Source organism: Cygnus atratus, chromosome 3, assembly GCF_013377495.2.
Source record: "Cygnus atratus isolate AKBS03 ecotype Queensland, Australia chromosome 3, CAtr_DNAZoo_HiC_assembly, whole genome shotgun sequence".
NCBI classification, from domain to species: Eukaryota; Metazoa; Chordata; class Aves; order Anseriformes; family Anatidae; genus Cygnus; species Cygnus atratus.
Window position 1 is genome coordinate 99417999 of NC_066364.1, and position 72089 is coordinate 99490087.

The 72089-nt window shown below is 38.1% G+C and overlaps 1 protein-coding gene across 1 annotated transcript; it reads right to left on the reverse strand.

The window, feature by feature from the left end:
• Positions 1-7566: 7566 nt before the first annotated feature.
• On the reverse strand, positions 7567-33205 carry LYPLAL1 (lysophospholipase like 1). The gene is made up of 5 exons (XM_035563140.2): positions 33074-33205; positions 29654-29753; positions 19631-19800; positions 8681-8796; positions 7567-8070 (listed from the first exon to the last, which is right to left on the reverse strand). The coding sequence occupies exons 1-5, from the start codon at positions 33156-33158 to the stop codon at positions 7834-7836; spliced, it is 708 nt and encodes a 235-aa protein (XP_035419033.1). The 5' UTR covers positions 33159-33205; the 3' UTR covers positions 7567-7833.
• Positions 33206-72089: the final 38884 nt, after the last annotated feature.

The following is a 72089-nucleotide window of genomic DNA, read 5'->3' on the forward strand; positions in this document are numbered from 1 at the left end:
ATGCATACCAGTAGTTTTACAGTGGCTTAACCAAAGTACTGGTAGTGCTTCAAGAAGGGAGTTTATACAATACGTATGTTTCTCAGTGCTGCTCACGCCAAATGTAGTATGGGGTTCTGCTATGAAGAGGGAACCTTCTTGTAATACCAGCAGAGCAGACATGATTTGCGTGCTGGTGGTGGGGATAGCTGCTAACGCCAAATTCAAGAGCTTGCTGTAATCATGTTCAGAAATACCAAACAGGTACGTCTAGTCCTGGTAGAGTGGAAGCACAATACAATCCTCTCCTTCCTCATGAGGCTCTACAGAAATTATGAAGGCACTGTTTTAGCTGAGCATCAACATCCTACATTTTAGATGTGAAACAAAGGCCTTTACATGAAAACACAGAATTCACATACTGTTTCCTATCTGGTCAACAAAGCTGCCAAATATTTTCACATACAGAAAAACACTGGTGATGGAGTTGTGCTATAAAAACAATAGAACATCTTGAGGATTTCACTTAATAATTCCATGTGGTCTGGCATTAATCAATTGGACATCTTCAGAAAAAAACATATTTCCTTAGTGGGAAAAAAACAGTTCTTCCAAGAAAGTCACCTTCAGTGTTTCACATGTTTATATTTTTGCTTAGAGAAGCATCATTTAAAGAAAACAATTGAGAAGGAGCCAAGGATGATTTAATGGTGCTCTTACTGAAACCTCTGCAAATTGTCTTTTTTGTCAGCTTTCGATATACAAAATCTGCCTTGGCACTTGTAATCTTAATATCACATTCTTTTCTTTTCACCAGGACAGTTCTGGCTTCTGGTTATGAGTCATGCTAAATTATAAATACAAACAGAAGCATGGACTACATTGTTTCCAAATAATATGTCAACATATTATTAAAAATACAGGCAGCACCATCCTTCATTTTTGATCTGGTTCATCACTGAGAAAATTATTTAAAATTAGTTCATGGCATTCCACATCATCTTCATATACGCTGCAAGTGATGTCTCAGTATAAACACCTTTCCCTGTAATGAAAAATCTGCATGGTTTTCTAAACGTAAATCTGACGTACTGTGTCATGGGACCAATTATTCCTCCACAGGCTGCCTGGTCAATAGGACAAGGAATCTACTTCTAAACAAGCTTTGTCTTCCTTCCCAAACCAATGGGGAAGGAAAGATGACAGTCCAACAGGCACTTGTAAAACCTAACTAAAAAAATACATAAAAAAAAATGCATAACAAGAAAGGATACCTCCAATTTCCAAACCCAGAGCTCCTCATTGGGTGTTTATTTAGACTGTACACTTTTCAATACTAGAAAGCATTCATTTTTCTCAAAGGTGCAGGACCAAGGCTTAAGTCAAAGTAAGTCTATGGTTAGAACCTGATTTAATTTCTGCGTATTTGGAAAAAAAAATTATTGATGGCAGTGCTGTTCTCACCCAGAAGGTCATCAGTCAGCCATTACTATTTCTGCACTATAAACATAAGGAAGGGAAGCTTAATTTTAAGTATAAATTAAGTTTGCTGCCAGAATGATGCATCACATTAACCTGCAAATTGGTCTACCTTAAACTTCAGGAAAAAGTAAACCTAAAGGAGAGACCTTTCTCGGATATAGGCTTACCTTAACTGGGCTGAAGATTAGCAATTAAAAATTGCTAATTGAAATTAGCATGAAATTCAGCCATGAAAGGGATGGATGGTCGAGCATTCAACCATTCTTGCTGCTCTGGAAGTATTAAATCACTGCCTTTGCATTTTTGGCATAGTGCTGTAACCAAGATTCATAATTATTTTGGCTGCCCCCCACAAGACCTTGGCTACATTAAGAAATTCACCCTAAACCTTCCAAGCTAAAACAAAACAAACTCCATCTTTGAAGTCAGACTTGCTACTTAGATCCATCAGTGGGAACCATAGGCTGTAAGGCAGCAGAGGTTGTTCACATGCTAGAATACTAGTATTTGGCTGAAATGCACTCCAGAGAGGATTTTTAAATTTAAGATCAACTATGACAGCAGGTAAGCCTAGCAGTCTGATTTAGTTCTGCATAGTTCGAAGGTCATGAACCAGCAGAAGTTGTATTTTATAAATTCCTTACTCTATACATGACAGTAGCATCTCACAGAATCATAGAATATCCCAAGTTGGAAGGGACCCATAAGGATCATCGAGTCCAACTTCTGGATGGACTTGATGGCCTATTTAATTCAAACTACAATACGATGTTTGATGTCTACCGTATATGTTCTGACAAACACCTTCAACTACATCAAGAGAGCACAAGCAATCTATTAATAAATCTTCTGCAGTTTTCTTCTGCGTTTGAAACAATAAGCGCTTTGCAGAACCCTGTGTAACATATCCTCCAACGACAAAATACCGGCCCCATGAGGTAGTGGAAAAGTTGTAAGTGTACTCTGGCCTATTTTGACTGTCTTCACTACGTTTTAAGGCCTAGGTTACAAAGTCTCATTGGCTTTGTTCTCAGGCATCTAACTTCCTCATTGCTAGCAATTCACGATCCAACAATAATGTGTAACACTCAATACACATCTTTTTTTGAGAACCTAAGTTAATAAGGAACAAGCAACTTTTGCTTGCATTTTCAAAGGAACCTATGGATTTACAGAAAGAAGGCACAAATAAATAAATAAATAAATAAAAACGAGGTGCCTCCACACCAAGGCAGCATCTACAGCCCTCACATACATAACAGCATTTTCTGTAGTTCAAATCACTCACAAAAGCTATCTTAATCACCCTTAGGTAAGCTAAGGTAGTCAGTCAGCTATGCCCTGGGGAGTAAGGGGCCTTACTAGATCCAAACCACAGGCACTGCTAACACTTATTTTTTTTAATCCAGAGAGGATTTTTTTAAAAATCTGCCCGAGAGGGGGCAGGTCAGTATCCCACATGCGCAACAGTTTATTCAAACTCAAAGAGTTTATTCAGTAGTCTGAGGCAGGATACTCTGTCTCCTCCACTTCAACTGCAACAGTTAACTACTCTCTTAAAAGAGAGATGGAGAATAAGCAGAACTCATTCGCAGCTACTCACCTAAGCAAAGAAAATCTGTGATACCTTCCCTCTTCCAGTGAATACAATCTTCCACTGAATACAATCAATACTAAACAGATGCTTGATAAATGGACTATATAGGTAACACGTTAAGGCCTGGCACACAGGTGAACATGCACAGATGGGCATGGGAATTAAATCCAGGCATATCACATCTCTAGTTAAAACTAGCCATTGTAATACAGAATGGGGGTGGGGACCCACTGACTTTCCTTCTGGCTCTCATTTGTAAAGACAAATATTCTCACTCACTGCTCTGTACAGGAAAAACACTTGTCTCCCACATTCTGGGTGAGTGCTACTGATCAGCCGGTAACTAAGACATGAACAGGATGCAGTGAAGTCCCATGGCAGAGCACAGAGACACATTTGAGCATGCAATCTGATCCTGAAAATAGAACTGCCAGCTGTTTCTTCTACATAGTGATATCAGATTCCCCCAATGGAAGGGGATAAAAAAAATATTAAGAAAGTAGGAAACGGAATGAATTTGTAATAGCGTTACTTCCTTTCCCTGGAGTACCTTTAACTATCTGCATCACAAATAAAGATTGACTCAAGTCAGAAGAGTCACGGAATAGGTTTGTCTTCTAAGTTTTCTCAACCTTCTTAGCTGTCCCAGAATGTGTGCTAACTGGAAAGTAAACTCCCATTCCTTTCCTCCATCTATGTCTTAACAAATTTTATTTTGTCATAGCCCACTAGGTTCCCATTTCCATGTTTTGCCATCTGGATCTCATCTTTATAAATACAAGTTACATTCACCCACTTGGCTCACTTCATCTGTAGAGGCTCGTTAAATAGCTTTAAAGATGATTTACTAAAAAAACTAGAGCTAAAGGTTTAACAGGAGAAGAGATTAAGTAGAGAACTTCTTACTTTAATATCAAAGTTATGTTACCAATGACTTTTGGCTTCCCACATTGATCAGCTGATTACTGCCTCCTTTACATTTGCTCTCAGGCTCAGTACGCTTGTTCTAGCACATTAATTACTCAAAAGGTACTCACAGCAATAATCGAGACACAGGTTTCAAACATCTGAAATACAACTGTGTGATATCAAAAAATTAAGAAGAGTCCAAATACTGGGGCTTTGTTTCTGAAGCAGTACAGAACACCCTCACTGAGCCCAAGAGAGTTAAATTTTCATTTAAACTAGTACTCTTTAGCTCACTAAATTGCTTTTCAGCAAAACAGTACCAAGATCCAACAATATCAATCTGAATAGTTTTACTCAGTCAGTTATTTCAGTTATATTTTTAAATTAAGTGTTCATGCGAAAATGTCAAATTCTAAGTTTTTTAAAAAAAGGCCTTGAAAGAGTTCCACTATGGCCATGAATAGCATGCCAACTAATCGCTCCTGCCTTCTCCAGATCAGCACAGAGCCATCTTCTTCCTAGTTAATGTTCTTGTATCTTCAGTAGTTCAAGCGATACGGATCCATACTTGGCACTGAATTTGGCACTGAATTTTTTCCATTTATTCCTCAAAATGATGTACAGGACCGTATCACTAAAAATGTTTTTTCTCCTTCAATCTGAAAGAAAGAAATGGGAGAAAGCAGGACTTGGGGGTGTACAAGAATGAAAAACTGAACACGAGCTGTGCTTGCAGCCCACAAAGCCAGTTGTATCATAGGCTGCATCAAAAGTATGGCCAGCAGGTCAAGGGAAGCAATTCACCCGCTCTACTCCACTCTTGTGAGACCTGGCCTTGAGCACTGCAGTCAGCCCTGGAGCCCCCAGCACAAGAAAGATGTGGACCTGTTGGAGTGGGTCCAGAGGAGGGCCACAAAGATGATCAAGGGGCTGGAGCTGCCTGTGAAGAGAGGCTGAGAGAGTTGGGGTTGTTCAGCCAAGAGAAGGTTCCAGGGAGACCTTGTAGCAGCCTTCCAGTACTTAAAGAGGGCCTACAAGAAAGATGGGGATGCTCTTCATCAGGAATTATAGCAATAGGGCAAGGCATAATTGTTTTAAACTAAAGTGAGGTAGATTTAGATTAGATAAGGAAAAAAAAATCTTTACTCAGAGTGTGGTAAGACTCTGGAATAAGTTGTCCAGAGAAGCTGTGGATGCCCCATCCCTGGAAGTGTTTAAGACCAGGTTGGATGGGGCCTCGAGCAACCTGATCTAGTGGGTGGTATCCCTGCCTAACATACAACCAGTTCCAGTTAGTCAAAAGGGAACACTTCCCGATCTTCAAGCATTCTACCAAGTATCTCAAAGTCCGCCCAGCAATCAACAGGTATACCCCACAGCTGTAGTGCCATAAGCTTTGTTGAGATGCCCATTTGGGTAATGAACCACTGCCTTTTGCTCCACTATCGATCTGAAAATGGAATTTTAAAACTGTACTGAAAATAGGCCAGGCCAAAAAGGAAAGCCCAGACAGTGAAAAACCTATCCGGATCACCTCTGTAACATTCTGTCAAGCAGCTGGGCTAACATTGGGTATTAAAGTGTTCATTTGACTAGAGATTTAACAGCAGGCCCACTGTCTTCAAGGACTAATATTGCCTCTGGCTGGTTCTCAATACCAACCGGCAGTCCAGCTTCTTCTGGGCTAAGTTTTAATCTGTTTGTCCATCTTAGCAAGGCATCATCTGGGACACAAAACCACACCATCCTCAGCAAATGGGCTAGACAAATTGCACTGTCCTCACCATAGCTATCTGCACACTGAAGGAAAACATTATTGTTCTCTACCTTCCAAAACTACCTTCCAAAAATGTTGAACTCAGACTCTGAGATTTGGGATCCCCTTACAGCATAGGCCTAACAGATTTCCAGTCTTGTGTCACGATGCATCTCCTGCATCGCTGGAGTTTCACTCACAGACCAAGGAAGATGGAAGAAAACAGACAAACTAGGGACCTCACTGTTTTCTAAGAATGCCATGAATGTACACAGGCCTTTGTAATTGCTCTCAGACTACAGCAAGAGAACAAAACCAAACTCTGTATCCACTGTATTTGCAATTATTGAGAATGAAAAAAAACCCAAACAAACAAAACAACAACAAAAACTGCCAAAAGAACAGGGTTTGACTTGGTAATAATTTCTTAACTGTTCTGTGTTATTCTCCAACCTCATTAAAAGCCACCTTGACAAGAGCCTGCCACTTTCCCATCCAGCTGTGCTTGCCACCAAAGTGAATTACCACCTTGCACTAGTGGTTCAAACAGCCTCCTGATAGGAACTGCAGGAAGAGCAGAAAATAGTGCAAAACTCAAAATGATGTATTATCACTCAAATGTTAAAAACTCTACTTGTCAGACTGTAATTAGAGCTGGACCAAAGCAATGTTAGCTCAGCTGCCTCTGAACACACCTGTTTCAATTTAATTTGTAATAATTAGGATGCCTAGGGAACCAGGAAAAAACACTTTTCAGTTACTGTTTCAAATAGAGTTTTCATGTGCCATTTAAAGTCCTGTTGTTTTTCAGAACAGACTGCTGACTTGCTAATGCTAGCAAAATGAAATAAAGCAAAATATTTTTAGCAGCAGGAAGTTGTTACTTGCTACTGCCAATTACATGCCTTGTACTTGAACAGTGACATTTTCTCCCCTTTGCTTATTCTTCAAGATAGGTAAAAGCTGGCTTAGGTCTCAGTGCATGAGAATTTGAACAAACTCAGTCCCCTGGAGCTGGCCGACACTTCTGGAGTCATAGCCAGTACTGGCAAGAATCTGCTGTGACAGAGCAAACAACAGTGTCCTAGATCCACACTTCAGAAAAGGGGGAAGGAGAAGATTAAGCAAGAGACTTGGATCTGTGGACTTTGGCAAAAGGCTGGATACCTTGTCATGCTAATAAAATTACTGAATTTGGGGAGGAGAAAATTGGGCAGAGGAGGGGGAAATAAAAGCAAAGCATAAAAATTACAGAAAAATAGATATTTATACTCTGAGTTAATTTATCAAACTGACAGAGATGAATCATCCACGATTAAAATGGATACAAGGTTTCTTTATATCACAACCATTATTTACAACTCTTTTAAATGTTCATGGAGAAGTCAAGTATCCTCATCTTTTAATTTAAAATGTGATCTGGAAAGCCAAAGTGAAACTACTGGCAAAAATAAGTTTCTACAGGAACAATGCCCAAAGAATGATTTCTTCAAAAACAGTGTCTTAACAATAATCATGGCTTTTTTTTTTAAACTACATGGTAAGCCACACAGACCTCAATTAGCTCACATAAAACTCGATCTGTAAAAACCACAATGATAGCAGGTAATACCAAGAGTCAGTGGTATAGCTAGACACTTCTACTTGTGACTTTTAAAAATATAACACAAGCACATACCATTCTAAGTTAACTAATGCACATTGTATTTTGACAGGTAAAGGTCCATTATTTTAATGATAATTAATGACTGTCCTTTGGTCCACTGTCTTGCCAGTGAAGACAACCATACCACTGCACATTTTTCCACTTCAGAACACAAAAGAAGTGCAGAAATGCAGAGGGTTACTTCCTGAATATTGTTTTATTATTTAAGAATGTTTTTAATATTATCAGTCATTATGTCCCATAGACTGACATGGATGCGTCTTCAAAAACCGGGCAAAACAGAAAAAGAAACCCATATGATAAAGTGAGTTTTAATAGTCAGCACCATCATGTCAGTACTTAAGTGAACTGTATGGAATATAAGTGTTTACCTGAAAGTGTGCTTATATAGTATATATGATATTAAACCCAGAAACATCAGAAAGTATATGAAAGCTGCATCTTTTATTCATTTGTCTCTGCTTCAGTGGGCAATTTCTTTAGAATCCAGGTTTTTAGTTTTTCTATTTCAGTTCTGTTTAACTCATGATTAAGGTTTGGAAAAGTATGAAGGGATGTTGATACTCCCAGTGACTTTAACATCTTGTTGGTTTCTTCACCCCAAGAGTAGAGAACTAATTCATCCGCAGTTCCATGACACTGAAATAATTCTGGAAGGACGCTTTCATTTCTTTTCAAAGTCTAGATAGAGAAGAAACACTGTTAGACACATCACTACAATTTTTCAAAGAGTAGTTACAATTACATGGTGACAATTCACATAGCATTTCATTTACTTATCTGCCTTTTAGTGTGCATATCATACTGTCTACAAAAGCAAACAAGGAAATATAATTGGAAAAAAATGCACTTCAAATTCCCATGTGTTACCTCTTGACAAATTATAAGGTTTACATTTAGGGCTATGTCCCTCTCCAAATAAGAGAAACAGAAGAAATTCAAGACAGCAGGTGGAGCCCATGAGTGTTATAATTCACTACAAATTTTCAAAGTATATTTACATCTACAGGGACTGTAATACCTAATGACAACATGCAAAGCATTTCATTTGTTAATCTGTCTTCTACACTGACTTACTCTGAACACAGTAGTTGTTCTGTCTGTGCAAAAAGCAACATAACATCAAGGATAATCCTAAAGCCTTGTCTCCCTAATACCCTTATCTAGTTCCAGGAAATGTTTTAAGTTTAGATTATTAATCTATTGCCTCAGATGAAAAAACACTATTTTAAATTATCATGCTTTTCTTTTAGCTACGCAATATTTCTGTAAAAGCTTTTCACATACTCACCTGGTAAACAGCAGAGTCTTTATTGAGAAAACTAGACAGCGCAAAGACTCCTGCCAGATCTTGATGAAACCTATATGCTAAATGCATTGCTATTCCACCTCCCATTGAAAAGCCTCCTACAATGCAACAAAAGAAAAAGATTAGATTTTAGTATGTATTTATAACCCAGTGTCCAGTTTGATTATTTTTATCTTCGGACTTTTATCTTTTATACACAATGCAACTGAAAACCATTTTGAATAACAGGAAGATTATTATAATCTTAATCAAAACATGATTCAATTAAGAATTGAGTGGGCAGCTAAAGAACTGCTAAAGAGTCATTACTGGGAAAGAAAAAAAATCAGCCAAAACACTACTTTAGAAGGTGATTTCTGTATGGTCCCCACCAGGTACTTGAGTGCCATGGCTATGTATTCTGTGATGTTAACATAGCAAAATCTTTAAACAGAGAATTCTCCCTGTTTTTTAATGCAACCTATTTTCCCCTTAGGCTAACATCATTAATGCATGAAAGATCTTTTACTATTGTACATAACTGATAAACATTCACATCATTAGACTACCACACAGAGTTTGAAGTCTGTTTATTGTTACTCCTTAGGATAGATAATAGGGAAAACCAGCAACATACCCCACCCGAGTTCTAATGATCTCTGAATTAACGGCCTTCTGTGTTCCATAGGTCTCTTAAGCTGCACCAATTCCTCATGTGAGGATTCCTCAGGGATGTTTTTTACATGACAAACGTTTACTCATTAGGAAAGGAAAGAAATCCAGACCAGTGCATTACTTCACAAGGACACAGTACATAGGATATTATATTGACTATATCCAGATAATTACTAGCAGGAAGAATGACTGTCTTGCTAAAACATCTTCAGAATACAGATGACAATTGGCAGAACAGCTGTGACTGCAACTCTACTCAGACCAAGCTGTAACATACAAGTACTGGTGATATAATTGGTTTGTGCCAGGCTGTTAACTGGTGTTAATTAGTTGCAAAATTCTGTGCACAGACCTTTTCACACACAAGACATGAATTTAGAGATTGAAAGAGAAATACAAAAGTAGCAGACAAAATATCCAACCATTTTGGCTTGTTACCCTTCTGGAGTGATCAAAAGGAGACTTCAAAATGAGCACAGCTCATTTGAAAGGACTGTGCAAACTCCTATGGGTTGACTTAGTGCTGTCCTATGCAGAAGTTTCACACAGCTGCTAGACAAAAGCCCAGCCAAAGGAAGCAGTGTCTATGCAGCACTGAAATTGAGCCCAATGACACCAAGCAACTTGGACACTTCACTGGATCCTGGGATCACACAGCAAGTCCCTGGTGCAGGTTCAGAGGCAGAAAATGCTGCACTCTGCAATTACTAGTGTGGTAAAGGCAAGACAGTCCTGAATAGGTAATCTTCCAGCATGTTTAACTGCAGGTCCCACCGGGTCTAATACCCTTCAAGATCAGTCCATCCTGCACCATGACTGGAAGATTTAGCTTGATTTATGTAAGAATTTTTCCTACAAACATTAGACTAATCCAGACAAAGTGATTTTTCTCCCACACAACAGTATTTTTTCATTGCTGATCATTTTGTTATCAGAATTTCTATTGAATTTTTGTTTCTGCCTACTGTCACCTTGTAGTCTTCAAAATGAATATTGCCACAACTGTAACTGAATTTTCATGACTTACAGAACTTGAATCTTAGGGAGAAAGTAGAATACACAGCTGGGAAAACTGGAGTCTAGCCTTCCTTTGTAAACAGTCCTCAAATCGAATTGGAGAGCTGTATCCTCAAACCAGGTGATATACTCTGTAGCTATGCACTGGGGAGCTAGTAACACCGATATTTATCTTTGGTAAATGAAGACAGACCTGCTGTTTATTCTTTGAATCAATCTTTAGTTTAAAGTTAAAAGCAGTATGTCTAAGTGCCCAATGGCAGTTCAGAAACATAGGTAGTTAAGGAAAAGAAGGAACAAGCGTGAATAAACAAAAGCAAAGCACACTCGAAAAATCTCACATAGCCCTCATCACCTGAAATTTTGGAGAAACCCATCTTCACAAAAATATTAAATATACTACTGCAAGCCTTTCACCTGCATCATCATTTCCTACCAGATACGTTCTGTCACATGTATAAGAATTTGACAGTGAAAACAAAAAAAACTGCACAAGACTCAGTAACCACAAAAATTACACCATTGACACCGCATTTAAAGAGAAAAACACAGCTTCCGAGAAAGTATATAAAAACAAAGCAAGTTACACAGTTATTACATGAATAACCTGTCCTGAGCTGAATTTTTCTTTATCCTCTTCTGTGGAATCCAATCTTTTACTTGTTCATTTCCTTTTGATCATTCTGAATAATGCTGTACCCTTCCCACCCAGGCACTTACACTGTAAGAGATCCTTTTGCATTTGTTTACAAATATTCTCCATACATAAATAAAACCCATTTTAAGTGTTTCAGAATACAATAAAGAAAAAGAAAAAGTTTGTATTGAAAACTCATTACTAGTTTGTAAATGATTTAATCTAAAATTTTGTACCCAGTTAGTCACAATCTGGCAACTCTATCTGCAATTACTCACCAGCAGTCTTTGACAATGCAGTCACCTTCTGTTTAGAAAAATATTAGGTAATGGTGCTTTCATGTGGCTTATACTACTATGAGAAAATGTAATACATAGGACTAGTTCTTTGAATTTGGTTTTCTAGGGGAAAACCTGAATTTTATCACTTGACACCACAACAATCTCTGAGCAGATGCCATATAGTAAATACTTCAGAAACAACAATTTGTATAAGCATTTGCAGTTGGAGGTAAAATCTTTCACTTACAAGAAGCACTACAGTGTAAGTTTGACATAACACAAAAAGGCATGTTCATTCAGTTACTTCTGTGGAATTCAAATTTCAGATTAAGATAAAAACAGTACAGATACTACATGAAATAATGTATGAAGTGACAGAACATAAGCAACACAGAAAAGTACAAATATACTTATGTACACTGACAGTTTCAGTATAATAAATACTGAAACATTACAGCATTGCTAAGCATACTGTAATAAGTTCAGATCAAAAATGACACTACATTTCAAATGGGAATTGGCAAAATGCAGCAAGACCCTTCAAGACAAACTTATATGCTAAGAGAACAAAGGCTGTACACAATGTTCAGAATTTACCAACGTTTCACACAAAAACTGTGCGTATTTTCCATTTTTCCACCCCTTATCTATTTTTAAAGAGGTCTGTGATTATTGCTTAAGAGTTAAAATAAGGATTGGATTTATAATGTGCAGGAGCAGTGATCTAATAGTATTATTTCTCCTTCCATTTCAGGAAAGCAATTAGCCATTTGCATTAACTTTCCTGCATTACAAAGGAGGTTTATGCACAGGCTAAAACATAACTGCATACAAAATGGACTCAATTCAGTAAAATCATTTAATGGTTACTGCAGCCAAGGCTGCCCTTGGGCTGGTGGGGAATGTGAAGCTCATTCTTGTTGGTGATAATGAGGTCCAAGATAGAGAAGTCAATGAGGAGACGTGCTATCATTTGCAAAAGGAAGCTATCATCAACACCTTCCAGGATGCCTTAGTCACTTTATTACAAATAATGATTATGGATTTATGAAACACCAAACCATGTCACTTTTCAGGTCTTTCCAGCATAATTTTTAAAAAAGCAATCACAGCTGTTTTTCAACAGTAGAAATCATAGTGGCAGGAAGCAATCTTCATTATTAATCATATTTAGTGCATGAATTCTGCCACCTGCATAGGGTACAGATCTGCTGCTTGCAGAGACAAAACTTGAAATCTTGCATGAGTTACTTTTGCAGAGGCAGAAACTGCTTTGTTACAGCACAGAATCACAGAATTGTTGAGGTTGGAAGGGACCCCTGAAGAGGAGTAACCCCCCACTAAGCAGGATCACTTAGAGCACATTGCACAGCACAGCATCAAGAGGAAGAGGAATAGCTATGCCCCAGGCTTTTATAAGATAAGGATACAGGCTTGTGTGTAGGGGGTTCATCTTGGAGTGTTTATTTTAAGCAACATTTCTTTCTTTGTTTCTCTCTATTAGTTATCTTTCATCTTCCCTGAATTTCTCCAAATTTGTCAGTACGGCTTTGGTAACAAAGTGGAAAGAGATGGATGTCACAGAGCCTGTGCCAGCACAGTGCAAGCAGAGACAGTTACCCTTCTGTTCTATGAGGCTACACCAGCACTTAGAAATTGCCTTTGCCCATTCTGTTATCATCACAATACATTACACACTTACCTAATTTTCTTTCCATTTTCCCACCATTTTTCATTCTCAGTTTCTTTCTTTGAGATTTTAACTTAGAGTTGCTTTAATCAGTTTATCATCACGATTTTTTTCCTAAAGCTACATTTCAGTTTACTTTCTGCTCTCCCTAGGGACTTTGTGATTTACCTTCTATTAATGGTAACAGCAAAACCTTGTTCTACACATCATCTGCAAAGAAGCCTTCTGTTCTGACCTTCCTTTTTCACATGTGAATGGAAGTATTATATACATTTAACAGTGCTCATATATGAATAACAGAAGAGTACAAAAATGCCAGTGGAACATCAAATTCCCTTCTCTACAGAACTCCCAGAACACTGCTCCTGTGTAAGTGCTTCAACATTTACTTTGTCTCAAGTGAATTTCCTCAGAGCAGCAATTTTCTCCTTTTAACCTATCTGTGAAACTTTACCAAACACTAACCTTACACACTAGAAGAACTGAAACGAATGGTTTAACCCTTGCTAGAAGGGTGTTACTCTGTCTGTTACTCGGTGTCTTTACAACAACAAAGGCAACTTCCCCTGACTGCATCAGCCACTTCCTCTTGCTAGGAACATGAATAAATTTGCTATTCAACCTTCTCCCCAGAAAACAAAACAAGCTTTTAAATGTGTATTTAAGTGGCACCAGTTTTACTGCTTTCTTGTAAAAAGTATACAATAGTTTCTAATGCATCATTTCACAATAAAACTACAATCCAATTACGCATTTTTTCAACTGAAACAGGTGGTAGAGGGGAATTCAATACGTGTACCTAAGCAATGATATTTTTTTTAAGCAACAGAAAGAAATAGGAATCGTGAAAAGCCTCAAATCAATTTTTACAGATATTACTCTATCAAAGTATTGCTCTTACTGCTCTATCTACACCTCATGTGTGTTCATGATTGTTTCTAAGAATGACAGAGTCCTGCTGCAATACTTACCTGACATTTTTATGGACAGTTCACTCTTTTAATATTGAGCATGAGTTCTGAAATATCTACAAGTGCAGACCCCCATAGCCCTCATGTGGTTTTATGGTGCTCTGCTCAGATGTGAGTACCTCTTCTCTTGGCAGTCAGGCTATAACCAGCAGGATGGAGAAAGATGCATGACAATACTCCAAAACCAAATTTGCTCCCAACAAGAGAAGTCCTAACTTTGTATGCATGAGGTATGCATGAGGTACAGAAGAGGAGTACATCTGGGGGCAAGTCAAAATGAAAGAAGGGAGGAAAAAATTAGGTGTGAGCACAGGAAGGAAAAGATATTCACCACCTTTTAAGTACAAACATGGTCTAACATCAATGCCAATCACCGAAGAGTCTTCTAATAAGATCAAACAAGCCATTCTGTTAAAGAAAAGTTTCCCCATTGTTAAACTTACATTAAAAAATAAACTTAGAAAACTTCCTTTGCAACACCTCCTGTCATTTATGCCTCAGCTTTGCTCACTACTTCCTGCCATATTTTTTTTTATCTCATACCTTTGCTTCTTCCATGCAATCTGATACACTAACAAACTCATCCTGAATACTAATCCTCCCTCTTTTCAACTCCTTCCTTAAAAATAGAACATATTTTGTTTCTTTGCAGAAAGTACCACCTATGATTCAAATAACCAAATCTCTAGCAACTATTTGCTGCATTGCTTGCAGCTAAAATGTTTATATTTTGTAAAACAGAGGAACTGTAAATGAACATTAAACCACATGAACATTTTGGAAGCATACACACATCTCAGAGCAATCTGCATCAAGATAACCTATTGCTTCCTACAACAAGGTAGCAGGTCTGGGGATAGGTAGGAAGAATGCCTGACATTTCTTACGTTAAGGCATTTTTATGATGTATCTTAAATCATCTACATAAAACAATTTAAGGTATAAAATGGTTAGGATAACTACATTCAGAGGGGAGATAGTGATGGTGTCACAATGAGAAGTGTCAAGAACCACCCTATTATATTTGCAAATGACATCAAGCTGGGAAATGTACAACCAATACTGGAGACAATGAGAATCTAATATGGCACTGAAGAAACGAAAAATGCCTGAAGGATATGCAGAAGTGCAAAGTACCACTTTTGGGCAAACTGCAAGGTTATCTACACAACTACATAAACCTCCAATTGACTTCTTTTTCTTAAAAATAAGTCAACTGGAGATTCTACTGCATCACAAGTCTTACATATAAGATGTCAGAGTGCTAGGAAAAAAAGGACTGAACTAAGCAAGAAACCATTTCCAGTCATCTCAGCCTTAAAAGACCTTGGATGAAACTCTGCATCTGATCTATGGTGGTATTTCTAGGAAGGTATAGATATGCTGAAAACAGCCCAAAGGAGACAAAGAAGAATGACTAGAGCAGTAGGAAATATGGTCTACTAGGAAAGGTTTAAAACTGAAAAGCAAGGAGGGTGATTGTAACAACCTGTAACTGCATAACACGAAAAGAGGACGAAAACAGCCTATTCTTTATGCTCACGGTACAACAAGTATTCACGTTTTTAAACTGATCACAGAACAGAAACTATGTCATTCATATGTGAAATGTCATTCACACTGCATATCAAAATTGAAAATGTGCCACCTTTCGAAGCCTCCCATTTTTAGGTGCATCAATAAACAATGCAAATTTACTCTGAAGCACTGAAAATTAACGTAAAGTTTTCTGATATTATGGGGGAGACAGACTAACAGTACTGCATTGAGCCCAGGACCTCATCAGCATAATTTAGATAAGCCACAAAGCCATGTAATGGGTGGTACAGAAAGAAATCTCATTTGAATTGTAGTGACAAATGGTAATGCAAAACCATAAATTTACTCTGAGAGCAAGGTATTAAGTCCCTCTAAATGAAGACAACATTTCCCTAATAAAGACAGAAGATACAAGATGAGATGACAGCCAACGCTTTCGAGGCCAAAATCATAAAATACCAAGATTGTAGGTGAAGTAGTTTGCCCAGTGTTTTAATGATTCATTGTTAAATTTTCATCTTTCCACCATATTTACAGTATCCTCTTTCTCTGGGATGTCAAAGCCAAGTTATTTCCTCCCCATCCCATTCTCACACACACAGATGGAAACACTAATATTTACACACACAGAGGCACAGAATTTTCATGTTACTTCCACCATGGTTCAGTAGCTATGTAAGAAGTCTAGCAATAAACAAAAGTGGTTGTGTCTTGTGTTATTGTTACAGTACAAGGGGTTAGGAATCATGCATGTGATTTTTGGCATACAGTCAAATCTACAGGACTGTTGCTGAAAGTTTATTTTCACTGGCTGCTTACACAAGTGACTACAGGTGGCAAAGCCCAACATGCTTGGATCAGCATTTCTACACTATACTAAAAGTGACCTGTAAAAGAAGGAAAGTACTAAAACAAGAACAGAGAACAAAAGGACAGCCTTTCACTGAAACGTAGTTGACTGAAGTGAGCAGAATCAGTATGCTCCAAATGAGAAGCGGCTATTTCTGTATTTTTACACACTATCACAATGGAAGTGGTAAAAAAAGAAAGACAAAAAGACCCATCACCTGCAAAAAAAACAAGTCAGCTTTAAGTAGAAAATGAAATTATTATCCCACATTTCAAAATGTGTTTATTTGCTTAACTAATTTAGTAATGAATTTAGACATTTATATAGAACTAAATTCCGTTTTTAATAAGGGGTACCATCAAAGGTCCAAGTGTCATAATTTGACAAACTTCATCATATTCTTATCTCCAAAGTCAATATAAACTACTTGGAGTTATTTGCAAGTGCTTTAGCCAGGAAGACCACTAAGAGTAACATCAAAGGAAGTGACAAGGGAAGTGACTTCCATTATCAAATTCAGAGGATGATATTACTTTTGAATAATTAATACTTCAGTAACAGTTTTCCTTCCTTCCCCCTACAAGGTCAGGGGAATAAAAACCTCAATGAACCAGAAGTCCACTTCTATCCAAAGACCTCTATATTAGGGGGAAAGCAACACATCAAATTGTCAGGAAAAAAGAAGGGGTAGATGAGCCACATGCCACTACAAGCTGGTTGGTACAGTGAATTTACTTGCAGGTTTTAATAATACTTTATCTCCAGTGCATTAATTCTTTAGAAGCAGATTCACAGTACAGCTGTTAAAAACAAGGTTGCTGCGATGTTTTTATTGATATAGAAAATGAGGGGCATGGCACAACCAGACTCCATCCTCAGGTTTAGGGTTCAGCTCTACAGGCAGCTGCTTCTGGATTTCAGAGCTAATTGTGCTACCCAAACAAACAGCACAGGCTGTAATTTTTCTCAGAACACATGATCTTACTGTACCCATAGTCTTCAGCCTGGTGGAAAGTTTGAATGACTCCAGAAGGACAATCATCCCCCAGAACACCAGGTGCTGGGCTTCTCATTTTCCACTGCTCAAGTGCCTGCCCCTGCTTCCCCTCTCATCCCACTCACTCTCCTTTACACAGTGCTCCCTCTGATCTTGCCTTCTTATCCCACACCTCAGAGCTGTCAGCAGCTGCCCACCTTCCTGCTTGCCCAACACCTAGCTCGCCCTCATCTAACAATATCTTACACTCATCCTCAGCCTGTAATTTCTAGTCCACTATTCCATAAAAAACCATAACCTTCAATCTTGTTACCCTCCTCATACTTTGTTTTCTTTCCACTCATTAAAACTCCCACATATTGCAAAATAGACTGTCCTACAACCCCGTTCTCCTTAACCATTTAACAACCATCTCATTCTCTGTGGCTCCCTGCTTATGCAACTGTTCTCAGATTGTGTGACTTACCTGAAAAAGACCCCCACTGCTCTTCACAGACTTTTGTCCGTGTCCTCCAGTCCCCTTCTAAGCTATTTTGTTTGTACCTTCTGTAAGACATGTATCATTACAGGCTTTATAATTTGGTGCAGAGGGACTGAATGCATCTTCATAAACAGTGGCCTCACATTCCCTGTTATAAGGCTGCCGGGTGCCTTTACAGGAATTGATTTCCTCTAAGAAACAATGCCAGAATCTGGCAAACTATTTACATAAAGTCCCACCTAAAACAACCAAGGATGTCACATTATGCTGACTCTGATATTTAAACCAACCTTTATGCACAGAAACCTCACAGGATCTGTTCAGCTTCATTCTGCATTGGATCCCATGATGGCTAATCATTAAAACCAGCACAGAGAAAGCACAAAGTTCCCATTGAAGAGCACAATCTTGTGCAGCCATATGTGACAACATTTTCCACTAGACAATTTTTTTAAACAGATTCCTTTCTGCACTTTGGCTGCAGCTAATTCAGGGCTGCCTTGTTTTGTTAAATAAAAATAAGATTCAACTATATAGAAGCAACATCTGTAACAGAGGCAAGGAAACAGTACCTTACTCTAGAAGCCTGAAACCAATGTTCTTAAGAACAAAGAAAGTATCAATATTTTTTTTTCCTTACAGAGGAGGCATGCGAGTGTGCAGAGAGAGGGACTTCCAAAGACATGCTGAAACAACTGGTGCATATCAACTTCCTTACTCTGTTTACAACTTGCAAAAAAAACCTTTCATACTCTGCACTCTCAATACTACTGATTTTGAGGGCTACAGAGAAAGGAGAAAAGCCTAGTAGCAAATTGGATCTGTAAACAGAACATCTCCCAGCTCACCCTACAGAAAAGCACCTGTGCTTCTTCAGCTGTTTCCAAGCCATCAGGTATAATACAGGAAAGAGATCAAAGAGTGTGCTGACAGCCATCCAAAACAATACATTCAGCAGCCAGGGCAACAAGCCAGAAAGGGAAAGTAAACAGAGGCCTTCAAAGAGCAACATAGGGCTAGACCAAGAAAACATGTAGGCTGAATGGTAGTGGCTCCACCATGCAGGAGCTTGATGGCATGACTCAGTTGACCATAAATTTAAAAGTTCCCACATTAAGAGTTTTTTCCCTAACCTGAAATAGTTTGTGGTCTAGCAATGGGATACTGAGCCAAGGACTCCTGAATTCTCATTCTCTCTCTCACGCACACTACTTCTTTGGCCTCAACATCCCACTACCTATTTCATAGAACTACTGCGAAGGCCACTGGAAACCTGTGGAAATTAAGGACAGGAAGACAGACATGAAATATGACAGCTAACACACCATTTGTTATCAAGTGTTAATCTTTAGTGGTGTAACATGAGACTTGTTTCCCCATGAATTAGCTTAAACCAAAATGTTTAGAGCAGTAAGAAAAAGTCCATGATTATTTATATGCTACCTCTGCATTCTCCAAAATACAAGCTGCTTTGGGAAAGTATGCTTTTCCATCCTTGAAGAGGGCAAAAGGTAAGAGGTATACATTTTTCACTGTTTCAAGTAAAGCACTGCTCACTGTTTTAAATCACGATTACAAATTATAGTTTACAATAAAAACAGTTTCAAGTTACATTTTTGAGGGCATTGCTTGCAGTTAGCCTCATTCACCACCTGATACAAGTTTAAATAACTATTTAATATCCTTGAGGACTGGCTGCTGAAGGGGTTCAACAGAAGCAAGGCATGCTCATGTGAGTTCAGGGCGGAATAATTTCAAAGTAGATGATCTCAATCAGAAGGATTAAAATAAACACTTTTTCAAAAACAGTCTTACCTATTAGTATCCTATTCTTTGCGATGCCATTTTTAATCTCATCATTGATCAAGTCTGTAAGTCCCTGACACATAGAGTCAATGCTTTCAATGTGTTCTGGACAGTCATTAGAGATCTTATACCTGTCAAACCACACAGTGGAAAACGCTCCTTTCATGGGTGTATATGGCCTAGAGTGGTGGAAGGAAAAGAAACAAATGATTAACAAAGCGTAAGATCAAAGTGGTCCACGTAACTGATAAATAAAAACAATTCACTATCCGCCCAACAAAGGAGAGAAGGAACCTCTTTCAGCTCTAATTCAATCACTTCATATTTTCCTGCACTCAAAACACCATCATCCTTCAAGAGTGAAGACAACATTTGGCAACTATAAGATGTAAGTTTCAGTCAGTTCAATGTCAAGGTTCATTAGCTGAGCTAAACACTTTCAATCATAATCCTGTCAAGAGGTTCCTAATCCTAAACAAAGCTGGGGTTGAAATTTACCTGGGAACAGGACAGACTGAAATAACTGCTCAACAGGACAACTTTGAAGGATCTAGCTTTATGTGATCCAGTTGTCTTATTTTTGTTGAAATTCACAGGAGAGGTCTACTTTCTGTAAATACATGGAGGGTGAACCTCCATGTATTTACAGAAAAATTCTTCCTTCTGTTAATTTTTTTCTTAAAAAAATACAGCCATCCTCACCTTCATGAGGCAACTATCTCAAAAGTAACTGAAATAAATGCCATGGAGGTATTGCTTGGTGTGCAGACAAATTAAAGGCACAATACTTTTTCCTTCCATAATACTGTGTTGTCACATTGGTATTTTAGATTCTTTAACTTGCTGCCCAAACATCAGATAACCGTGAAAGCTACAATTTAAAGCAGCCTTTTCTTTGTTTTTACATAAAGAAGATTAATTGAGCTCTGAAATCCCATGAAAGGTGATCTAATTGCCTTGCAACAGTTCCACATTTTAATACCAAACACAGTGCTTTGAGTTCGATGCTTCAGCTCAAAACCAAGCCCCCTAAAATCCTTAATTGCAATGTTTAATCAGCTGGCACATTTCATTTTTACTTAAGCTCAGATGAGTTCAGATCAGATTACAGATCAGATTTGCCTAAAAACAGACAGCCTTTGATAAATTTGTCTGGATGAGAACCCACTGAAAAACTAACATTGACTTCTGCGCTCTCTTGCCTTTTTTCAGTATTAGGATTAAACAAAACCACAACTAGCCTAAAATGAGAAAGCCACTATTTCAATTATTCTTAATGAAGGAACAAATTCTGCTTTTATTAATACCAGAGAGGTTTCATATATACAAATGTCTATTTCAAACACATAAATGCTTCCACTAGCAGAAGTGTACAAGAGGCTGATGACTTTTTGTATTACTCAGTCACACAGGTCAAAAATGAGAATGCAGATTTTCTTCTGCCAGGTGCTATGAACATGAAATATGTAAGATTCATGACAAAAGCTGATGAACCAAGCATAAAGAAAGAGGCAACGAACAGCAGACAGGTACACACACACTACACTGTTTCATCTATTTGAACACAGCCTCAGTGAAAAGTACGTAAAAACTGAAACAATCCACTGTTACTCAAAATGGCACACATGTATGTGGTCAACTTTAGTACAGAGCACACTTTAAGTTGTCCCTCATTTGCTTAATTTGAAACTAAACATTTACTTAAGCACTAAAATTAACATGTACTTTTAAAATTAGCCCTTACTTCTCCACTAAAAAAAGGTAACCATTAAAGTAAAGGAAGTTCAGTGGAAATACTTCATACACCCAACAAGCTGAAGATAAATGAAAAAATTGTTTTACTTTCCTAGCACTAAGACTGTGTCTAGGACTCTTCCCAAATGAATTCATCAACACCTAAGAAACAAGATTACAAGTTTCTGATTACAAGTTTCTAATTTACCTAAGTTTATCAGTTTCTAAGAGGAGCCATTCCAGCCAAAATTACCAACAGTGAAGTCCATGGAGTTTCTGAAAGTCACTTGGATGATTTGATGTACAACAGACTAAGCACTTCAGCAAACAGCATTTAATTCATGGTTTAGGTTTCTCAAACACTTTTACATCAGTCCTGGTAAAAACACTTAGCAGCTAGAGCCAGAATGCTTTATTTTCTAGTAAAACCAGAGTAACTTACATATATGTTAGAAGAGATGTGTAAGGTTTTAGTATTAGTACAGAAGGTCAACCCATGATTTCCATATAATGAATATACATATTTTGCCTTAAATAAACAAAATATACTACAAAAATATTAAAATGTACTTCCCCATAACTGAAAGACAATTTAGAATCAGGACAAAGTCCATGATGAGATTATAACACTTGATCAGAAGTCAAAACTCAGGACTTTTACCTTTCTGTCTTTGCAAATTCTTCAAAGACTATTGTGTCTTAATCCCACAGGAAAAGACCCCCAAAGCAAACAGGCAAGACTTTCAGCTGTCTCAAAAACATCCTTGCAACCACTCTTGATTTCTCAGAAATGCATTAAAAATAACTTTTACATAAAGCTGAGAAGTAAGATTCTTTTAATGGTTCACCCAACTGGCACATCTGTTTTAGTCATTCACCTTGTTCCTTAAATAAATCCCTTTATTAGTTGGCACACTACAACTCAGACATTACCACGGTAAACAAATATGTTTGGCATGGAACCATCTGTACAGCTCCAAGAATACAGCACAAAATTTCTTCATACAATTAAACCACAAAAAAATCCCTATGTTACATTGACACGAGAGGCTGGACTAAAACATACTAATGCAAAGAAATAAGCCTGGAGTGAAGTCTCCAATTAAGCACAGCATGGTCAGTTATGTCAGTTAGAGACAGCATCAGGCCGAATGGTCATTTTAAGTTTGGATTTTTTTTTTTCAACTTTCCTAAATTCAATCAAAACTTGAAACACTAGTCCTAATGCATTTTTGTGTGCCTCACTTATTCTCTTTTTAAATGGTATTGAAAAATAAAGCTGTGCCCCTAAACCACATGCTTTGGAAACTCTGAATACAAATATATAGCCCTGCCCACACCCCAGACTTTGTTCATTTTTTTTGAAGGATGTGTTTTTCCCTTGCTTATTAGGCCCCTGGAGCACACAAAGGATTCAAGATGATATCAGAAAACAAAAATCACAAGTCCTTCTTCCAGATATATCCAACTTCCCAAATTGTTCCCAATTTTAAGAGATGTTTAAAACAACTTCCTAGAAGTGGCACTAACTCTCTAAGATAAGATGATGGAAGGGAGATACGGCTAACAGCATTTAAGAAACTGCAGGCAGGTTCCCTCAGGAAGAGAAACTTTAAAATGTTTCCTAACACTTGCTCCAGGCCATTTTTTCTTATTACTTCACAGGTCTTCTTTTTCAAGGGTGTGTAACCATTTTAAAGGGTTAGTAAGCATCTATAATGCTTGCCTTATGAGTACACTTCTTGAAGGACTGAAGATGAGAATGCAGTTTCAGGAAGATCCTACATACCTAACATCTGAATGTCTTAAAAGGAAAATATATGCTGTAAAACTGTCAACCTTTTAATCTTTTAAGCATATATTCAAATACAGAGGTGATCTTCACTGTTGGTTTCACTGCAAAGTTCGTAAGTAACACAAATCATTCATGTTTTCACAAATTAAAGATAGGTAAGCTTCTGCTAATGTAAGTTATGTACCAATTATGAAAATGTAATGAAAGCAAGCAGTAATGCCTCCATCTTCTTCTACTTACATGAAACACGGAGGCCTAACCATGTTTAGAATTGTGTCAAATAATTTGAAGTAATCTTAACAGAAGTGGACAGGAACCAAGTAATGCCACACAAGGCTCAAATTCAGATCTAAAGGCATACAAAACTCCATCTCCAAAATGTTATTAACATAGCAATTCAAATAAAACTAAATGTGTTTTGTTTGTTAACCAATAAATCACTGTCCCTGTCAAACATTAAGACCTAAAAAAATACAACAGCAAGAAAACTAGCTGCTTTAAATAAGAAACATGAGACAGCACCTTGATAAACAGTAAGTATTCTTCCCCCAACTCTTCCTCCTAATGAAAAAATATATCACTGCCTCTACATTCAGCACTACGATCACCCTGCTAATACAAACCCCAAGCCATCACCAGTGGTTTACAACTTCCTTGAAGTTCCAGACAGAACTTCCTGAGATGTCAGACGGAATTGGGAATTTATCATGAAGTTAGGCTTCAAGATTCACATAAAGGAAGACATGTTAAAATTTCTGAAATCTTTAATTTTGCTTCCTTCTCAAATCTATCTCCTTTCAGTTAGGAAGCACAGTCACATAAGACTTTGTAATGTTGTCTTTTAGAAGTCTACACATCCCTTCAAGAAAATCTACAGAGCACATTGCCAGGTTACTCAAGTTCTAGAAGCAAGTCTTGACTCTGTTAAAACTGATGGGAGTTTTTCCAATGAAAGCAAGTTTACTCCCCAGTCTGCAACAGAAAACCTGGTTCATAATTCTGCTTTTGATTCCCACTGTCTACTTGAATCAAGAAATGAATTAGAAAAAGATAGGGGGAAGGCAGAGAATCCACTTATTCAAATCAAAAGCATTATGCAAAGAGCTAATCCAAATTGTACTTTATGCTAAATCTGAGGCTCAGCACAGTTTACCAGTGAAACTTTGTGGTATGGTAATCTCAGCATACGTATCAGATTTTTTTCCCCAGGTGTAGGGGTGGTCACTCGTGGATTTGTACATATCAGAGAAACAGCAATAACATTGTGGTTGAGTACGCCATAAATTACCTTTCCCACATTACCTGTGGCTGCTTCATAAATTCACTGAAAGAAAATTGCAAGAGGCAAACCAAGGCTCTGATCTGATTCAGTTCTCCATTAAGGGGTTTGAAAGATATTTTAGTTTTCAGAACAGTATCCCTTCACAAGCTGGTGGCAAAGAACACTGAAGATGGATGAATGACATTAGCTAAGCACAAAAAGACCCTTAAAACTCTAAAAAGACTGTAAAGCAATAGTACAGAGTGACAACTTAGAATCCCACGACTGCTTGATGGAGGGCCCATATGTAAAAGACTATCTCCAGTTCTTCAGCATTGGAAAGTGGTTGAGGGAAGAAACGCAAAAGGAAGGATGTTTAAGAGTGTGATGTAGTTAAAAGGATTAATAATCCTAGATTATTGCCAGTAAGTTTTTCCTTGTCTCCCTCAAGCACTATTAAAGCATCTCTGACAAGAGCTTATTGCATTCCACATAGTATTTAGTATATATCCACGTTTTCCTCAGCTAATGGAAGAGGAGCAATAAAAGGAAAATATGAAGTTTGTCCATACTATGCTTTCATCATTATTATACAGAATATGGTAAATTTCTGCTTAGGAGGAGAAGAAAACTACCCCGTAATACAAACCAAAACCCTTTTCACTTGTCCCTCAAAATTTCACTTCTAAAAAGAAGTCTTTGTGTTAAATTTATGAATGAGGTTAGGGCTCACAAAAGTGAAGGATTAATAACATTTGCTTGAGCCAAACATACTATGATAGGCACCATGCACGCTCCCCAATGCAGCTCTGCCAATCCATCTCAAGTCTGACCTGCAGTACCCCTGCTGCTTTTCCAATCCTAGGCCTCTCACAAGGAGAGACTGCCAATGCAGCTGAATGGTGCCAAACTGTCTGGTGGTTTTGCAATATAGCCAAATGGGGACTGTGATGAGATGAAACTCATTTCCACTGTGAGCAGAGCAAAGATGCGAACCTAGGTAAAAGGATGGAGACCAATGCATATAATACTGAGAAGCTCAGAGCAGCCACATAGTTACAGACAACGGAAATTAGAATATATTGAAAAAATAGACAAACTCTGCAGAGACACATTGGCCATAGAAAGGTATGTTGAGTGAATGTCAAAAAGATCCACAAAATAGCCTGAGCAGTATTTATAGTTTACTTTCTGACTTGCAAAAGAGGAGAGCTGTCAGAATGGAATGCTAGACAACGCAAAGAATCTTTGACCTAGATTTTTTAAGGGAATTATAGAAGGTAAGGTATACTTATTAAAACAAATGTAGCCTAAATGGTTTTAACTTTACCACATTCGCTCCTGCAATGCCAATTTAAACTATCACTTTCTATCAAAAAAAGGTTAAATTGGGTGGTATTCAGTTCTGATTTAGAAACTCAATAGAAACCTAATGTTTAAGTCACAGGCATAGCAGCTGAAACAGTATTTAAAGCTGTAACCATCCTGACCCAAATAAAAAAAGGAGAAAGAAACCCTTTCCTTTAAAACTATTACTGTAGACGTGGCTTTAGGGATTGCATCAGATACTAGGTCTACAAGTTGAGATTCTGCTTTTTAATTAGGAGATATGCACTAGCATTACAATGGAGAGGAAATACCAATTCTGTTGTCTTTAGCACATTAGCACCAGTATGTTAGCACTGGTCTTGAAAGAAAGCTAAAGCTGAAAGAGCAATCTACTAAAATAAAAACTTCTCATTTTCAGTATCCCAGTTGCCTATATTACAGAGAAAGTAAAAACCCTCTCTAAGAAGAATAATCTTAAAATTCAAGTTTGTAAAGCAAGACATTTGAACAAAATCTGCATGTACCACCTTCAGGTATTTAATTTCCAAACATACCGCACTTTCAGTTGCTGCTACTCTTGCTGCATCACACTGAGTCTTCAGATCTGTGTATTACTCAAGCATGCTCTTAACCGCAAGAATTTTACTGTGATTTGCTATTAAAACAGCTGCACAGTTTCTAACTACATTGTTATTTTCAGTCAGGAAACAGGCAAATTTGAGACACTTAAGACACTCCAAAGTGATGGAGAAAGCGTGAAAATGCTGCACACATTTCATCTGTTTGGGGGACATCCAGTGCTTATTCTCTACATAGACCCTGTATATAATATAAAGTGATTGATCAAATAAAAAATAAGCCTTTATAAAAAGGTCTAGAGCATTTTACAGAGACCTACGGAGAACAGTACAAAATATTTTTTATAAAACGTAGTTCAGAACTGTTCTAGTGCTTGTACCCATATAGGGAAAGTACCCTCTACAGTGTTTGCTGAAATCAATGCTAATCAAGCAGAAAACACGTTTTAGAATTCTTCTAGATTACATGCTGGGATGGTTTTCCAAAATAATTTTCAAATGTATTGACTCTTGAATCAAAACACGCCTGAACATCTGATGCTGTAGTAATAAATGAAAAACACGTGTATCAGCACTGGGGATAAAATCTACATAAATTGAAACAAAATCAATCCACCCTCCACAAAGAACAAAAAAATATGCTTCATTGAAAAATTTGAATTCCACTGCTTTTCAGAACTCTTATGTGCTGAAGAGCATATAAGGCCAAGTCTACAGATCTACCTATCAGCAGAATTGTATCAGTAAGAATTGTGAAGAGGTATTTCTGACCTGCACTTTATCCTGTGAAAGCCTGTAACACTGCAGTTGTATCATCAAACCTGCTTTTACTGGCATAGATACTTTGAGAGTGTTCAACATGTATGTGGTAAGCTATGCTGGAAAAGACAGGAGCTTACAGACTACGAACTACATCCACATAAGCAGCATTTTGCCAGAAGAGCCTATTAGCCAAGCAATCCCACATCTTGCTTAACTTCAAGCTTCTCTTTGATTTCATCATGAGAGTAAAAACCTGCTGGCAAGCTTTGCACTCTGCTAAAATTGACAATGCAGTGGCAGGTTATGCCATCCCCCTCATCCCTGTAGCTTTTTACCAGCACCCCTCTTTATTTCCACATGTTCAAAGGCTGGATTAGAACTTTCTTCAGCATTATCTGTACACCTGTGGGTATCATTATCAAGGACACTTAATTCTCCTGTGATGCCAGAAGCATTTAGCATTCTTGTCAAAACATATATGTTTTGTGTATGTGCATGTGTGTATATATATTTATACATACACACAAAATTAGCATATATTCAAGTGGCTAATGCAGATAAAGTTATTTGAATGTTTGCTATTCAAGTTTGGATGTTCTAGGCCTTGTTTTTTTTTTCTGTGGACAGAAGAAGAGCAAATATTGCAAACATTCCAAAAAGCATAGTGTGTTTTGAACTTGAATACCAAACCAACATTGAAAGGGTTTGCAAAGGCTTCTGTTACTTCTGCTTCCACCAGTAATCCATACCTTCACAGATTTCACTTCTCATTGCTGCGAACAGTGGCAAACATCATCGTATTAAGGATTTCTGTTTTATTTCACTATGTCAGCTAATGGTGCTTATCAGCAACAGAGGGTTCTACATCAATATTCCTAAGCATACTTCATATTGCCAAACAGTGTGTGTACTTTTTCTTTGAATACAAAACTGCTCACAGCTTTGCTACGAAACACTTTTGAATCAAATCCTAAACAAATTCAATCTGCTCTAGAAATGAGTAAGAATGGCCTCAGATTAAAAAAAGAAAGAAGTTAACTATTACTCAAATCTTGCAATTACAACCATATATTTCTTCCCATCCCTTTACCAAATTAAATAAAACCTAAATAAAACCAAAGCCTTATGATAAAAACAAATTCCCCCAAATGCCATTCGACTCTGATCTTACTGGTTATTAATACATACATACTTTATATACAGGGTTATCCAAAAAACAGAAAAATACTGGACCTCAAAATTGCAGTGGGATGGAAGAGTGAAGCACTGGCCTAACAGACACGGTCTAAATTGCTTCGGCTACACATAGCATGTGAAGAAAGAATTTCATAAGGAAGAAAAGCCTCAGCATTTCTCCTGTACTTGCTGCTGATTGGGAAGAAGTGGAGCCCATCAGCATGTTTGATACAATACTGAAAACTCTAGCCATCACTTTAGCCTGTCATCGATGAGCTAATGATCACAGTATTTACAGACAGTCATATCTACTACCTGCTAACCCCAAATACACTGCTTCAAAAACTTCTCATGGGCTTGATTTTTCTGTTACAGTCAGTATATTCACACAGTCTCTCAATGGCTTTTCCTGCCTAAGTAGATCATAAAAATACATGGTCAAGGAAAGGCTTTTCACATATTAGTGAGTGCCAGACAAAATCTACTATTATACTTGTTTATACCCTCCAAGAATTTTTTTCAAACCTCTGTACCTTGAAAGTCCATGTAGAATGTCACAATTTCCTTTCTCTTTCAGCATTCAACCACACTTCAGAACAAATTCAGATTGAAACTTAAGCCCTATTATCTTTAAAGGAGACATAACCTTGGCCCAAAGACACCTTAAAAAATGGACTAAGAAAAAATAAACATCTTTGAAATATAAAGGCAAGTCTTTAGGTTACTAAATATGAAGGTAGGTACCCAAATTCTGGCCTTTTCTGGTTAACCTCCTTAGCTTCCAAATTGACAGGAGTATATATTTTATCTCTATTTCTAGTATACCACTATGACAAATATCACTTAACAACAAGATTTTACCTACAGCGACCATTGAACACAATTCTCTTTAAAAAAGTTGTGTCTGATGCAAAGTAAAGGAACATGTAATTTTAAATTCCCAGTCCTTCCTCTAGTAGCTGAAGATCTTTCATATCGTACTTGTCACAAAGATCAACCACCAATAAGGACTGAAGCTTGGCATTAAATACAACAAAGTATTTTAGTGGTTAATTTATGGAAGTTAAAATAGGTAGGACAGTGACCCAGAATACAGCTCTGTAATACCATTACAACACACACTGGAGTATCTTCTATGTGCACCAAGGATGTGGAAAGAGGCTACGAGGACAATGTTTGAAAGTGAATTAGAAACTGTGACTTATGTGAAGTCTTAACCATTCAGCATTACCGATGCGGGACAGCAATGCACTGTTAAGCTCTGATTTTTGTCAAAAAGCATAGACTAAGAAAGGAGGAGGAAATATTACCACAATCTGTACCAATATTTAAAAGCATACTTTACAGTACTGGACTACAGTAATTTAATCATACTGTTAAAATATACTGTTCAATACCTGGCAGGAGCTGTTGGATAAATTACTTTTATATGCTGGAAAGCCATGTCTTGATTCAAAATTTGTTTTATCCATGTTCTTGCTCCTTGGCCAGTATCACCTGTATCACAATGAAGCATACAATAAGAATTATCCTGTGCATTTAGAAGAAAAACTATACAATGTCAAATATATTTATACTAGATTTCTAAATTAGATCTGATTTTTAAATCACAAAATTAATCCTTCAAATTGTTATATTTATATATATATTCTTTAATAACTTCTATTGCTTTCACAATGAAGATGGACTCAAAGTTTCCCAGAAACAGACTCTTTAGGAGTCTCAACAGCTTAAGCTTAATAAATACTTTACTACATCCAGGGACTAAAATACCTCCTAATCAGGCCACAAGGCTTTATGTCTTACTTGCAACTTACGTTATTTGCTGGTAACAGAAACAAACAAAACCTACCAGTGAACATTTTAAAAAGTGAGTTAGGAAACCTGCTGCTTCCCTTCGAAAAAATGGATTATTTTTACTACAGCATTTTATATTAACCCACTTCAAAATTTAGTCAAGCAATAAGGAAGACCTTCACATTTAATTATGCTAGTATTATACATAAGCTTTAAGCAAAGTATCAAACACTCCCAACTATTCATAAAAGTGTTCAAGATATGAGTTTGAATTAAAGTATCTTGCAGGCTGCTCAAAAACATTAATCCAACAGTTCCATCTGAAAACTAGTTGAGATTGATTCTCAGCGTGCTTTTTTCCTGGTCTTATCAACTCAGCATATATACAAAACCCCTATTGACTGAAGGGCAATGAACAGATGTACAAGAACTCAAACGCAGCACGTGTTCCTTGTGAACAAATATACATCAATCTGAGTTAGTCTGCTCCATTACTTGATCTCAGATTGGTCAGGTTGACTTTAAAACTCACTGTATTCAATAAAACACCCACAGCACAAGAAAAAAGCATTGTCCTAATCCAGGTTTACTGCCACCTTGCATGGTTTATTCCAAACAATGACACATGAATATACCAATTTATTCCTAAAGTGACTAAAATTCCCCAGTGAAGGTTTTCTCTTGCTTTACCATTCACAGAAAATTCAGAGACTTATTTACATTTACAATACATTTTCAGAAATAAAAAAAGGAAGGCAAGAAGGATCTAAGCCCAGCATTTTTTTTTCTGTTGAGCACAAACAGCCTATGAAATTCTGTTTGACCTAAATATTCCAAGTGGCAATTAAACAATAGGGTCTGCAAACCAACACAGATCTTACTCTATGCTATTTTAAATGGTAAAAATCAAATTTAAATCTGTAACTGGATGCTCCTGAACACAAGCACTTTCCTTACATGAGTTGTAAGGTCTGAAGTCCCAATGCAACCTCTCAGAAGACACTGTTGAAACCCAAATGTTTCTCTTAAGAAGGCATCAATAAAGTTTTTTTACACTCTTTTTCCCCTCCAACTACAAAGCAAATCTACACATTTCAAGTACTTGCACAGGACCAACCCTCACGAAAGTAAACCTAAGCAACTATGCTTAGGCATACAACAACAAGCAACAGTTGCAGGATTAGGACTTAGGTCTCTGTAAACTCCTTAATGATGCAGAACACATCTTTTATTATTTACTCACATTTCTTAAGCTTCGCCAACTTCAGCACAAGCATCTACAGTGCTTGAACTAGTTTGTCAATGAAAAGTTAACAGAAAACTCAGTAAGTAATAGAAAAATTGACTACGGCATTGTGTGTGCCAAGAGTCCCCATAGTCCAAGGGCTCTGCTATCTGCAAGCACTTGTATGCAGAGGTAAAACATTTCAATTCAGTAATAACATGATTTTGAGGAGAGGCAGAGGAGACAGCAACAGACTTCCAAAGAGCTTGTCTTTCAAGCTGTTCGTAGATTTCAACACTGTTCTTCTGACTGTTACTGGTAAGAGGCAATTAACACAGTCAGATCTGTTACAAACCTGAAATAAACCAATGGTAACACTATCTTTTTCTCCCCTCTGAAGTAAAACATGAATTACTTTCCTTCAAAATATAGCTTGAATTTTCAAATTTTGTCTCTGTATTTGTCAAGTAAAGTTGTAAACTTACACGTAAGTGCATGTTACAACATGCAAAGTTATACACTGAAGTCTATAAAGTTACTGTACATCTAGTACAGTAGAAGATTGATTTATTTGCCTTCCTTGCTGTGCTATGAAATGGATGGATCCTTTATTTAAAATTAGACGTGCAGCACTGGGAATTTTCTAGTGTCTTTCTCTACCATTTTGCATTTCCATTCTCCACTTGTTACATTTTGTCTGCAGAAAGCATTATGGATTCATGCCATCTGACTGCCACTTTCCATCACAAGTGCTGTACAGAAAGCACCAATTCCGCTTCATACGCCAGCCCACAGCAACGGCGTTGTGGCCACCTCTGTTTTAAATTCTATTCTGCGGAATTGCTAAACAAAACCAAATAAAAGCACCCTTGTACTTCTCCCTCGCAAACACTATGACTGAAATCATATCAAAAATGAAAAATTGTAGAGTACTTTAACCACATGTGGCATCAGCCTCTAACCATAATCTTTCCTTACTCTTCCAACATGAGAGGAAATTATTTCCTCAAGCATAAAAGCATTAGCGTTAACAAGAGGGCTGAACACATCTTACCAAGCCTTTCACTTTCATTCTTTAACATGCAAGATTTGAGACAAACGTAAATAATCTGTATTATAGAAATGAAATTAATAAGCACCCACATCTTCGTTAAATTAAATATAATTACTAGCGAAAAACAAAGGTTAGAGATAGACTGAAAGAATTGAGCACTTTGACACGTGCACAAAGGCCAACAGAACAAATTTCCAAGGCCTTGTATCTACTAATTTATGACCTATGACCACTTTTTTTTTTTTGTTACGTAGACTTTTTGCTCCATTTAACGGTTCTGTTAACCCTTAGGTGAACACCGGTGGGTCCTGCCCGCAGACTGCTCACCGATGTGGCTGAGGCACGGGGCCAGAAGGCACTGGCCGGCAACCTGCTGAAGAGGCACTGTGCACAGCAGAAGCACACATTAAAAGAAACTAGTGATACTCTGTCATCAACCTTAAAAGAACCTAGCGATACTCTGCCATCAGCCTGAGCCCCCATCCTTCGCAGGAGGCCGAATGACCAGGCGCAGCAAAGCAGGGGGCACGCCAGCTCTGCGGGCAGCCCGGAAACACGCCGCGGGCCGGCCCGGCGTGCTGGCTCCGTGCGGGGAAGGCGAGGCCACAGCCGCGGGGACACGAGCGCCCGGAACGGTTCTTCCTCGCCCTTCAGCCCCGCCGTGACCAGGCCCGCCCGCCGAGCCCCTGCCCCGCCGCACAGGGAAGGAGGGAGGGGAGAAGGAAGGAGGGAGGCAGCCACCTGAGCCGTGCAGGAAGATGAGGGAGGCGCTGTGCCGGCCCGCGGGGAGCACCACGCTCCGCTGCAGCACGCCGGGCGCCGCCATGCCCGAAGCTCTCCGCCTCCTTCTCCCTCCCTCAGCCCGGCTCGGCCCGGCCCAGAGGCGGCCCCGGGCTGGCCCTGGCCCTGCCCAGCAGCTGCTGCCTGCCCCTGGCGGCGCCTCGTAGCGCCCGGCCGGCCTGCAAGGGAGCTTTCTTCGCCATTCCGGCACAATTGGGCTGTGTAGCGGTAGCTCTCACGCTACGCGGTCGCTGCAGCCGGGCCTGAAAGGCTGGAGGCTTTACGTTGAGAAAATATAAATAAATAAATATTAGGGGTTTGCCTCACCGCAGCTGTGCCCAGAGCCCCCAGCTCCAGGCACTGTCGCTCCAGGGGAAGCAGCTTGTTGCTTGTTCTTGTCCAGGCCATAAACAAAAACTGCAGCATTACTGGGTTGTTCTCACTGATTTTTTTCATCTTCATCTGTACTTCTTCAGCCTTTCAAACAGCATTGTCTTAGATTTAAAATGAGGTTTCCATAGGTACCTATAAATCTGCCCTTTTTTACTAGGCCAAGTAAAAATCTTGCCATGCTCTCTGAGTTAGGCCTGGCTCTGAAGTTCTCACTTTTAATTCCATGTTCTATTACTGCCATCTATTTATAGAAAACACTATATCTGTACAGACCCTATATTTAGAAATACCATATGGTAGGCAAACCAGGGATCAAACAGCAAAGGGAGGGGGGTGGAGGACGTCCCTTTTATGTAGCTTAGGTGGTTGGAAATGCGATTAGGCTTCAGTCTCACCAGGTGCACATTTGTGAGAATAAAGGCCCCATTGGCAAATGAACTGAGGAGAGGCAGGTGGCAAAGGGCCCTTTGATAGCTCCTTCAGACCCCATTTCAGAAAGTGAAAGGTCTGCAAGGACCAGAATAAAAAAGACCCAATGACCGTTTGCAAGCTTATCTGACCTTAATTAATTTCTGAGCATAGTAACCCTGATGTTCTTGGTAGGTTGTGCTGTGCTGCTACATGGGAATAAAAAGTAGGAGTATTCTTTTGCCCGTTTACTTTTTTTTTCTTTTCTTTTTTTTTTTTTTTTTAATATGTTAATATGCACTTTCATCAGAGTCATAAGACTTCTTTCTAGTAATGTGTAGATTAACCACCTGCCTTGATGCTTTGAGGTTTGCAGCACTGGAATAAAGATAACCAAGCATAAACTCCGTTATTGCCATTTCACTAGCCAGGTGCAGTGTGATCTAGGGGGTGAGCAGCAAGTTTACAGATTAGTTTTGCAGTTCATCATGAAGTATTTTGGCAAGCCACAGGGGCACACCTGTTAGTCCTTAAAAATGTAATGAAACCCTAGCCTCTTGAGGTAGCATGTTATTACCTTAAGAATGGCCTGTGGGTTAAGTAGATGAAACATTGGTGCGTGTGTGTAATATGAAGAGCATGCTGTACTCGTATTTCTGTATTACTGTCCTGCCTACTATTTTCTTAAATGTTTAGGCCATGAAATCTTAGGGCACCAGTTAAAACTGAAGTGACACACCAGCATGTTATGATGTCCCTACACAAATGTGAGCAGCTGTCTTTTTAGTATAGCTAGGAGCATTCTGCAGATGGTCCATGAAGCAAATAGAAGAAGGAAAAAATCTGATAGTTGTGGAAAATGAGAAAATTGCATGTTGGGGAGGGATGAAATATCCCTCTTGATATATCCAAGATTTTCTACAGTCTCATTTGCCCAGTTCAAGAACAAAATCTCAGCAAAGTGGTATCACCCAGGCAGTCAGTCAGTATTGTTAGTGCCTGATAGCTGAGACATGCCTTACTTTTTGTTTGACTTTCAAAATACAAAAATAATTATATTTGAGACATCAAGGTTCTATTAAAAAAAAAAAGAGTTTAGCAGGAAAGTTTTTAAATCATGATTATAGGACGTAGCCATTCACTTCATCATACTTATTTATAATAATTTAATACATCATGTTCTCTTTCATGGACATTATAGTTTTGTGAGGGCTATTGTATGTCAAGGATGACTGCACAAAGTACGACAGTGATGGGTGGCTTTGGACAAACTTTTCTGCACAGTTATGGCAACAAACCATCATCAAGCCTTTTTAAAACTATGTTTTTTCATTCCCTGCCTTGATGAGTTAGAAGGCTGGAGGTACAACATTTCTTTGTGCCAGTAAATAAAGCTTGATGCCAGGAACAAAACAAAGGATAAAATATCAGACCATGCAAAAATAGTATGCTAGGATTAGAGGATTTTGTGTATTGTTGTTTTTAAAGAGAAACAGTCAAGTTCTAAAATCTAGTTTCTTTTCCCTTGGAAAACAAGCAGAGAGCTATCTTTGTCTTTCACTGGATGAAGAGGGCTTCAGGGAAAAGACCACTAATTTTCAAAAATTAAACACAAGTTAGCCAACAGTGTAGAAACTTGGGAGAGGATAAGAGCTGTGAAAAAACATAAATGGAAAAGAGCTGAATTACAGTTCTGATGACAACAAACTTACTGTAATAACTTGTTATTATAGACCAGAGGAAAATCCATTGTTTAGGATTTTTAAATTGCATTAATTATATTGAATTTTAATTATATTTGAAAATACTTTAATGGCTTTAAAAACAAAAACAAACAACAAACAACACTTTCTAACCATGATAGAGCTGAAATGAGTGCTCAGAAATGGTCAGGAGATATTTTTTTTCAATTCTGGGAGTTTTCTGTTGCTAGATAATGTCTCCTCCCTTGCCAATTTTGCCTTCTATCCTAAGAAGGAGGGGAATGAGGGAATATGCTTGGTGTAAGAAGTAGAAGAGGATTATAGTTATTTCACTGGGCTATGAAGCAGACAGAAAACCTGTGAAAGTAGTGGCTGTTGCTAAAACTGGAAGGACTATCCTGAATGAATTAACAGTATGTTAATAGCTCTAGAAAATTATAGACAGTATGAAAATAGCTTGCAAATTTATTTTTTTTAAAACCAGCATACGCTTAAGTTCTGATGCTTATGTTTTTTTACTAGTCTTTCACTGCTGACATGTAACATCTCTAAAAGGAATTTATTACATTTCACAACCTCAATAAAATGTCTTCTCACACCCTTAAAAGCCTATTGTGTTGCAATTGCTTCTCTTTTTAAAATTTTCCTGGCCTTAAATAAATTGATTCAATTTTGACTTAAAAACTGCATAAAAAAATGAAATATGTGTCCACACATTTAAATTTTCTAACAAATTTAAATGTGAAGTGTGAACTGTGTTTTGTTCTGTATGATAGGCTGTTGTTCACAGGGCTTTCTGTTTGGACTGTGTCCTCTCATACTGACTGAATTCAGAAGAAACCAGAAGAGTTCAATTGACTTGCAACTGTTTTGATATTTTTCTCGTTTAAAATGGCTTTAAACTTCAAAATTAATTTTAGCTGAGAACAGTAAGTTGCAGAGTAATGTTTATGTACAGCATGTCTACATAGGTAACATCAAGAAATACTGTTATAATTGTATATGCAGAATTAATACCTTTGAATCCCACACTGAAAAATAGTTTGTGGATATTGTATGGTTACTGTGGTGGTCTTTTTTTTTTTTCCTTGTTTTTTTGTTTTTTAAAGGTGTGATGAGTTGAATCATCACAGAAGATTAGAAAGAAGTATATCTGAATTCTACTTGAATTTAGGTGATTTTGACAGAAGCAGGAAATAAAAATATCAAGTATGGGATCTTTCCACACACGCTCTGTATTTCTTTCTCAATAACACGGCATTATCACTGTGTCAGAAGATTGCATCATTTATATTTAGTCTTTATTACTTGAGTGACAGCCATCATACACTTCCTTTCTTCTAATGAAAGCAAAAATTAAAGGCATTCAAGTTATATGCTGAATTTCTTTGACTTTTTTGTACATTCCATCCGTCTTATACTTCCTCTTATATCTTTCTCCCATATTTTTGCATGCTGAAAGATCTGTACACTCTCTCTGTTAAGACCATCATGCCAGTTACTGTGATATGATAAAATAAGTTAGTTCCTTAGAGCAGGTTGCAGGTGGTTTCACTCACAGGAGATGAATTGCAGCAATCTGACAAAATTTATCTGGCACATTTTATTTTTAGATCTCATCTTTGAGTGTCTGTCTTGGCATAGCTAATTCTAAAAAAAATTCTTCCAAATAGTTCTCTGCTAAAGTGCCACAGTAGAGGTAGGAAGTGCTGTAGTGGTTGCTATTCAAATGCATGGTTTAGTGCCCCATTTATCATGCTAAATGGTTCATGCCCTCACCAATCCAAACAAAAAATGTATTTACATTGATTTTTTTTAATAAAAAGTTTTAGTTTTTAGCAAATGATCAACATTCGAAATATGTGGATTTTGAAAAGTTGTTTTTCTGTCCAGTGAGAAATATATTTTGGTCCCTGGTTCTTCTGTTCCTTACTAGGAAAAAAAAGCTCCTCTGTAGCTCCCAGGCTACATCCCTGATATTGTGCATTACAGATATTATTTACCATCCAGTTTGGTGGGCAAAATTAGTCCGTAAAGAGAAAATCAAGTACTGTTCTGCGTCTGAATACAGTCTGGCACAACGGGATCTTGACCCAGTGTTTCTAGTTACCACAGCAAGGTAAACAAGTAATAAACAAACAAATCGTGTTCTTTTTGGCCCAATGTATAATTAGTATTTAGGGTCTTGTGAGATAATTTTGCTAGCAGAAGCCAGATATTTACTGCATGCCATCCAATTAGTTTAAAAACAAATGAGGGCACAGTCCCAGGGACAACAGGAGGCAGTTCCCTTCTTTAGAAATCTGAGTCTGCAGCTAGCCAACACCCTGCCAAAACAAATCCAGTCTTGGCTACATTACTAGGGCCTGTGTGTTTCTTCTGCGTGTTCTTTGTAGCGGGTTTGCTGCTTCTGAGTCATTTGGACGTCCACTCGGCTGCTGCATCTGCAGTCATCTCCCAGGCAAGTTCCTTGGCCCATCTTGTTCAGCTTAGAGCCCGCTGGAGCCTGGAGGGATGTTCCTCATGCAGAATTCCCCAAGGAATCTCACAGACATGCTCAGGGCTTACCAAAACCACGTTAACAGTGTTCTCAGCAAATAGCGAAGCTGCTTTCTATTAATGCAGGGACTGGTGCTGTCTGCATTTTCTTTAATACGTTACTAATTAGAGTTAAGGCTGCTAACTGGTATGGCTGGTTTTACATTGACTTGACAGCTGCTGGCCAAGCCGCTTTAAATTGCAAACAGTATTTCAGAGATGCTTACCCTGGGTAAGCATCCCCTTACCCTGGGTAAGCATCACCATACTCACCTTGGCCAGGGGAGCTGTGAGTTCAGGATGTTTTGGAGGAGGCTAAAGTGCTCTGGGAGGGTTTGACTCCATTGGAGGATCGCCTGTGGAAGTATAGCTGTCCTGGGAACACAACATTATCCCAATCTTTGGAAAAATTTTGGATCTCAGAATGAAGGATCCTTTGTCCATTTATACTTTGTTACTCCTGGTTTCCTTGCATTTTTTGGTATTTTTCTCTTGAAGACCACTTCTTGCACATAATGTGATTGAATATGAACCTCAGGTTGTTATTAGTTTAAAAGGACATAAGCATTCCTGAATTAAGGAAAAAGCTTTGAAAACGTGAACCTAAAATCCAGATATACAAGAAAAAAATCCCCAAGATTCTTGTTTTTAAGTTCTCATAATTTTGACTCCATTTTTTTGAGTTCTGGTTTATGAACTAGGAATTCTGGATATTAATGGGAGCTTTCTAGTGAGATTACTGCACTGGAGTTCGTAAATGGGTGTGCTCAGCTCTATGCTGCCCTGTTCTGCGTTCACAGGTATGGGAATTGGGAGTGTTAAACATATCACGCTCTCAAATAACATAGCTGTGCTAGCAAGCTCTCCTATTTTCTCCACAGAAATGTAATCTGTCCAACCAAAGTATCTCGTGTTGGTGTGAAGTACTTTTGCCAGTATAAATTGGAAGTCTGAAAGAGGGCTTTGCTCATAAATATATTGGCAAGTCTTTATACAGTCACAACAATATCTAAATTTGCTTTCTTAATGCTAAAATCTGGTTTTGGTTACATTACTGTCAATCTGGAGTAACTCCTCTGGTTGACCCAAAGATATGTTGGACCCAACTAAAGAGTCTTTTGGACTAATGACCTTGTCATGACATTGGAACATGGAAATAGCAGAAATCACTTTTTAAATCTGCAAGTAGAAACTATCTTTTTTCACATTTTTATTGTTTTTGATTAATTTACCCCTTCTGAGCCTCAGCAGGTAAAATATACACATTTTTATTAACTCAGGAAATGTATCATATGGAACAGTCTGACAGACCTATTTGTTGTTTTCCTCCCACTTTCATACCAGTGGGACTTCATTCCTATGGCTTCCAAATTTTGGCATTTATTTGTTAAAACTGGGGCGTAGGTGCAAACATTTTTTTCTTGTGTGTGTGTGTGTGCCAATTTACGTGATGCCATAAAGCAGCATTTTGCATTTTTCAACACTTATTAGCTCAGCTTCTCAGCTGTGCAGCACCACACCCTGGTGTGAGACTTACAGAGGCATAATTCTGACAGGTTTATATTGGCTTAAATTTGTAGCGTTTCATTTGGGAAAATGAGTATCTTGTTCACATTTCCAGCACAATTTTGTGACTATTTGACAGGATCAACCACCAAGACCTCTGGAACACTGGAAATCAGAGAGAATCCTAAAGACATAGAGTTCCACTTTCAGACAATGGATTAATGGAAACCCAATTTATTTAAATGGAATGTGTCATTTTTATTTTAAATTATTTTAATGTCAGTGCTCCAAATTCTTCTAAAAGACATGTACGTACATACATGTATAATATTAACACTGAGGTAAATTGTGTGGTGTAATACTGTACTTTGAGCTTTTAAGATAACACCTGTAATGGCTGAAGATAAAACTAAGTGGTGTATCTATCTTTTTCATTATAGACCAGATATGGTATAAGTGCATACGATATATCTATAAATTTTTCTTACATAGAAATTTATTATTGAATATAAAGACAATATGCAGAGTGAATATCATATACACATTTATTAAGTTATGGGTTTTTGTTTTGTGTTTAAATGGATTATGTCCCAAAAGAGTTGGTCTGTAATCTCTGCTAATAAATTCTGGATATACCATTTTTTTCTGTGTGCTAAGAATAATAAAAACTGTGGTTGTTCCTTACTGTTCACAAATAATTGGAGTTTAAAGTATCCTTTTCTGTTTCAGTAATACTTTTTTTCTGTAGTCAAGAGAGACACTGGTCTGTTTATGGATGGCAGCAGGTGCTTTTATTAGCATTTAGCACAGTTATGGTCACCTGAAGTCAGGATGTCTAAAGTGAGATTTAACACACCCTAAGCTTCTACCTTGGTTTTGTGTTTTTGGATTCCAGATCAATGCCATGCAACTATTAGCAGATAACTGAAAATCATGCCTCTCAGCAGTCTAAGTCAATCCCAGTTTGGATCTCTAAACTCTCATAGTTGGAAGATGACGGCTGTGGCTATTATCCAGTTATGCCATATCTGAAATATACCTACATTTTTAAAACCAGCTTCATCACGCTAGCAATAACAAGGATTTGTTTTGTTTTCTGCAACAGAGGAACTATGGAATTAGAGTACGGAAATTATGAACAGGTCACTGTAAAAAAGTTACCCACTGGGGTGTTGTATTTGCTCTAAGTCTAGCTGTAGAGTAGTTCTTCCGTTATATACCTGGATGAATTCTCATGCTTGTGAAAACTGAAAAACTGGATGACTCCATTCTGAGTCAATTAACACGGAGAGAATTACGTAGAAGATCAAATAGATTTTCAGACAAACATAATCAGTGGTTTTGGAAGCACTTGCAGAGAGGCCTAGGCACATGGTATGTGAACAAATCTGGCCTGAAGAGTTATGTATTATATAGGTGCAAATTGCTCACTGTTGTCTGGAAATGTGACCTTTATTAAATGCCTGTGAATTAGAATAAAATATGCTAAGTTTATGACATTAGAAACATATCTCTTTAAAGGGGCCGACACTAAAATATTTAAGTGTTTGGATTATGAAAATCCTTGCCTGGATTTCTGTGCTTTCCATTATGCAACATTTAGCCACAATTTTCAAACGAATTGTATATTCTTTCAGATTCAAAGGGAATTACTTAGTTGACTGAACCCTGCCTGAAGCGGTGGCCCGTCCAAATGAAAGCCAGTATTACGTGAGAGCAATTACTTTTCATGGTCCCCAGCATAAACCATGTGATGTTGGGGAGTTCTGAACATTTGAATATGTTAATTATTCTTTTCTTTGCTCTGTGGTAGATGCTGTTTTGCTATATAAATTGGCTCAGGAATCTGCATGTTTTTGTGATGTGCTAGTTGCCATCTGCTTTGGAGATATTCCCATGCACTTTTGTTGATGCAACAGCTATAGTGTTTTCAAATGTTGATACTATAGAAATGTAATGTGATTGGACTTGGACAGGTGCCTTAAACAGACCACCCATCATATTTATTTTGCTGCCAGTCAGATCAGGCAAACTCTTGGGTAAAATGTTGAAGTGCTTTGAACTTTCCAGATAGATGCTGAATAATTTACAGTTCCTTTTAAAAGAGATTTTTGACAGTCCTGAAGAAAGTCCTGCTTAATTAACTAAAAGCAACCATTATGATCCAAATTTTCAAAGTTTACAATGTAATTTAATTTTCTTTTTAAGTTTTTTAATTCTTTTCAGAAATCAGCTTAGGTCAAATACATTATTTTGGTAGTAGAGAAAAAATCTTGCCAAAGGGTAAGCTGTAACAGTGTGTTTATTATTATTATTACTCTAAGTCAAATGAGAGCAAGCAGCTATATTTGCTTATGTTTATAAAGTGGCTGGATTTGGTGCACGGGGTACATCAAAGATTCTGAACATATACAATGCAAAGAATGTTTAATGTAGACATAGACACTTAGAGATGATGTGGACACTGTAGCTTAGATATGCTTGTGTCATGAACATCATTGGGAATCACTGGTCTTATATCCATCCAGTAGGAATGTTTTATCTCTGTCAGTAAGAGAAAAATAACAAAGTCGGGGGTCAAACCACTAAAACAAACTACGTACGCAATAATGTACACTAGAGCTTGTGTTAAGCTATTTGATGTCTTGGTTTTACCTCAGTAGTAAGCTGAGGTAAAACTTTGACTTGAAACCTTAACCTTTTCAAGTGTTAAGGACTGAAAGTGATCGATACAAAGTTCCTGGGTAGAACACTGATGGTTAAAGTAGATTGCAGTATAGGTGATCACAGTAAAACAGAGCGTTGTCATCACAGATCCAGAGAATTATCTAATACTGGACCAAAGAAATTGTATTTCAGGAAAGGATGCTTCTTGTGGTGGAAGATATCACAATTACAAACACAGAATAGTGCAGAGGGAAAAAAAAGTCTGAGTGAAATATAACAAAGCAGACAGTCAGGATCTTGTTCTTCTGAAAGGTTAGATGCAGTTAAGAGCAATTCACTGAAATTATGGCCCAGAAAGACTGGCATAAGAGAACTTTTCATATGGTCACTCAAGCAAAATTAGGGGACTCAGGAGTTTAGGTTTGAATTGACCTTTAAGAAAACAGAGCTTGTTTTCACATAATTGTTCAATAATCATTCTTTAAAAAGTATGTGCTATAGAAAAGGAATTCTCCATGAAGTTTTTCATAAGGAGCAAATGAATCTTAAATGATCTTTATAACCGTAAGCCACATTTTAGATTTTAAATTGGCTGTTATGCCAGAGAGGAAGAGAGGACTTAGGTGTGGTTGGTTCTTTCTGAAAAAGAGATAGTGTTGACAATTCTTAATAAGAAAAAATAAAGTCTCAGGAGAGGATGGCCTAATGGCAGAGTTATTAGTTACATCCAAAAAAATGGTCTCACATCCTTGCTGAAACGTTCAAATTACATGAGAACACAGTGAGTTTTCCCAGATGGGTGAAAGAGAAGCATAATCATCTCTGCCTTTAAAAATGATGACAGAAATCACTGGGAAAATTATACCTCAATTATCTTGATCAATCTCGTAATAAACTCTGCACACAATCTATGTGTCTTTGCTAGGAAAGAGGTCAGGAAGAGAATATAGGCCTTTTTTAAGAGGAGGATCAAGAGGAACTTTGGGTGAAGTTTTTTCAAATGAGTGTATTATTAATTAGAGATACTCTGGAAGCAAGAGTCACTGCTATCTAAGTTTTGTTCAAGTTAAGCCAAAGTTCAGTACAGATTCAGTAAGAGATTTCTGTCATGGTTAGTTTTTATAGTGAACAAAATCAGTATTTTTACTGAAGGTTCTCATCTAAAATTGTTAAGATCTTGAACAAGCAAATGCCAATTTGCAAGTACACAAACAGCAGTTTAAATATGCAAGTATTTGAGTTTAGCTCTAGTTACTAATGATGCTATGGCTTTTGTATCACATATTTTGCTATTCAGATACAGAGAATGAAGAGCTACTGAGGTCCATAATGTGATGCAAGCATTTGTCATCTATCACATGTAGGTATAGTTGTGTAGGCAAGACTGGTGCAACTCAGTTTCTGGTGTATTTTTTATGTAAATGTAATACCTTTGTGTATCTTCTTACAGTGATTATCAGTGAAAATCGTTCCTGTATTTTACATTAAGAAACGTTGCAGGTTTTGAAGCCTTATATTTTTATCAAAGGTGATTGTCCTTGAAGTGTAAAATGTTCTTACCACAACATTGAATTAAAAAACTCTTTCAGAAAGGTACACAAGAAATTGTATATGCTGAAAAGATTTTGCAAACCAGGTCAAAGTTGCAGAAAAAGAATGAATTGTTCTGTTTTATCTCATTTAAATTGATGTTACAAGCAGTGAGCTTGAGAACATGCACTTGCATAGCACTGCAAAGTGAAAAATAAACACCTTTGTCACAATATGATATACCTTTTCTTTCATTCCATAAGATCATATATGAGCTTAGCTATGCTGACTGAATGTAGAAATTGTAGATTTAAAAGGAATCTCACATTTTTTGCTAGTAGAATGGACCATGAGAGATATCTGCAGAAAAATGCTGGCCTTCATTTGATTAGTTCAGAGTACTGAAATAAGATTGTATTGTCCTGAAATGGATTACTGAGAGATACATGACTGGTATCTCAAAGTACATGAAATTGTTCTGTATCTGATGCCAGTGCTTAGGAATACAGAGTTTTATTTTTTCTAATTAAAACAACAAATAAAATCCTATAGAATAGATTTTGGGGTGAAATTCTTTTCTACCCGTCTGACCTGGTGACTGCCATTCCATATGGCCTGTTTGAAATACTAAATGGGGTTGTTCAGGTAAAGCTTTTTTTGCTGATTCTTTGCATTGTATGACCATTTGTAATTCTGAATCTCAGCTTTAGAAAAGCTCCAAAAATCTGAGCCACCACGAGACTTTTGACTTATCTGAGGTGATTTAATAGTAGAGCCTTTGTAGTGATAATGTAGAAGAATTATGGGTTTAGACACCCTGCCTTCTGAGTTTTACCAGGACCTTTCACTCTTGCTAGATGAGGATGGGGTTCATAAATCTATTGCATCTTCCAATATTACTCTATTTTATTAAGGGAGAAGCAAGAAAACTGAGTGACACACAAATTGTCCAGTGCCTTGTCTTAACAAAAAGCAGGAGGATGAAGGAGTAAGTCAAAATTGTAGATTTTCATCTAATTTAAGGGGCTTACAAGTATAACTCCTTTTGATATTTTTTGTTGTTTGTTTTGTGATGGTGTAGAAAACATCTGCCAAAACTTAATTTTGAAGCAGAACTTGGTTCAACAAATGAAAGTTCTGCCCTAATATCTTAGCAGAAAAGGAAACGTACTGTGCATGTCACCCATGTGTCAGCATTTGATAACATTACAAAAGGGTCTGGCTTACCAAGCTGGTTCTGAAATAAAAAAGCTATGGCTTCGAATTATTTCCCCCTTTTGAAATTCCTAGTAATTCTTTTTCTCTCAATACTAGTGTTGTTATATTTGTTTCCTGAGGGCATCCAGGTGTTTTCACTGGAATAATGCAATTTCAATACATTTCTGCGTGCCAAATTCATTGAATTAATCATCATCCGTGAATGTGGCTCGGCACTGTCCAGAGGCAGTAATGAGATGCAGCTTCTCAGTGGCCAGCTCCCAAGGCAACAGAGAGCAATGAGGAGTGAGGACTGACAGCCTTCTCCAGCCTTCTCCATCTTCTGCTGCTCTGGCTGTGGCACATGGGGCGGGAGCTGCAGCATGCTGAGGCTGAGACATCACAAAAGCCTACATCCAGAGCGGGCAGTAATTAGCAGTCATCGAGGCAACGCAGTAACGAAACCATGTTGCTTCTAGCCCTGAGGCACCATCTGTCAAGAACAACACAAAAAGCAGCTTGTGAGGACTGAGAAGAGAAACTTGGACTGAGAGTTGTCCTGTGTATGAACAGAGGGATGTCATCCAGTGTGTTTGGGTAGTATTATCTGAGCATGTGAGCATTCCACCTCAGGGCAAAAATTTGCAGAACTGAGAGAGAGTAGAGCTGTTGAAGAAGAAATTTAATTTACTTCCATATTTTTAACGTTATTACTGTTTTAACACTACTTTCAAAAGCTGTGTCAAAACATATATAAGCATAGGGTATATGATGTATTTTTTCACCTCAGTCTTTAGGAAATGAACACAGCTACACACTCAGCAAGTGTAAATTGTTATGGCACCAATAAGGCTATTGAGAAGGAGGACCAGGAAAGGGTCCAAGTTTCAGATTTAGGGGCAAAACTACACCTTTGAGGTTTTAGATTTGGAGTTTGGATTCAGACTTAGCTTGAAATGGAGCTAATCAGTTTGAGAGGCCAGGAGGGTGTTTTTCAAAGAACATACTCTTGGTAACAGTGGTCGTAACCTCTGAAAGGTTGGCATCTTTCCTGAGTGATCGGGCATAATATGTCAGTGCCAACATCCTGAAAAGTGATAGCTCAAAGTAAGAAAACAGGATTTGTTCTTGTGAGGCTAGTAAGTAAATACATAATTAAAGTTCTACTCTGAGTATCTGGCTTTGGTTTTGTATACATTTGGCTTCATACAAATAAATAATGATAACTAATAATAATAAACAGTTGTTCTTTTACAGTCACTTTTATTTCATCTGCAGCCTGTATATGGATGTGTCCAAGTGTCTTCTTTCTATTTTCATTCTATTTATCTCATTCCTACTTTCCAGTGTTTCATATTTTTATTTGCAGCAGCATGAAAATACTTAAATCACTGTTGCAATTTGTTTTTATTGCCCAGTGTGACCACTTATTCCAGGTGTTTATATCTCTTAGTGAAAAAGGCTCTTACTGTTTTTTTTTTGATGTTTATGTTTAGATTGCTTCTGCCACATTTCATGGCTGTTGAGGATGGGATGTTTTGCATGGGAGGATGTTTTGCCATGTGCATCATTATCACTTCCTTCATTATTTTGTACACATCCATTAGGTCATCCTAAATGTTTTTCATCATCATTGAAAATAAGTCTAACACATACCAGGTGTGGAGCCAGATGGGGAGAGAAAACTTGAAGGAAAAGTACTAGTATATCCACTGCAGTGCAGTGCCGAGGGCTCTCTCCATCAAACAGCGTGAGCATGCATTAATGCCAAGGGGGTATAGTCTTCTTAGTCCACTGCCTCTCTAAATCCTCCTCTGCATGAGTGCCTTGCTTTGGAGGCCCATGGGACTGAGAGCAAAGTAAAGCAAAGCTTTGCTGTCCAAAAATCCCAGGCCACTGGCCACCTGATTGGCATTCATAGCATTTTACAGTCTGTTCCATTATACTGAGATTTGATATTTTCTTGAAATAACCATTTTCCCTTTCATGGACACAAGGTATAAACAAAATAGGTAGGAGGTTAATCTAAGTGTTACTAGGCTGCCTTGGGATTTCTCTAAAGAAGAGGGTGCTGAAGCGTAATGGCTTTATAGCACCCTGCTCTCTGGCATCGGCTTGGGGCTTTATTTAGTAAGTGATTAGGAAACAGCTGATCCCAGTGACTCCCAGATATCGGACAGGTGTCTCCAGGATCACTGCAGCCAGGTGAAATGTGCAGGAATTTCATGCCTCCCCTCCATCCCCTACAACCTGAACTACCCTCCTAGTCACCCCAAGGTCGGGGAATGGGGGGAAAAGGTGGACAAAGTGTCCACTTTTTCCTGCCTTTTCTGTTTTCGCCTCCACCTGGCATAGTTGATCTGTCCCTAAAGGAGTAAAGAGATGCATTTCAATTCCTGTAGGACTGGGCTCTAAATCAGGAACAGTAATGTAATCCTTGTTTTTTCCCTTGCTTCTCTATACTATTATTAGACCATTTCCTTTGTCCCTGTTTCTCTTTTTTTTTTTTTTTTTCTGGTGCATTTTTAGGAGACCACTATTATATTTTCCTTTTCCTTTAATATGAGTATGTCTAAAGAGTCCATTGTTGTCAGTTGAAATATTTATGTAGTTTAGCATTCAGTAATTCCATTTGCTCCTTTAATTTGATCCTTTAACTTACTTCTGCTTATTTTTACATACAGTGCCTCCAAATCCTCTGCACCAGATTTGTTTATCTTTTTTAAAAGCTTTCAGCTCTCCGCTTGTAAAACTCTTTGCATTTCATTCCTTACCTAACCACAATGGCCTATGTTGCACTTTTCCCTGTTTAGATTGAAGTGGGAAGAATTTCAACTGCACTCTTTCCAACAGTTGCTTAAACATTTCCCACTTTTCCCCTAGTAGCTTTCCCACAGTCAGTAGAAATCCAATCAAAAGTACTTTCCACTTTTTCGAAGTCAGCTACTTTATTTCTCTTATGCTTTATGGTAATGTTTTGTACTCACCCTTGAAATTTCTCATCCGTCTTATATATTTTGAGGCAAGCTTATATATGTGTATGTGTGTATAAATATACACGTGAATGCACACACAGAACTGTATTTAGCCTTTTTTGCTTACATCCTACTCTTTCCTCCGACCATTGCACTGAGATTTTCCTTGTGTAGCAAAACTAGTAGTGGAATAGAGAGTCGTCAGATAGGAGGCATATGTCCTGTCCTTGGGGACATCCTGACTGATTGGACGTCTTGGTGTGAGTTCTGGCACAGGCCTCCAGCCCAGATGTTTTGGTGGTATGTAGGACAGTGAGAAAGGAGTGATGTTAGTCTGAGGACAGAGAGTCTGTGAACAGAAAAATTTGGATTCATTTTCCCTAAACTGGTGAGTTCAGGGCTAAAACTGAGCCTCAGAGCAGAAGTCTCAGAGAGTTACAGAAGGCTACCCGGTGGGTGGACTGCCTTGTTCCCTTGTTCCCTGTTGTTGTCACACTGCAGCTCTCTGTCAGCCCCACAGTCCAAGTTTCCTGAAGTCAAAGAAGTCTCCGAGAGAGAGACGAATTTGCTGCTTAAATGAACAAGAACTGAAAAAACATTAGCTAATTCAACCCTTTCAAAATCCTTGGGCTTAATTGAGCCGTGTGTGGCTCCAGTTTTATGTTGGTTCAGGTCCAACAATTTCGCTGGCATAAAAGAGGATGAATCAGGCACTTTAAGCATTGTTTAATAAACTGGTTGTATAGAAAGGCCAACTGGAGCAGAGGCACGAGGTGGCTTGAGTCAAGATTTTCTACTCTTGTGCTCATTCTTCAAGGCCATGCTTCCACATCAAGGGCATGTACTGGGTTGTGCAATTCCATCAAAGCCAAAAGCTGTGGGCTGTGGGCTAACTCTTCAGCTGGTTTTAACTGGCAGAGATCCTGTGAAGCCAAGTTTTAATTCGTGGAGCAATTCCAGGTTATACCCGCCAGGAAACCAGACCACTGGCTGTAGCTCCCAAACTTGTATGATATTTGTTTATTTTCTCCACCCAGGTAGTGCCTCCAACCCAGTTTTATTTCCACATGACTACTTTGCTGCACATTTCTATTTGAAATCCAGCCTCCAATGGTATTTCTCTGCAATGAGTTCTTCCTCACAAGTTTATCTGCTTTAGCAACCAAAATGAAACACCAGAAAGATGCTCAGACCAAATAAGTAAGAGAACAAGCCCCAGTACATGAAGCGTGCATTAATTCACATGCTAGCATAAAAGCAAATATAGATTGTTTTATTTCCGGACTTCTTTTGGTAAAGCAACTAGTCAAAATATGGTAGTGAAACAGTGTGTTTAAAGAGTAAATATATGCATGGCACATTTTATTTGTCATGTAGCTTTTATTGCTAAGTGCTGAAAGAATTGTCTTGCAACTAGATAGGATGACTAGAGCCTTTGAGCAAGAGACATTTTGAAAGAACTGCTTTGTAAAGGATGCAATAATAACAACATCCAAGCTGATTAGGGATGTCATAATATTATCAGTAGGTATTTAAAATCCCCAATGATTTGTTTGTTTATTTGAAGTTCTGGGTTTTATTTTTCCTCCTTTTAAAAGTAGCACAGCACTATGCTTCTTTTGTAAGAGAAATAATGTCAACAGAAGGCTGAAGAGCACATGCCTGGAGAACATCTGCTATAAGAAGCCACTTGAAAAATAACTGCTCAGTAGCATGATAAGAAAACATCTGTGAAGCACTAGGAAGAGTATTAGCAATGGGAGGAGGTAAGGAGGGACAAATGAAGTTGGACCCAGATCAGGGACAGATTTTTACCAAGTGCCAGTGGCAGCACCTCTGTTATGTCTTTCATCTGCATTTATAATTAAGGGTTTCTCCATGGTGGGGAGGGATGTGGTGAGGGTTAAACTGAGGAGGTTCCCAGTTATCAGTGTGAGGCTGAACCCCAGCTGGGTTCATTGGGCTGGAGGGAGGGACGGCATTGCTGGCTGGGCATGGGGCAGGCATTGGAGCACTTAGCATAATCAGAGCCTGGTATGTGTGTGTGTATAGCCCGCTCCTTGTTTTCCTTTGTTGTGCTGTACACGTTGGATGAATCACACAAGATTTTATTAGAAAAACATTGTTCCTATTAAAATCACATATAAACAAGCCATCTGTCTTCACACATCTATTTGAAGATTTTTTTTTTTTTTTAAGCTGGTAATTTGATTACAAGGCACTTATGGAACACTTCTTTGCCGAATATTGGGAGGATGACACATAGCTCTGTCTTAACCATTAAGCAGACATTTGGCTTTAATTGATGTAGTGATTACACTCCCTTTTAAAAGTGGGATAGTTAGTGTTTATTCAATTACACCAAGGCAGCTCCACAGCAACTTTTAACAAAGAACACATACTACTGAGACATTTCCCACAACATACCATGGCCTCAAAATCCCATTGGTTTGCTATAGAATAAACAGTCAGGAATTCCTGGAAATTAAAAAACAAAAACCACATGGACGGTAGGAGAAAATTAAATTAGTGACCTTAGGTAGAAACGAGTAAGATTTTCAGGCATCTACTCTGTTTCCAATCTTATTTATTCCTTTTCTGGTATTAATCAACCTCTTAGATTTCCCTTTGGATCTGACTTTTTCCATTACAAATTTAAAGATATTGTAGAATGACAACCTCAATATACTAGGGGTTGTATGTTATCCTTCTGAATAATGCGTGCAGAAATTGATACATATTCATAAAGTGTACAAATATTTATGTGTATATGAGAAATGGCTAAGTATAAATAGACAGACAAGTATGTATCTGTATTTAGAGAGGAAGAGAGATGCTTGCCAATGGGTGCATCAGTTCATTACGAGATGCTTGGTTTAAACAAAAAAAAACCCACAAATCGAGTTTTTTATTGCTGGTTATAGATCCTATTTCATGTAATAGATAATTAAATGAAAGAAAGAAGAAACTATGACTAAGAGCCAGGCATAGGAGTCAGGATGTTTTGTCACCCTGAACCAATCAAATTTGCTCATATTCCAAAAAAATGGAGCAAATAATTTTGGCTTATTCAGGTCTCTGAATCTCACTCGTCAGGAAATCCCACCAGGAAAATATTAAGCACATCATTATTTCAGTGGACTTAAGCATAGTCCATCCTGACAATGGACAGTTTCATGAACAACACCTGGAACGCTGCATTGTATTATGGAAGGCTAATGGTAGCAACATTTAAAAAGAAGGGTATGTTCTTACCATTTATTGAAAATGAGGCCTCTTTCAGATGTCTCCAGCTGGGAGAGCAAATGATAGGACTGTAAAACTAGGCCCTTTGGAAAAAAATATCTCATATTTCTCTGGAAAATAAGTTATTTTGATCATTTGTTGTTTGGAGAGGTTGAAATTCACAATGTTGTTCCTAAATTTTCTGACTCTGATATACACAACATACCAAGTATGCGTTTAAGTCTCCGTTTGTGATCTTATCTACACAGGCAGATCTTTCTGTACCAGGGAACTACTGGTTAATTGGGCCATATGATGGGAGGAGGCTCCCAGCAAGGAGCAGATTTAGCCTTCAACTAAGCTGAAGACGTAAACTCCATCATCTTCCAGGTAAAGAGGTTTTCCAGTTTCAGATGTTCTCTTCCACAGCCTCCAGAAGTTTTCATCTGCTTCTGCAGCTGAATTGTGAAGATGATGTTCTGGAGGTAGGCTGGGAGGATTTAGCTGTTTATCAGGTACTACTTAGCTAGAATAATATGTGCCTTTAAGTTTAACTTAAAGTTTAACTTGAGTTTGACATAACTTACCCCTTACAAAGCCATATTTAAATACTTAGCTTGGTCAATATCTCTGTCAATTCAGTCTGTTGTACAAGTTAAATGAGATTTAGGAATAGCCAAACAATGATCTGTACCAGTCTAAATAAGTTGATTTTTAAAAATATCATAGAATCACAGAATCATAAAAGGGCTCAGGCTGGAAGGGACCTTAAAGATCATCTAATTTTAAACCCCCTGCCGTGGGCAGGTATGCCACCCATTAGATCAGGTTGGCCAGGGCCTCACTCAACCTGGTCTTGAACACCTCCAGGGATGGGGCATCCACAACCTCTCCGGGAAAACTGTTCCACTGCCTCTGTAACCTCTGAGTGAAAGATTTCCTCCTAACCTCTAATCTAAATCTCCCCTCACTTAGTTTAAAACCATCCCCCCTTGTACTGTCATTATCTGATTGAGCAAAGTATTAAAATATATATAGTTCAGCTGAGTAACATTTTATTTAGAGTTAAGAACATGAATGGTAAGATATAATATATGGACTTCGTGACCCTATCCTTACTTTCAATATTTCCCGTGTTTCTTTTTGTCCATTCATCTAATACGTCAAGAATACTCCTGACATCTCCTGACACAGCGGGGAGCAGGTGTTCATTCAGCTTCTTGGTACTAACAGAAAGTATGGACTTTAAGTAATAAAGGGGTAAAAAAATCTATAAATTAGCATTTTTGTGGTATTTTTACTTTAGCTGTTAAAAAAGGAGTTATTCAGGAATAAAAAGTACCCCAAAGTTTACCAAACTTATTGAAATCTATTGAAATCTATTGAATCCATTGAAAGTTTGATTTTCCCTGAACTCATTGCCTACTCTTTGTTGATGACAAAAATTTTCTTCACCTGCAACATTCTTTATTCTTCACAGGGATACAGAAGGCAAAAAAAGACTCTAATGCTAATAAACATTCAAACCATTTACTTGAATAGTTAGTAATCACAGTATAACGATTTACAAAAATTGCACATCCTCTGTTTAACTAAGGTTTTGCCTGTGATCATCATAATCAGTTCTGCCTGTTTGAAGAAACGCATGCTTGCACAGCTTGAAACATTTAAAACCTTTTAAGTTGGGCTTTGGCACCTCTGATGGTATGTACTGTGCTTATGACAGTTAATCATGTGAACTGAAGTTTTTTCTCTTCCCTTTAAACTGAGTAGATTTAAGATTATCTTTTTTTTTTTTTTTCCCCCTCATATTATTTCTTCAAAGTTAAATTTCCAGTGCATGAAACTACTTGACCTGGAAAATAAACACAGCACCACATATTAGCACTGTGGGATAGCAAAAGAAATCTGACCCTTGTAACTAAAAAAAGAGACACGTAAGACAACGAAGGCCTAATTTTCGATGGAGTTTTAGTAACAGTTTTAGGGTAGGTAAATGGATCAATGTGTCTGCAATTGTCTCAATGATTAATACCTTCCATAAAGGAGTTTTAAAAATCCAGTCCTTGAATCTTCAGTGACCTACCTTTAATTTCCTCATGCTAATGAAAATTGACATCTCTCATAGACTTCAGCAGAAACAACTGAAGTTTACTCCCTCTAGAAAATCAGGCCCTACACACCAAAGTCTCTGCTGGTGTAATGTGACAGGGCCCCTGTCACAATAGTGGTATTGTATACTTTTACACCTGTGGAGTCCTCTTAGTCAAATTGCAAAGTCAAAGGTGCTCAGGATCTTGTCCAATTGAATTTTGAGTATCTCCAGCAATGGAGATTTCACAGCCCCTCTGCGCACTTATTCCAGTCCCGCAGTGTGATTTTTTTTTATTTTCTTTTTTTTTCTCAGAAGTCCAGCCAGACCTTTCCTTCCTATCACCTGTGATTGTTGTTTCTTCTTTTGTTGTGCACCTGGAGAAGGCTGGAAGGTACAACAGAAACGGAAGAACAAACAAGTCCTTTGTAAATGTTTGGAAATCTTGTTTGTGTGGCTTCTAATTGCTATTGTAAGGCATAAATCTATGGAATAGACAGTTTATGCAAGAGCGAATCAACAATTTAAGCACAAGCTTAGTTTCCTAAAGGACTCTCAAATGATGCCCTGTTCTTTAGACTGCCTTAAAGTGTATGCTACCATTTAGATTCATAATATAAACATACAGAGAATTTTTGCATCAATATATCTTACTTTGTCAGACAAAATATTGACGTAATAGAATAGAGAACTCACTACTTCCTTTTTTACTTTAAAAGAAATCTGTCTATCCCCCCTTTTAGGCATCAGGCTAAAAAGATATAAATATATAAAAAAGATATAGCAGCAAAGGACAGAATAGATTGGCCACCTTAACTATAGACATTCATTGATTCCACATAGGCATTTTCTCATGCTGCTTCTCTCATCCTGGCTGCACTATTCTCTTTATGCCCATATGGCACCTTGTCTTAGCTTGATAGCATTTTTTTATTTTCTCTTGTCTTTGAATAGTACCTTGTATTGGGTCAGACTTTGATGGGCAATTCCATATACGACAACAATGCAAATGCAATCGTGAACATACCTGGCTACTGCTAATACATGATTACATTACATATTTGTGAATTTTTTCAGTGTTTCAACAGACAAGGCAAGTTAGAAATGTTGAGTGTTCAAGTGTGTTGATTGTGGTGTTCAAGAAAGTCATTGCTTCTAACAAGACTAGATATAGTTATGTTTTTCCATTCTGCTTGTATTGGGCCTATTTTATAGGCATCAAAACAGCATCAAAAGGTAACATTGACTATTGAATACATGTTTATTTATAATTATCCCTGGTCTCATGCAGGATCTTCAAAGTTTATGCTGAAGTGATCTCTGTGGTTATGGCTTGTCACTGCATTTTTATATTGACATATTTTATTTTTTTCACTTGATTTTGGAGTACTAAATAGGAATCACAAGTAGATTTTCTTTGTCTGGAATGGTTTGTTTTGCATTATGAGTTACTCACAGAGTTCAAACACATTATGTATACTGGATTTCTATCCTTAAATATGTTTCATAATACAATTCATCATGCTGCCATCCCAGAATTTTGGCTGTACAGGAAAGACAGACAAGATCATATTTTTAAAAATATAAGGAAGCATAAGGCTCTTCATAAGATAATTTTGGCAAGCGAAAGTTTTTTCACTTCTAATTTTTATGGAAACATTAACAGTCACATTTTCCTTTATCACTTAAACATGCATGGCTTTGGGTGTTTTCTTTTGTATGTTCCCTTAAAATAGCAGATTTTTTCTATTATAGAGATATAATATGGGTTGTATGAGTTTTAGCAAGATACTTGGAGTGGCAGTCAAAGCAACCCAATCAAGTCATGTGTTGATGTGCATAAAAGTGGGCTGTCTTGCAACAGAATGTTATGTCACCAAAATAATGACAGTGTGTTAGTTGCAGTCAGGTTTGTTCCAGCCTTTCCTGATGGTAAGACATGTTTCCAGATGATAGAACAACATTTTTGGCAATCAAGATTAAATGCTTGCAAATGTCCTTCCTAGTAGTTCACCAGCAGAGTTATCATGAACTGGACTTGTCATTTTAGATGAAATTTTGTTTATGTACTCTTTAGAAAAAGTGAAGGGAAGTAGAAAGATCGTGACCAAAAAAGGGAACAAGAGCAATGACTTTGCAGTGAGATGTCATCCCGGATGAGAATTTGGAAGAGAGGCATGGGTGTGCTTTCAGAAAGGTGTTTACAGAACAATAACCTGTTTCCCAGTCTGACTAAGCACTATGGCACATTGAGAGCATTCGGGCATTTCTAAAGATAAATTAGCATGATTTGTGAGAATTTATAAGGAATTGAATAAATTAAGATGTGTTGGCATCTTGTCTAGTGGCATTGTTATGATTTTACCTCATTTAGCATTCCACTTTGGTAAAATCTCACACAATATTTACAAAATAAATCTTTTTAAAGATGTGTGATGTTTCTTGATAGAAGTTGAAAAACAGCACTGTGCCCTCTAATATAACATTGCAGCACTGCCTGGCATCCTACCACTTTGTCACAACATTATCTCATTGTTTGTCATGCACACTTAAGACACAAGTAAACTACCTTTGTTCAACAGAAACTAATGGTAGAGCAAACAGTCTGATTTAATAATCTCTGAAACCTAAAGAGCTATTTTTCATGGACCAAATTTCCCTCTTTAGGTTTGTTTACAGTTTATGTTGTTCACACATATTAAGTAACTTCTAGCAGTTTTGGCTGAGAATTCAGTTAGGAGACTGATCTCATATACATTCAGCATTTCTTCATCACACTGAAATGCACTATTCATAATGTAAGTGACATTTGACTCACACTTAAGAACCTAATTATTGTCTTCCAAGGATGTGTATTAATCCATACCCAGATTACGAATATGTTTGCTGCTTATGTACAACAGAACAAGACCCCTTTGGTTTTCAGTTGTAAAAAACATTAGCATTTTGAAGAAAAATCATCATTTTGCCGTACCTTACAAATCTGTGAACTCTGCAGCTCAAATAAATTCTTAGGATTTTTTTTTTTTAATGTATGTCTGTAAGTAAATAGTGAGCCACCTGAGTGCTAGGTAGAGATGGCTTTGGGGTCTGAACTAGCTTCTATTATGTAAAACTATGGCTGGCCTTCACTGGTAAAGAAAATCCCACTTATTCCAAAAGGCGAGGGTGTAGACTTTGGTGGAGCACTCACTTGTGGAGCATTCATTCTTCACTAAATCTCCCAAAGGGTTCACAGCTGGAGTCCTGGGCAATATTTATGGCTTTACAGATAACCAATGATTCCAATAGTCTTGAGCTAAAACAAAAAAAACAGGGCATTCTGTTTGCAATGCAAACAATGCAAAGATCCACACACCACCTCTTCCTCTTAAACAGCTTGTTACTAGCAGCTAGTGCTGACCCATCTATTTAGCTTTCAGTCTTCTCTGAGGAATCATCTTGGTGATGGTATTTTTCTCAGTGAGTGATGCAGAATCCTTTTGCAAGCAAAGATCTATAGCAGTGTTTTTTACCTAAAAAAATATTTCAGCTAGGAAGTATCCTTAAACCTTCTGTTTTGGGCTCAGTGTGTTATTAATTCTCAGTCTGGCTGCACAGCTATGATAGCCAGCCATTGTCAGGATTTTCTTGGCTAACACTGCTTCAGAAATAAGGCAAACACTAGGTCACATCTGAAAGGAGAAAATCTCAAACCAAACAAGGTACTTGATATTTTTTGTACATGTTATTGCTAGATGTGATGGATAGATGTTTGTATATGGACTGGATTCATCCCTTTCAAAGCTTTGCACGTCTCACTCCCATGGTTCATGTATAGTTTAGATTTAGAGATAACTGGTAATATACACATCAACAGGTTATTATCAAAGTAGTATTAAATGGATATAAATCTGAGTGATCACTCTGGAAGGTGATCTGAGAATTCACTCTGGAGCTCTGAGGCTGAAGGATTCTGATCTTTTACCTGTTAGCACGTAAATGACACCATCTTAAAGCTACCCTAAATGTCAAAGTACCCCTTCTTTGTTTACATGGAGTTACCTGTAAATATATAGAGAATAGTGCCTGCTATCTTTTAACAGGAGACATTATGTCTCTGCAGCTCTTTACAATTGTCTGGGCTTACTGATGTGAGTCCTGGATTCCATTTACCATGGCCACTTGCCTGTCTTCCCCTGGTCTTCCCACTTGGCCCCTCTGGTGCGTAGGTTCACTGCAGTTGTACCACCTGCATGTGTGATGGCTTTGTCACAGGTTTGGAAATTGAGCTTTTCTGTTACCTAATAACCTGACAGAAGCGTTGGTTTCAAGCTTCAGAATGATCTGCATCCATCCTGGATTTCTTCTCTTTTCCTTATGCTGCACTTTGATTTTCAGGAGATTGTCCCAGGAGAAAGGCGTTCAGGTAGCTGGGGATCAACATTGCCCTTGATGGGTTCCCAGACAAATTGTCCATGTTACTTACCAGTAGTAGCAGCACTCCAGCACTCTGCTTCGTCTTCTCTCCTCTGTTACACTGAATAAAAATACCTCATATTGTTCCGGGACTTCCAAACATGTTTAAAGAGGATTCTGTAATATTGTTAAAACCATTGGAGTTGATGATAGTTTCTTAGATGAGTTCTATAAGATTAAATCTTAGAAACTGGGTACCAGAGTACATAGTACTGCAGCCTGTCATTTTTGCAAATTCCTTCCATCACCTTTATCTGCTAATGAATAAGCTATTTATGATACATAGGCCTGAACCAATAGTCTGGATTTACATTCAGGAATACTTGCAGTTACTTGCATACTTTTCAGACTGTATCTCCCTTAGTATACAGGGAATGACTTCATATTTCTTGCCATCTGTAGTGTATGTCATGACACAGTCTTACAGAATAAAAAGCAGTACTGGAAGTACTAATAGCAGAGAAATAGTAACATAAAAAGAAAGAAGGTTAAAGTTGATTGTATTGCCTATCAACTCTGACAGCCATTATTTGATTTTCTCATCTCTTTGAAGAGCTATCAAAATCTAAGGATGATAATTAAAAGAAATTTTGGCTGAGCAGTATTAACATTTCCTAGTAGTTCTGCAATTTGCTTCAAAAACTAAGGAGACTTAAAACTAAGATTCATCCACTTTAGACCCATGACTAATGCCCGGAGAGAAGCCTTCCCTCTGAGCTTCATTTCCAGGCAGCAGGAAGAGCTGTAGGATGAATTTGGCTGAGGGGAGGAGAGTGCAGTTTCGTTTCAGTTATGCTTCAGTGTTTTGTAAAGGGCCAGCTGGGATATTTGGAACTGAACCCTTCAGTCCTACTGTAATAGGAGTTTAGCCAGAGTCAACACTGCATCTTCAGACCCTTCTATGTTTTAATCTGCTACTGTGTGACATTGGCGTGTCACTAGGTTTTTCAGAAAAACAGCCAGCAGTGTTCTCTAAAAATACAGAACAGACTGCATCTCAGCAGTGACCTACCGTCATGTTTACATGTGTACATCTCTCCTTTAAATGCCTCTAGCCTGAGATAAGGCTAGGATTGTTCATAGGATCAGAATGGTGCTTACAAAAATATGTCTGAACCCTAATTCCTTATAGAAGTACTTTGTGCTAAAGTGACTTGGAGGTCTCTCTTCCAAGGATCAACCACAAATTGTGGCAGTTTTTTTCTGTAACATGTACAGTACTTCATTATTGCCACAGGGGGTACTGTTGGCTTAATTTTGTACTTGAGTCACTGTTGCTGAAATTATTAAGTTAATGATTTATGCTCATATGATACAACAATCTCTAGTGTTTTAATTGGTTACTATGTTTTGTTTACTGTTTATAACTACCACAGTTGTTTTAAATGCCACTAAAACTACTTGCCAGCTTGTATGGTTTATTTCTCCCCATGGATTTTTACAAACCACTGATGGATATAGGGAAAAAAACATATAGTGATTTATGCTTGAAAAAAATCCCAAGAGCTGTGAATTAACCACTGTTCTGCTATATTGGAAGAAATAACACTCTAGTGACACCGAACAATGGATGTCAAAACCTACTTATTCTAGCACTTGCTTCTGTTTTTATCATAGTGGAAAATTTGAGGGCTTTTTTCTTTTTCTTTGAGTACTATGACTTCATCAGTTCTGGACTATGAGCTCACTAGTTTTTCCCCAGAGTTCCTTCTCATTGTGCCATGTTAAGTACTTGATTCACTTAAACAGACTAATGTTTGCAAAAGTGGAAAAAATGTCCCAGAGTTTGTTACTTGACAGAAGGTTAGGTCATTTTAGCTCCCAGTACACAAAGAAAATTTGGGAGGCTGACCTGCAGCCTCAAGGAAATCATCTGATAACAATGTAGGGTAGAGCTCTGTAGCTTTGAGGCTATAGAGAAAAAGTACATTTACTTTTATTTATTTATTTTTTCCCCCACTGGAAAAAGCATAGAGCAGTGAGAACAAAGTGTGTAGGGCAGGATGAGGAGAATTCATAAGTGTGTTATATCAGTTACAAGACAACATGACACCAGCTGCTTTCCTTTCACTCCACTGGGTGAAATTAGGGCTGCAGCAAAGCATAAAAATCTGCTTCTGACATCACATCTTAGACCCCCTTCTCAGCAGTGCTAATGCCCATTTTGCATTTGTCTCCTTTTATGTTCCCCATGAGCCACCACATCCACATATACTTAGCCAATTTCTTACTGGGGAGTTTGTGATCAAAACTAGGGATACAAGTTAAATCAGTATATGGCAGTGTGTAAAACATACAGGAAAACTCCTATAGATAGCTAGAGTCATGAATTCCACAGACTAGGTCCATTTCCATAGATACACAGGCTATGGATCAATGTCTGAACTCTCATTATGCTGAGAGGTCAGGAGCATGTGTTGCTGATCCACCCCTTGCCTTCAGTGGTTCAGCCACTGGCCCAGTTCCCAGCAACTTCAGGCTGTTCAGACAGCCAAAAATTGATGGAGTTGATTAGGTGATGCTATAGGAGCCATCCCAGCAGCAATGCACTACCAGAACCCCCCTCACTCCGCTAGACGTGGGCTGGGATTTTCCCACTGGTGAGATCTCTTAAATCTAACACTTATCATCAGACTAGTTGAAATTATTGTTGCAGTAGGGAGCACTGAGTCTGATAGTTTCAAGTGGAGGGAAGGTGCTGGCAATGTAGAAAATCAGGCACAAGTATTTTAAGAAAATAAATTATAGGCTATCACTACTATACTGCTTTTTAATGTGAAACCAAGGAATTTTAGCTAATAGGGCTCCAATTTTTTTGTGCCAGATTTCCCAAACTGAAGAGTGGCACAGATCCTATACACAAAAGTATCTATGGGTTTGGGTCTATCTGACTTACTACATCAAATAATACATCCACCTGGTGATCTGCACATACACTTGCCTGGGGCTGCTGGACATCTGGCAGCCAGACAGCTACCTTTTCTCTGGGCTGACTTATCCAGACAAATGGGAAAAATTATCTTTTACTACCCAGAGAACATTTCCAGGCAGAAAGAGGGGATATATTCTGGGAAACCCCAATCATATGGTACCCCAAGCTAGTGACACAACCTGGTAAGTGTGGCTTTTCACAAATTCATGCTACAGTTTCATTAAGTGACAGCGAGTAAGCAAATATGGAAAGGCAGAAGAGCTCTACGCTAAATTAATGTAGGCTGAAGTTAAGTTTTAGGTATGTTTTCACGTCTACCACGATCATTCTCTGTATCCAGTCCAACCTTGTCAATAAATACTGCAAAAAGAACAAACGCATTTCATGAAATATGGGAGAATTTCTGGTGTAAAGAAAACCTCCGATGTGTGAGCGAGAAGAACATGAACGCAGGGAGGGGATTTGAGGAGAATGGAAGAAGGGTTAGCTTCCAGAAGATAGCTTTTAGAAAGTGCACCCAATCACTGCAAATTTTTCATAGCATGTGTTGGGAGAGGAGAGAGATGTGAGTACAGAATCCTCCAGAGCTTCACTGCCTGTCAAAAGACCTGCAGGCTGTGAACTCTAATTGCTCAGCTCCAAAGTGATTCCACACACCCTCAGCTTACGCAAATCCATGAGTGTCTTCATGGGAGGTTAACGTTTGCATCCAGCATCAGATGCCCATGGGTGTTGCTGTCTGGCCTCTTTTTAGTGAATACAGCAGGGTGCAGAAGAAACTGACAGAGGAAAATACATGTAATCCTTCTTGCTTCAGCAGGTATATTTTTAGGCTAAACAAACACCTAGCCAGAAATGAGCTACTCTTTACAAGTACTTTCAGAAATATTCCTTGTGAATTTTTCCAGGGCTGGAATGCTTTACATGTGATAATTCCCATAATAAAGCATCGAGGAACTATTTTTCAATGAGTTGTATAAATATGGGAGTCCACCATACAAGGGAGGTTGTTTAGAGAAGATGTGGGAATTTATTAGTAGGATTAGCCTGCAACTTTATTTCATAGGTCTTGAAACTTTTTTTTTTTTTCCCTAGATTATAAAATAACACTAATATGTGTATTAATGTGTGGTCTGTGAAAGGTGTGTGAAAGGTCTCCTTGGCCCTCTGAAAGGAAAAGGCTCATCTCCTCTGATTTAGATGACTCAAAAGATTCACTAGGTGGAAATTAACTCATATAGGAAAATACCCATGGCAAGAAAAACATGAAAAATTTCTGTCATCAGGAAAACCTTTTCCTTAGTATGCCGAGGTACTACAACCATGGGAAAATAAAGAAAGGTGATAAACCTAAACCATGAGCAATCTGGAAACAGCTCCCGCGTGCACAATACACACAAACACACACCTCCGAATGGTTTTTAGAAGACTGAATGAAAGATCTCAAACAGACCAACTAGCAAGGAGACAAACCTTATCTGTGTTTTCACTTTCTTTCACTTAAGGTCTAGTGTGAAATATTGGTAGAGAAAAAAAAAACAGCATCAAAACAGCATACACAAGAGAAACTGCATGCTCCTCAAGTCAACATTGTGCTCCTAAAACAAAAGGAAAAAATTCTGTGTTCACAAGTTAACTGTAATTTTTCAATGTTTTTAAGTGTATCACTGCTGATCAGCCAGAAGAGTCTCCAGTGAGGTATGAGACATTTCACTATTTTCACCAAGCAGTTAAATTGCATAGTAAGAGGGCAATATAAAACTGTGCATTTTTTATAATTCAAACCCACCTTTTTTAAAGCATGGTTTAATCCTGAATGTAAAATCTGCTGTTAGACGAATGACTATATAATTATACTTCCAGCTTTTAACTGTTACAGAAGGGGCCAGTGTTCTTTACAGTTTTGCTTTATCATAAAATATAAACATTAGATTTTCAAATATGATATTAACAGCTTTTATTTAAATAATGTTGTAACATTCTGCTATGACATTTCCAAACCTCTTCCCATTAACTTTGGAATTATTCTTTACTGCTGGATTTGATATGCCCTACATTCATGAACTTCACATAAAAAATAGATGCCTTAGAGGACCCTAAAGACTTCCTTCCTATTGGGGACCAAAATCCAAGAAAGAATGTTATTTGCTTGGCACTTTCTATTTTCACTAAAGTTGGTGGGACTTGAGTTTACTGTTTAGAGTGAATTTGATTTAGACAAAATCTGTTCAGCCCTTGATTCTTTGTTTTGGAGTTGTGATCTTCATACAAGCTGAGAATCAGACCCATCGTTTTTGAGGGGAATGAAGGAAAATATTTTCTACATTTTCATTTCACTGGTATTCACAGTACTGAAATGCCTTTGCCACATACCAAGCCAGAGGTCCATCCTCTCTCTCTGTGTCTCCACTCCCTTTCTGCCCTCCCAGTCCATCTAGCTTGGTTTCTCTGTTTCTTTGCTTCCCACCTTCAGGTACCGTATCACCAGTTTTTGGTGCTTTGAAGTCAAAGCTCCCATGCTGCCCAAGGCCATTCATATGTATATTATATTGACCTTTTGAGCACACAGTGTGCTACCTCTCCCTATTCTGATCTCTTCACTCCTGCAAACACCTTCTGTTTTCTGTCCATGAGCCAGCTTCAAAGCTTACAGTATTTGTAGTCTTCTCTCATTTTCTTTAGTAAGGGTTTTCTGAGAACTTCTTTATACTGTCTTTGTGCAGAGTTGTACAAGAGGCAGCCATCCACAGGTAGTTATCCTCCCTCCTAGCTCCTCTTGTACTGTGTGTAATGGAAACCTCTGTGCTTGGGACAGCACCTGTTCTTCTGCTGGGGTTTAAACAGGAAAAGTGTTTATTTTGGTGGGCCTCTGTCTGTGCCCTGATACTCATGCAGTGAAAAAAACCATCTCCCATAAGAAAGCAGAATGTATTGAAGAGGAGGCTGGGCCCTTGTCCCCTTCTCCTTGTATCATTTCCTGGTGGTGACTGTGTGGGAAGAGGAGGAGATGGAAGGTGGAAGTTCTTACACTCCGTCCTCAGATGAGGAGGCTAAAGGGTGGTACTGCCTCCAGAACCTTCTGCAGAAGTGCATCCTTCTCGTGGAGCCAAGATTATAATCCAGGCCTGTCATTGTGGTTTAAACTGCACTTTTTATACTGTAGGACACAAAATTGAGTAAATTTTAATGTCCATAATAGGAAAACAAATGTAAATGCTACTTCAAGAATGGAGTGACAACTATCAGTAAACAGTTAAAACTTCTGTACAGAGGAAAGCAGGTTACATCAAGTTACCAAATGTTTTCTATAATACTATATTCCTCTCCTGTGCACAATTAGAAAGACTGTTCTGTATTGGAGAACTAGTGTTGACAGCACAGAGCAATGGACATTTCAGTGAAAAAGTTGCTGTTCTCTTTCTCCTGAGATCCAATAAAGATTTTATACATCAGACTTTACCTTGTTTCACTTCCACTCTGATGTTAAATACAGAATGGTTATATTTATTTATGCTACACTGTCTGTTTGCATGAATACATAACTATAAACAGGTACTTTCATTTTCAATGGAAGCCATGTAACTAATATTTTCCAGTGACCGCTCACAGTGATTTTAAACGATGTACCAGGTGATTTTTAAAAAGGGGCTTGAACAATAGTTATATGGCATAGCACCAAGTTTTAACTGCATTTGGTAATCTGTCATACATAAGGAAATCAATCCTCATTTTCCAAAGGAATACTAATAAGTGCCTTATTAGACTGAAAAATCACTAAGTCAAGTTTTTCTGGCCTCTTCACCTCTGGATCTCTATTCACGTAAAGCATTCTCACTGCAGAGCGTCTATGCCTCTCTTGGTATTATCTTCAAAGCCTGACTACTGTCCTCTGTGACAATTATGTGTGTGATCTCATTTTCAGTCACGGGCCTCAAGCGTTTCTCTGTCTGCTAGTTCTTGAGTTCTGTATCTGTCACTATCATCACTGTCAGGAAAGTACAATTTTTAGTACTGTAGTTGTTCCTTCTCAGTTCTGTCCTGCCCAGCTTTCCCCATTGGGTGCTCCAATCCAGCTAATGACTGAGTTTGTAGTTAGCAAGTGAGGAAGCAGTAAAGTGTTTGTTTTTCTGACCTGTTTAGAGGACTCAGGTTGATCACGTGCTTTGGATGATGTCTAGATAAACATAAGGACCTTGAAGGAGTTACCCAAGTGGGACATACAAGTTTGTGGAGAGACAGATGTCATTGATTTAGTATTACAGCAAATCTGTGGGATCTTCCTGAGAGTAAAGAAGCTGTACCAAGAAGCCTGTTATCTTCACACAACCAAACCACCTTCCAGCAGGTGAGCTGCCCTGCCTCGGGAAGGATCCATCACACAGCTCTGATCCTGGCCAATAGAGGGCAATGGTGCATACACCCAAAACAGCAGGTCAAAATTAAGCATTTTACATAGTCAAGTCCATTAGACATTAAACACAGTTTAAAAATCCATTTCTGCCTCTTATTAGAGATTTCCCTTTCCTCAGCTGAAAAAGGGCCACAGAAGCATTGCAAGCAAAGATTTCCCCCCTGGGATATGAGAGTGGCAACAAGTAGCTAAGGGATGAGAAGGGAATCGTAGGTGGTGGTAAAGACGGATATCTGTCCTATTGCAGTCCTGTTATAAATCAGCCTCTAGGAATTTTGCCATAGGACTATTAATCAGAAAGAATATCAACTCTCCAACCTGTTCTGATGGTGCTCAAATAGTGTATTATTTGGAGGAATTTTTCTTGTTTTTAATCAATCGACCTAAATCCTGTGCTATGATTTTCAGAGACCTATGGAACTAACCCAAGAAATTGTTATGCTAGAGATAGTCCTGGGAATCTGATTTTCCAGCTCATTTATGTAGGCTAAGCTGCCATCACAAAGCCAGAATCCACAAGAGCTTCATCTTGTCCACGAATCAATCTCGCCAATCAATCCAACAATCAAAGCCAACAGAAGTCAAAAACAAATGTGATTTCCAAGTATTGATGATACTTATTTGCAGTGTAAAACAACAGAATATCCCTAAATCATTGTAGATACTGGTAGGGATTAAATGAAATTCTCCTAAGCTTTAATTACATAGGGTTTGGAAAACTTGCTCTCTTTCACTGCACAGTGTATACAGAGGTCTGCTGACCTTTTCAGGGCACACAGATAACAAAGAAAACAAGAACTGAATTAAATTGTCCCACCTGATTTCTAAATCCCATGGGAAGGTGTTTTGTTTTTAAAGATGGTTTTACTACTTAATTGGAAATTCAAAGAATCATTCTAAACTGCTCGGCAATATCCTTCATTTCCCAATGAGAAAAATGAAAATGAATCAGGACTGACATGTAGGAAGGGAGGCAGAGAGAGAAACAGAGGAAGGGAAAGAAGGGGAAAAGAAGGAAAAAAGGGGAAGGAAGAGAAGAAGAGAGGGAGGGGAGGAAGAAAAAAGGAGGAGGAGGAAGAGGAAGGAGGGAAGCTGGTTGTTTTATTCATACTGCTTTAATGAAAATTGCATGTTAAGTTGACTGAGACCAAAAGATGTAATAAGAAGAAAACAAGAAAGAAAAAAATGAGAGAACAAATACTGTGTGAATCAGCAGGATATGTTAATAAAATGAAAAAAAGAATGGAGCAAATGATCTTGTAGCTAATTAATGATTCTCCAGGATGATTTATCAGGTGCTGCCACCAAAATATATTTTAAAAGGTTATTCATGGAATATATGGGAAAGCTACAGAGCTTTAGAGATGGAATGAAAGTATTTAAAACATTGCAGAGATTTACTCTGTAACCTTTTGTGTTGAGTTTTTGAATACCTACAGTGACAACAAGGAGAATGGTGTTTGAGCAGAGCTTCTGTTAATATGACAGCTGCAATACATCACGGAAGGGTTATATTCAATTTTACTTACTAGGTGGTCTTTGAGATGAAGCGTTAGAGGCTGGATAATATCTTCAGTGCCATGTAAGTGAAATCACTGTGGCAGTGTGGGTATAATCTCTTACTCTTCTGGTGGGTGAGTGTGCAGGCACTCTGAAAGCTGGATGTTGTAGGATAAGCAGGGTTGCATCCACCCAGTGTCACTGTGTGTGCACCTATTCCATCAAGTGCATTATGAGTTAACTGTGAGAAACATGCATGTGCCAGAATGTAATAACTGTTCTCCCTGAAAACTCTGAGGGGCTGCTCTGAATCATGTCAGTGAATCATGATCCCTAAGAGATGGGTCTGTCACATCTGGTTTCAGTGGTGTTCAGTTAAGCTCTGTCTGGAGTCAGTGGAGAGAGGTAGGCACCCACACAAATATGTTTCAGGATGGAATTAGTTGGGCCATGAGAACCAGAGGGGGAATGACTAATTCAGACTGTATGCCTAAAATGAAGGTGGCCAAGCTTGATGAGATGAATCCCACTCTCTGTGCCTGCACTAGCTGCAGGATTAACAGAGCACTGCTCACCTGGCCATGTGTCTGTCACTGTTGCATCCTCAGGCTTCAGCACACTGTCCTCCACCACAGGCATACCTTGAACATGGCAAGCAGTAGCAGTGATGGCAGCATATGGATGTGCAAATACCATAGTCTTTGGAAATTCTCCTTCAGTGAAGGATTTCCCAGGATAAGACTTACTGGGACAATTTCAGCTACCTTATGCCTCTTTAAATCTCTGACATGAAGTGCAAAGAAGTGAGAATCCTGACTATGCAATGTTATATAGAGAGCTCTGAGTTTGCAAAGTTGCATGTGTAGGACTCCCTTGTCATACTTTCCTTAGAAAGCTGACAGAGCTCTAATCCATAGTTTTGTTACGGAGTTCTAATCCATAGTTTAAATCAAGCTACAGAAATATGAGAATAAACTCACTATTATTATCAAAGCAGGGTCCACCGACAGCTGTTGCAAGACCAGTTCTTGAGTTTGTGTCTTTCTCCTTACCATCTTTCTTTCCGTCATGTAATGCAAATGAACCTGTCAGTTGCAACAGTGTGAATCTGACCTCATTTGAGCTTCATTTTTTGGGAAAAAAAAAAAAAAAAAAAACAAACAAAAAACACCAAACAACCAAACAAAAAAAGAGATCTGTTCACCAGGCTCTGAAGATGTTCAGACTATGTTCATCCTTTGATCTCCAAAGCAGGCTGGGCTCACGGCCTAAGCCTCTATTGCCAAAAATTCTAGTACTCATAAGACACCATCTGCTGTATGAGGGTGAGAGTAAATTCGAACTTGAAGTGAGAGGCATTCCTCATAATATGGGTAAATAAATGCTTGGGGACATACTGCAATTAGTGCCATACGTATGTGAGATGTCCCATCATATGGGCCACACGCAGATGCTCATACTTTAGAAGATGGGGTCAGACCCCTTGCTTGTTAACACTGTATTTGTAAGAATCAACCATAGCAGAGAGCAGGGTTTCAAATGTAGCATTCACTTCATTTTTTTCCTTTTATGATATTTTAAGTATTCCTCATTCCTAAATAACTTCTGACATCCAGAGTTGTGTGCATTTTTCAGCTATCAATTCATGAAGGAAAAAATGCTGGGAGCAAGTAGAATGGTTTTAATCTGTAAAACCACCCAAGAGTTCTCATGTGCAGCTGATGCTGACCTAGATTATCTGACACCCATGAGTCAAAAATACCCTGGTACAACCGCAATGGAAATAAGAGGCCAGTTCCTCTCTCACAGCCTGTGGTATTAATCAGGAATAATTATCTGGAAGGGAGAGCAGTGATGGATGTGTCGGAGCAGCAGAAACCCCAGAAGAAAACTCAGCATAAGGATCAGCCCTCTACAAAACTGAGCTCTGGGAGGCCCACACATTCTTGCACACCCACTTTGATTATCTTTGAATAACACAAAGTCACCTTCCTCAGCCTGTACCTGTGTTCCCACTTCCATTGCTAAAGAGAAAAAAAAAAAAGAAATAAAATAAAAACAAGCACTTCAGAACCCCTCAGAAAGTTTTGTTTCAGCTTTGATTTTATAAAAAAACAGGTTATTGTTTTAACAGTGTGGGATTCTTATTTTTTTCTAAATCTATCTCCCTGCTTACTGAATTACTGGAGTAAGATTTTGGTAAAAATCTCAGATCTCAGACTAGCAAAACTTTTAAAACCTTCTTCCTTTCTCCCCTCCTTTCAGTCAAAGTGTCAGGGACATGCATTGACATTTTATACAGTCCAACCAACTACAGAGCAAAGATTTTCAATTAACAACTTGTACATGAGATTCTTGAAAAGCAAATAATACTTTTGCTGAGCTACAGTCTGTATTGTGTTGTGCCAAAATGTCAACTCCCAGAATACAAGGTGTTGAAGTGAAATATGAAAATCCTGCTTCTGCCTTAGTTCTCTGCTCATTCATGTACACCATATTAACGTGGGTTATTAAGGAAATACACTCTAATGATAGGAGAATGACAGCCAACATCTTGTTCATGGCTGGGCTAAATGTCAGTTTTGTGGTAGTGATGGCAAGGAAGCATTAATCAAGTGTGAGATTTGATTAATAAAAACATCACTCTGGATGTAAAGCAAAAAAGAAAGCATGCCAGCTACTTTACAGGCATCATAGGTAGTGAACAGATATACAGCATTGCATTGCAGGGGTACATTCAGAGAGGGATGAGTACTTGTTAGTAAATACATTTGTATTAAGATTATCTAGCTCAGACAGATAATGTGAAGTTCACTTGAACGAAGTGGTATGATTAGATTTAAGATCGCAAAATAACATTTTCCACATGTGAAAACAATTGAACATTAATTCAGCAGGTAATATGTCTCTTTCCAGCTTCCTGTGGTGTTTGTGCCGGTATTGTTGCAGTCTTTCAAGAACCCCCTCAGACTGACACTGTTACTGCCAATTTCTAATCAAATTAAGAGAAACCAGATTTAGGGTGGTGGTGATGTTGTTTCTCCATTACGTTTTTCACTCTTCTCAATAGCATTTCACCTTGGTGCTGGGTATATTTGTGTATGAAAGAATGGGAGAGCATGTTGCAGAAATCTTTCCCAGGCTGCAGTGTCTGACTTCTGCAGAAGAGCTGGGACAATGTGCTCCTCCTTACAGTAGGGCACTCTAGTCACCTTCCCAAAAGTTCACATTTACTCTAGCATGTAACTCATGATCTCTCTGGTAGATAGAGGCATGACCAAATCTGGCAATGGAGCTGGGAACGGCCACATTACATTCCATATCTGTATACGATATCCGTGGAAAGCCTCGGAAAACAACAGCTCTAATTATACTTCCTACCAAAAAGCATTTCATTTTCCCATATCCAACCTTGGATTCTTCCATCACAGAGACCAGTGACAGGCTTTGTTGTCATTTTGTATCCAAAGAGAAGTGCAGTAGAATGAGAGGCACACAGAGCTGGGACTAGATTTTTCCATAGATCTCCCCACTGTACATGGTGGGAAGACCACATGAAAACCTTTATTGCAAAAGTTCCTCTGAGGGGTTCATGTTGTAGCAATTCCTGAAAAGCTCATCAAATTAGCTGTACTATATGTACTCCCCTCAGGCAATTTTGCTTGTGTAAAGACATTTTATTTCCTAATTAGACAGTCTGTTCTGCCATGGATTCCAAATGAAACTCATCTCCATGATAAAGGACTAAGAACTTACCTGAAGGTTTTCAGTGTTTTTTATAGCATGAATGGGGCCAAATATCACCTACAGCTTACAAGGGATGAAATTAGTTCCTTCATATCCACTGCAATTATTCACATGTTGTGAGATGCATCTGTAGAGTTGGAGAACAAGAATCTGTCATGTGGTTTTATTTTGTTGTTCTTAAGAATGCCAAGTTGATTCAGCAAGGTCATGCATAGTCTATACACCAATAATTCTTTTTTTGTTATGAAAATCAGCTTTAGATTTATGATTATGAACAATAACCTAGTTTAAGCTCAGTTTTCTAGTTCTGCATGCCATTTTGCAATAAAAAGACTGTTAAAAGTTCCGAGCTTTTAGACCAACCTTGAAGTTGACATAAAAATTTACATTCTGAGCTATCAGTTTTCCAGTGCTAGTACAGTGAACATGTTCTCTCTTCTTAACCCTGCAACATCACTATTGGAAAGCTACATTTCTTATATACCCCCTCTGAATTGTATCATGGTGCTAGTGACATATTTTCTGTAGATACTCTAAATGACACCCACAAAGCAAGTTATCTGAATGATGTTCTCCCTATTTGCCTCATTTAGGTAAATCTGGAAAGAGCAATACCATACACACGTATTTCCTGGTAGCTCTGTTGCAACTGGACATTTTTCAAAGCTCCTTGAAAACCTTGAGCAAACATGTAAAAGTTACTGTGTAAAAGTTAATGGTTTTGTCTAAAGTTCAGTAGTACAAATCTGGAATAACTTTAGTGACCGCATGTCTGAATATGCATATTTGTCCTCAGAACCTGGTTATAATTCAATGTACCAATGGCCCGTATACCCAATAGAAACGTTTTACAGCAAGGTGTGACAACTGTTTAATGGTGTGCTAGAAAGCACAATTTAGGAGAGTTCTGTGTCAGGCTCTGCTTTCAAACCAGGTTTGCAGCAGTGCAAATGCATTGACTTATATGGAATTGCAGCTTATAAATGCTAAGGGTAGGTTGGAGAATCAGAAAAATTACAGCCAGCCAAAATCAAAGAAGGACTTTTATAGAAGCAAATGCATAATTTTTGAAAATGGCATTTTTCATGCTCAGTGGGGTTAACAGAAATACAGTTGAGAAAACTGTCAGAGACTGTTTCATGATCTCAGTGTTTGGGATGTAAATTTAAGATTCTTCCAAAATGTGATACTTCCCCAAATACAGAGCCCACTAATTCATCAGTAGTTCAAGAACCAGCTCAGATAGACTAACAGGATAGTCCTAAATCTATTTCAAATTATTTTTCTAAGGTGAAATCATAATGACAGCTGGTAAAATGGCAAGATTGCAGTGCACTCGTATCAATTAGTGAAAAAAAAAAGAAAAAAGATCTGTATGCTAAAGCTGTGAAGTTATGAAAGCACAAGGTCTCCTAAAGTAAGAATCCCTAGATTAGTTTTGCCCCCTGTAATGACACAGTAAAAAGGAGTTTTATATTCTGACCAGAATCAAATCACAAAGAATCACTAACTTAAAGAATGACTGAAGCTGGAAGGAGTCTCTGGGGTTGTTCCCCCCAAGTTGCAGGGCTTTTCATTTCCCTTCATTGATGTTCAAAGGATTTCTGATGCCCATTTCTCAGACTGTTAAGGTCCCCCTGAATGGCAGCAAAACCATCTGCTGCATAAACCACTCCTCCAAATTTTGCTTTGTCT

Coding starts and splice junctions, on each gene's coding strand:
- LYPLAL1 (XM_035563140.2), bottom strand. CDS start 33,158: ATGGCGGCGCCCGGCGTGCTGCAGCGGAGCGTGGTGCTCCCCGCGGGC. Junction 29,754..33,073: donor CATCTTCCTGCACGGCTCAG/GTGGCTGCCTCC, acceptor ATTGTGATACAG/GTGATACTGGCCAAGGAGCA. Junction 8,797..19,630: donor AAAGAATAGGATACTAATAG/GTAAGACTGTTT, acceptor GTTGCATTGTAG/GAGGCTTTTCAATGGGAGGT.